At 43.3% G+C, this 72,089-nt stretch overlaps 1 protein-coding gene and 2 long non-coding RNA genes across 3 annotated transcripts; 2 read left to right on the top strand and 1 right to left on the bottom strand.

Annotated features, from left to right (window-relative positions):
- Positions 1–26,484: 26,484 nt before the first annotated feature.
- LOC144827386 (uncharacterized) lies at positions 26,485–32,875 on the bottom strand. The gene is made up of 4 exons (XM_078685719.1): positions 32,783–32,875; positions 32,614–32,680; positions 32,467–32,527; positions 26,485–32,377 (listed from the first exon to the last, which is right to left on the bottom strand). The coding sequence occupies exon 4, from the start codon at positions 31,035–31,037 to the stop codon at positions 28,530–28,532; it is 2,508 nt and encodes an 835-aa protein (XP_078541845.1). The 5' UTR covers positions 31,038–32,377; positions 32,467–32,527; positions 32,614–32,680; positions 32,783–32,875; the 3' UTR covers positions 26,485–28,529.
- A 7,905-nt stretch (positions 32,876–40,780) lies between these two features.
- Positions 40,781–41,691, top strand: LOC144827385 (uncharacterized). The gene is made up of 4 exons (XR_013610165.1): positions 40,781–40,873; positions 40,976–41,042; positions 41,129–41,189; positions 41,279–41,691. It is a non-coding gene; the product is annotated as an uncharacterized LOC144827385 (long non-coding RNA).
- A 6,119-nt stretch (positions 41,692–47,810) lies between these two features.
- On the top strand, positions 47,811–48,705 carry LOC144827384 (uncharacterized). Its single transcript, XR_013610164.1, has 4 exons — positions 47,811–47,903; positions 48,006–48,072; positions 48,143–48,203; positions 48,293–48,705. It is a non-coding gene; the product is annotated as an uncharacterized LOC144827384 (long non-coding RNA).
- The last annotated feature ends 23,384 nt before the right edge of the window (positions 48,706–72,089 follow it).

Raw genomic sequence — 72,089 nt, 5'->3', positions numbered from 1 at the left:
GAGTTGCCAGTCGATTCGGCTCAGTTCGACTCCGAAGCGAGGAGGGGAGTGAGCGAAGACGTGAGTGAGGATGACCGAGGACGACCGGAGCTGCCATACTGTCTTTCCGGGTCAAGGAGGGAAGAGACAGCGGTGGCAAGCAGCAGCGGTGTGTAAGGCGTGTGAGGCGCTGGTACCGCAGGCTGCATTCTCTGTATTAACCACGCACCTTTTCTCACACATTACTGGAGTGGGGGGAGCGGAGCAAAGGCAGTGTTGACAACCGGTGGCAAGTAGCACCGGAATGCAGGACATGTGAGGCACTAATACTGCAGGCTGCACTTCTCTGCAAGTCTTCTTGGCTGCACTTCGCTACATCTCACCACGTTTTTCTTCCAGCACATTACCGGAGCGGAGCACAGGCAGCATATGAGGCATACGAGGCATACGAGGCGCTGATACGTCAGGCTGCACTCTCTCTGCATTCGCAGCTTTCTTCTCCCCGCACATTACTGGAGCGGAGCAGAGCAGAGCGGAGCTCAGCTAGTGCATAGGTAGCATTGACAGCTGAGAGGAGAGAGAGGGGAGGAAACTGTCAAAAGGCAGTGGCAGCGAGTGGCAGCATGGCAGCGTGTGAGGCGCTGGTCGCGCGATCTGGATGCTGGGCCCTCGCACTCTTTTTCATGAATGTTTGGAGCGGAGCACAGAGAGGGCAACAGACAGGTAGCATTTCCAAAGCTGAGTGGTAGCATTTAGATCTGCGGAGAAGGTAGAGCTGCAGCAATCCCAGCATGACCACGCTTTCCAGGTGTGGTCTGAAGCAGCTGAAGCACTCCAGAAGAGCAGGAGTATCACTACACGACTGGTAGAGAAGGCAAGAGTCTCTCAGCAGCCCGTGACCACAGGGAGAACTGGACCCCGGGACATCCACTTTATTGGTGTAAGTGAAGATAAAGCACTAAGTTATATTGTAAAAAGTTTTCCTAAACAAGGGCACAAGGAACATACCCTTATAAAAATGTTTGCGAATAATAAAGACCAAACCTGGACTCAGGATGAAGTGCAGGAGGGAGTACAGGAGGTGCAGGAGGTATGTGGGGCACAGGGGGGGCAGAACGCAGAGCTGTATAAGTGGGAGACTGAAGGGACAGAAGAGGTGAGAGGGAGAAATGATAAAGGGAGTGCAAACTAAAGAGCACTAACTTCCCCTCAAGGGCCACTGGACACAAAAAGGCCATTAAGAGAATGTGGGGAAAGTATGAACTACTGTTTAAGGAGTAGAACTACCCTACCAGTCGATCAACACCGAGAGCAAAAGCCAGGCACAGTACGCCCCCTAGAAGTAGGAAGATTGTCAGGCATATCCCCCCGATCATCCCAAAAAGCACAAAAAAGAAAAGGAAACCAAAGGCAACTGGAAAAAAGCAATATCCCGCATCTAGAGCAAGCCAAGCCAATTTATTATCACCCGGTCTGACAAAACAAAAGATAACCCCCCTCCCTAAAGTCCTTTTTTAAAGTGCAAGAAAGTTTGAGAGGCAACCAGGAAAAGGGAAAGCACCAAAATAAAACCCGGGCTGATAACCAGAAAGAGACATATAACAAAGGGACACTGGCAAAAATTTCACAAGTAAGCACCAGCAACAGGTATGCCATTTTAGAAATACCGAATGAGCAGGAGACAGAAAAGGGTGCCCACGACCCTGCAAGTATAGAAGGGCCAGAGGACCTCACACTGCCACCAAGGAACAAGGATTGTTTGCAAAACATGATGACCACCTTGATGGGGGAGATGAGATCAAACTTTGAGAAATCGGAGAGGAACCAGACAAAAATCCAGGAAGTGTGCGAAGAGATGGACCAAAAGATAAACAGTCTAATGGAGAGAGTAGCCTCAGTCGAGCTGGAAGTGGAGGCCTTAAACAAAACAGTGGAAGACAATAAGAAAGAAAGAGACCAACTCAGGACCTCTGAAAAAATAGACAAAGTGGTCTACGACAGGCTAGAAGCAATGGAAAATCAAGCAAGAAGAAATAACCTAAGAATTCTTAAACGTACCTGAAGGCCTAGAAGGAGAAGATATTAAAACAGTTGTAATCAAGCTACAAGAAGACACGTTACCATGGACAAAAACTGTAGACCTGGCAGAGGATATTCAGAGAGTCCACTGGGACCCATGGCCCATTCGGCAGGAACAAGATCAGAAAGAACCCAAGGAAAATTCTCATAAACTGTAAGAGCTACACGTAAAAGGAAAGAATCTTGAGTGAGGGCCTGAAAGCAGGCTCATTCCAGATCAAAGATTGGGCTTACAGGATAAGATCGGACATATCCAAAACAACGCAAGACAGGCAATGGCAACTAGACCAGTACATGCAGCAGCTAAAGACACTAGGAGCAACAGTTCAAATGCTTTTTCTAGCAGCATTAAGAATAATGTACACGATGTACACTCAAATTCTATCCAAAAGGCTTGGGAAGATTGCAGGCTCAGTGGTTCACGTAGACCAAAAAGGTTTTATTAAAGGACGGCACATACAAGAATTAACACACAAGCTTGTCCTTGCAATTGATATCGCAATGCAATATGATATACCATTGTCCACCTTGACCCTAGATGCTGCCAAAGCATTAGATAGGGTAAGCTTGCCCTTTTTAAACGCCACCCTAGCGAAGTTTGACTTAGGTGAGACATTCCAAGAAGCAATAAAGCAAATATACAAAAATCCAACAGCAAAGATACTAGTAAATGGACTATTATCCGACAACATAACAATAAAAAGAGGAGCAAGACAGGGATGTCCCTTATCACCCCTGCTATTCGATTTATACATCGAACCATTGGCAGAAAAAATAAGGAAAAGAGCAGGAATTATCCCATTTAAACACCAAGAATGGGAGAAGAAGGTTGCGCTTTTCGCTGACGACCTAATGATATTCACAAGCAATCTGGAAACTTCTTTACCCAAAATAGAAGGGTTTATTTGAGGAATATGGAGTAGTATGAGGTTACTTAGTAAACCAAACTAAAACCGAAATCCTACAGTGGAATATTCAGTACCAAGACCCTAGAATAAAAGGGAAAATAAAATATCTGGGCATTGACATTCTAGTAAGCCTTAAGGAAATCACGAACCATAACTTTGAGAGAGTACATAAACAAGTAAAAAAGCTGCTGAAAGTATGGGAAGGTCTCCCACTATCATTCATTGGAAGGTTGAATATAATAAAGATGGCCATACTGCTAAAATTCACATATCTATTTAGTACTATCCTGCTGGACTTCAACCCTAACCAAATAAAAATACTATAAGGGGCTATAATTAGTTTTATCTGGGCAGCAAAAGGGGTTAGAATAGCCTGGAAAAAAATAAGAAGGAAAAAGGTACACGGAGGGATAGCCACCCCCAATATACTCACCTACTGCAGAGCATTCCAATTCAAATACGTTAGAAAACTACTAGACCTCTATGATCAGTACCCCAGCCACCTAAAAGCGGTATTACAGAAGGAAGGAAGTCACTTCTTGTATAAGTACAGCCACCCCAAGTAGTTTAAAAAAATTAGACTAAAAAGCCTAAAGGCGGCGGCTTCCCTTTGGTACCAGATGAGAAGAACACTCAAAATTCCACGATATAGTAGATATGCATCCTATACGGGACTCGCCGGGAACACCGGAATGCCCACAGGACAAATTAGCAAGTGTTGTGAAAGAGAGCAACATTACAAAATGGGGTGAGCTAATAATGTTAAACTCTGTAATGGCCTGGGGAACGATGAATGGAAAAACCAATGGAAAAATCTCAAGGTTTAAGTACTATCAGTTAAGCAGTTGGATTAAAAACCTTCAAGATATAAAAGAGGGCCATGGAACAGCAGAGGGTATAATGCAGGAACACAAAAATATTAACAAAGAAATAGCATGTTGGGACTAGGCGCTAATTGAGGAAGGAGAAGAGTACTAAGGTATCCAAACAAAAAGATCTGGGGAGAAATATTCCCGGACCTCGACATAACGAATGAATGGCAAACCTCAATGAACACTTGTTGGGAGACAATAAAATCAGCACCTTTGAGAAAAAGCCATATCTTCAAAGCACATAGAGCTTATTGGACTCCAAAGAATCTGTCAAAGTTCAAAGGTCAAAGCAAAAGAAGCTGCCCCAAATGCGGGGAACGTGGTGCAGATAATCTCCACATGTTTCACCAATGCCCCCACCTGGAAGAATGCTGGAGAGAGATATGTAAAACTGTATCCAAGGTATTGGGAGTACAAGTGGATGTGAGTATGGATTTAATTATTTTTGGGAAAAGTAGGAGACTGGCCACTAAAATCAAAATAAGTAAAGATAAGCAAAAAATCATGTTTGTGTTAATATTGCTAGCGAGAAGGGAGATCTGCATTAACTGGGTAAAGAACTCACCCCCAATATTCAAAGAGTGGATGGCCTCTGTCCAAAGAATAAACAATCTGGACAGGAGAGGGGATAGTGGGAGCGCACACAATTTTTGGATAATTTGGGAGGACTATATAAACAATAGTCAATCACACCGATAAACAACGCAATTATCTAATGATTTAAAGCGATGCAATAGAACACTTCAAGTGGGAACTTGAAGGAGTAGTCAAAGTGACTATCTCACCCCAGAACCACTACTAAAGCGGAATGGACTCAAAAGGAGCCTGACAATACTTAACAAACAGGGAAAACGAGCATTCTTCACACATCTGTTGCGCGTACCCAGGAGAAATCCCAGAAGGTCGGCATTTATAAGTAAAGTGGGCAGCTGATACCTCTAATTCCCAACTATTGCTTTATGATGGACAAAAAAAAGAACACATGCGGTCCTATGGCAAAAACACACTGGCTGGCTACACAAACCGGCCAAATAGTCAAATAACAACAACAATCAAGGAGGCATGGATACAACAACGAACATATGTAGGCCTGTGGCAAAAGGACACTGGCTGACTGCACAAAATGGCCACCGGCCACAAGGTCAAACAATAAGCAAAAGGCATGGAAAGCAAAGAATACATGCAGGCCTATGGACACTGACTATACAAAGGGGCCCCTGGCCACATGGCATGAGGAACAAAGACAAATGGTGACCAATGACAAACACACTTCCACTCTGGCCAGACAAAGGAGGCTTGGTAACACTGAAGAAAACATCGTTATTTCAGCAACTTAGAAAATGAACAGAGCTGTAACATTTTACAACAACACACATCCTTCAAATGCAATGAATATATATTACCCCACCTGTCAGATCTGGGGGTCTCTAGTTGGCAATGGTAGGTACCAATGTCCAAATAGGGACCCTTGCTTCTAGTCAGGGTTTGGGGGATACACTCTTTGGATAACCTCTGCTCACCCCCCTTGGTAGCTTGGCACGAGCAGACATGCTTATCAAAGGCAATGTGTAAAGTAGTTGTACCAACACTCACAGTAACACAGTGAAAACACCACAAATGGACTCCACACCAGTTTTGAAAAATAAAGTATCTTTATCTAAACTACACAAGACCAAAATGACAAAAATCCAACATGCACAGTTCAAGAATATGATTTTAAAAGAGTTCTAGGTTTGCGCCACATTTAGCCCAAAGTACCTGTAGATGACACAAAAGTTCGTAGCGGCAACTGCAGCGTCAAAAAACAAGCAATGCGTCACTCCTGAGGCCCTGGGGAGGCGATGCAACAACCCTGTTGCACGTATCGGGTGTGTTGCGACGAATCCGGAGATGCGCGGCTCAGCGTTGATCCTCCTCTGTCGCTGCCCTTCGATGCACTGGCATTGGACTCTGCGACAATGTTCACAGTGACGTGATGTGGTCCACAGGCAAGCGGTGTGACGGTTCTCACAGTGACGAAAGGCTCTGCTACAATATTCACAGCAATAGGAATCTTCCCGCACCGGAGCAAAGCGCCCCCCAAGTGAACGATGCGTCTGTTCTTGCAGCGGTAACAGGCGCTGCGATGATTTTTGCGGCAACGGGAATTCTCTCGCACTGTCAACGATGCGCTCCGCAAGCGAGCGATGCGTGGAAAAATTGTAGATCTTCTTTTCTCCTTCTTTTCCTGCTCCCCAAACAGCAGGCAACAACCTCCAGAGGCCCCACAAATGGATCAAGCACTCTAGGCAGGTCAGAACTCACATAGCAGAGTTCAGGGGGGAAGCTCGGGGTGAAGTCCCTTTGTGCCTAGAACCTCTTAACAGGAGGCCAGCTCTTCTCAGGCCCTTGGAGATCTCTTCAAGCAAGGGAACACAGCAACAGCAAAGTCCTTCCCCTCTCCTTGGCAGAATAGCAACTGCAGGTCAGCCCACAAACGCACAGCAGGACAGTCCTTCCTCTTCAGTCATCCAGCTTTTCTCCTTGGCAGAGGTTCCTTCTTGATTCCAGGATGAACTAAAGTCTTGGGATCTGGGTATCCCTTTTTATACCATTATTATCTTTGTTCTCTGAAGTCAGTGAGGCCTTTGCCTAGTCCAAACCAGTTCTGGTCAGTCCTGGAGCACTCTGTTTACATGACTCCTTCTTTCCTTTGAGAGAGAGGGGCAGGGTAGTCAGCCGCCCAGCAGGAGGTGGAGCAAGCCCAGGTACTATCCCCTCCCACCACTCAAGGTGCAGATGAAGCTAGTCAGCCTAGTGCTGACTCACCCAGCATCCTGGACCACCCCAGCCCCTGTCAATCACAAACGAGACAGTCAATTAACAAACAGGCAAAGACACACAAAAAGGTCAGACTAGAAAACCGCCACTCTCTAAAAGTGCTGTTTTCAAACACAGGATTTGAAAAACATCCTTCCTAAAAGATGGGTCATTAAATTCTGAGTTCAGGGATACCAGACTTCAATTTTCTATTTTGCTCTATAGGAAGATATGCAGGTAAATATTATACACAGCATTCCCCGTCTAGCCTTTGGGCAAGATAGCCTTTCAATAGTGAAAAACGAAATTGGCAGTATTTTACTATCAGAGCATGTCACCCACACTAGTACATGCTCTACCTTTCACATACACTGCACCCTGCCCAGGGGGGTACCTTGGGCCTTCCATAGGGGTGTCCAATGTGTACAGAAAGGGAAGTGCTTGGCCTGGCCGGTGGGGACACTGGTCAGGTCAGCATGGCAGTTAGCAACTGCACACAGGCACTGCAGTGGCAGGCCTGAGACACCATTTTAGGGTTACTCATGTGGGTGGCACAATCAGTGCTGCAGGCCCACTAGTAGCATTTGAATCAACAGCCCTGGCACACTCAGTGCACTTTACTAGGGACCTACTGGTAAAACAAATATGCCAATCATGGATAACCAATCTCAATAACAATGTATACAGAGAGCATATGCAACTTTAGCACTGATCAGCAGTGGTAAAGTACCCAGAGTACTATCGCCAAAAACCACAGGTCAGGAAAAACAAGGGGGGGGAGAAGCAAAAAGTTTGGGGATAACCCTGCAAAAGGGCCATTTCCAACACCACCTATACACGTTTCGCTGAAAAAAAGTTAAATACCCATAAAAATCCACATTATCTAATTTAATCCAATGCCCTTCCTGGCCTAAATGATGATTCAATTCAACAGAATCCACAGAAACAGTTGTTTCTAGCACCCATGACTAGTACTGGGCCTAACTGCTAGGTGGCCCATTGGCAGACTAGGCCACCATAGTAAAATAAAGGAATATTGCAAATTAAAAAAAAATCATGGAGAAAATGTTCTGAACTGTGCAGCAATTTTCCTTTACAAAAGAAGAAAAATTAAATGCAAACAAAATAATTATGCCCATACTGAAACTGCAGGCCACCCACATTAATACATTTTACACATTTAATAAAAGGACAATTAAATTGTGGTGCATACCCTCTATCAAACAAACAACACCCTTAGACAACATTTTTTGAACTTACTTGTGATAAACAAAAAACAAAGTCCTTAAATCCAATGGTATAGATGCAGCAGACAAAGAGAGTGGTCCTTCAAGCTCCAAATCCAAATGAAAAGTGACCAGGAGATGGACAAAGCACTGGGAGGAGCCTGCTGGACATGAACAGAAAGTTGGTGTCTCTAGGGCACTTCCATCCTTGAAGAAAAAAAGTTAAAAAAACGGCACCTTGCACTAAAAAACAACTTGAACAGTCTGTTGGAGATGAATATAAACTCAGAAACGTCTTTTCAAGTAGATTAAGCAACGTCTTGAGGAGAAAACCTGCTTGAACATTCAGCCGCGGTTGCTGACCCACTCTTGTGCTTCCTGTCATCAGAAAAAAGGTGCAGGATGTTTTCTGCATGGCCTAAAGCTGTGCTAGCGCCCTCAAATCACAGAAGTGCTCACAGGTAGCCACCAAGCCTTGCAGGTGCTCGCATGGAGCTGGTAAATTTCGCTGGTGTTCATGAGAGCCTTTCAAGATGCGTCGCACATACCAGTGCATGCAAAAACCCACCTCGAGCATGCCACTCAATAAAAACATTTACCACAAGGAGGAAAGGAGAATTTATCTGAAGCTCCGCATTTTCCACGTAGTGTGGAGTTCCTGAATCTGCAAACTCCGCAACCGAATGAGTGAAGCCATCTCGACCTGATCTCAATGTTGGATTCTTCAGCAGGACATAGCACTGAAAATCGATTGGAACAGAGTTTAGTGGGTCCCAACAGGATTTCGAGATTAGATCATTCCCCGGCTAAGATTGCAGCTCCTGTGATGCGCACAGGGGCGGACACTTGATTAGAAGCAGATGGGGATTTCCTGGAGGTCAATGGCTTTTTTTTGGTACCATTCTTGTTAGACAGAGGGGCTATTTTTTTTGTTTTACATCTATTTGTTTGGGGGCATCAGTGTGAAGTATTAACTCTAATTCTTCTATAAGATAAGATCATCCATGTCATAAAGTGTATTCCTGTTTACAGATAAGCCAGGAATTTTCTGGTCAATAGCTTCACATGTAAGTTTTCCATTGCACTTCCTTTTCCCCATAGCTTCTTCCTAAATTGGTTAAAATCCCTTCTGGAAATACTACTAATAATATAGTTATGCAATAAAAAGGAGAAAACAAAATATTTAAAATCAAAAAAATCTAAATTCTTAAGATGCCATCTAACAATAACACATTATAACCCTAGTTGCAAAGCATGCTATGAGCTTAAATACAATAATATAAAATATGAAACATTAAAACACCCGAGAAAAAAGAAATAAAAGGAGAGCTTAAGGGAGAGTTAAATGAAAAGAACAAGCATAGCATCATGTGTGTGTTGAACCATAGGCCTTTCCATGCTTGTAGTCTGAAGGATTGTCCTTCGAGCTTGGAAGGTGGGTCTTGTACAAGCTCTCAAAGTACAGGCCCAATGCTCTGGGATATTGGCAGTCATACTCTCTCCCCAGCTATAAACTTATTCGCAGGAGTGGACTGCCCTTCACGAAGCTTGGCCAAGATTCACTTCGGGATCTGTGTACTGGGCCTAGACCGTGATCTGGTCACGTGGAGACCAACAAGAAAAAAACACAACCCTATCAAGTAGTTAACTTTTTTTCCATATGTGGGGCAACTACAGAAATCTGCCCCTCCAGGACAATAGTGAAAATGAAGGAGCAAGCAGGATGGTGAAGTGTGATCGTGGGCAGCGATTTAGATATGGAAGCAGTTCACGTCAAGCGTCCACCCTTTAGTATCCAACACACTGTTTAAACATAGGTTCATCCCAAGGAAAGGCTACAAAGAGAGGCTATGGGTCAACAAAGGCCAGTACAACATCGGGCAAAGGCTTACCAGAGTTAAAAGTAGACACCTCGATGGAAAAGAATCAGGGTGTGGCTCCGCCCTGTCTCTTCTTGGTGCTGATAGGTGCACGGTGGCCCGACCTTGTCCTAGGCTTTGCCCAGACGCAGCCCGCGTGCATCTGTCACAGCCACTCACCTGAAAATAAGGATGTCTTCAGGGGAGATGAATGCCCCCACAACCTCCCAAGAAACTTCTCAACACTGCCGGGTTTTTGCAGGAGTCTTGGCAGAGAAAGAGAAGGGGATTGGAAGAGAGAGACATTGCACTTTTACACCTTTCTGCCTGGTCCCCTCTGACACCCGGTTCTTTGGGAGGGCAATAGGTGGTCAGTGTTCCATCAATCAGTGTTCTAGTTGTAAATAAGAGGCACGTGGATTAGTAACACACTTCCATGAGGGTCTAGTGTGCTAGAGTAATGTGGTAACATACAAACAACAATCCCTTGACAATTTGGCGGAAGGTTCTCATTAATCAACTCTCTTCATGTGTTCAAATAAACAATTGGATGATTCGTTCTCACCAAGGTCAATGTGCAACAAAGTTCAAGGCACCAAAAGGCACCGAGGGTCTCAAAACATGAAGTGCGACTGAGCTATTATCTATGTCTTTGTGTTCTGTTCTGTTGTTCATCTGGAGATGTCAACAAATGCTAGTACATTTCCAAACAAAAGGGGAACATTTCTTTAAAGTTCAAGTGGCAAGCAACTAGTTATCAGAGTTTAAAGTCTGAAAACATCTCTGCTCCAGCTCTTTGCCTATTTAACACCAGTCAGCCCCAAACCGTGGCAGTGGCCGGTCTCAAACTACGAATTTTGGTGCTCACTGCATGGGAAACAGCTTTCTGCCGCTCCCTGGCTCACTCTTCTTCTCTCACTTCCTGTTTAGTTATCTGTAATTCTGTCTCTCTCTCTTTGTAGCCCCCTATCGTTCTCTGTAATTTGTTATAACTATTTCTTTTTCTCTGCATCTTTCTCTTTACCGCCCTCTCGCTCTCTTTTTCTTTCCCTCACTGCCAAAATGTTACAAATCACAAGCCACTAATCTGGACAAATATAACAGTTTTGTATGTCTGTGCAAGTGTGCATACCCACTCATTTACGTGAAGATAAACCTCACGTTCTTTTACCCTCAGGGGCCATAGCCTCAAAATACTAGAACAAGGGGGCATATTATCAAGGCAGGAGTTACAATTATCGCTGCTTTATCGGCAGAAAACTGCCGATAAAGCGGCGATAATGGGCTTGATAATAGGCTCTATGGAATTCCAATCGAAGCCCATGTTAGATGTGAAGACATCTAACATGGGCTCCAATTGGAATTCCACAGAGCCTATTATCAAGCCCATTATCGCCGCTTTATCGGCAGTTTTCTGCCGATAAAGCAGCGATGATTCTAACTCCTGTCTTGATAATATGCCCCAAGGTGTGTAGGCGGCGAGCCGTGCTGTACGACGAAAATGTGTATTTTTTACAACTAAGTACAAAACACCTTCGAATAAAGAACGGCAGAAGAAAATAGATGCTACCAATGCGCAAAGTCGGATCTGGAGACTTGAGTCATCTTGTAGCCAGTTCCCTCTTTGAAATGTTTTCTTTAAAGCTTCAGTTTACTTCTCGTGCTCAACTGGACCCATTTAATGCATATATTGTTCGACTTTCTTTTATCTATTTCAAGCACATGCAAACGAACCGCCCTCTTCGCGAGCAACGCGGCCACCACCGATCAGGCCATTAGCTCCCTCCTAACCAAAGAGATCGTGATGAAATTAGCGCATTAATAAAAGTTCCTCTTCAGGAAAATTGGAAATGAATGATTAGTGAAGAACACCTAATTCCAAACGAACCCCCTCCCCCCAAACCACTCCATGAGAAGCATCTGTGAAGGCATCGGTGCCAGGACAGTGGTACTGGCAACTGCAAGCTGTTTGAGCTACGGATTAGGAGTCAAGCTGCACAAAGATATTGCCTCGAGTCACAAAAGATTATTCTGATGAGGCGCGAAAAATAATGCGTGTTTACTGAGCTAGTATGAAAAAAAAACAAAAAACATTTGGTATTAAATGTGCGCTCTCCCCCACTTCTCTTAACCCGTCCTCCTGTCCCCTCTCTGTTCACCATTCGTTCCTGTGCAATTACGAAGCTGGTGAGCCTTGTTAAGCATATCGGCCATGCCCCTTTGGGTGGGCCGGTTGGGTGGGGGGCGACAGTGGCGTAACGAAAGTTGAGTGGGGGAGGGGGCTTGCAAAGTAAATGGAGTGGGCCCCCTCCGACCCCACTCGGGATCTCTCAAGCCAGGGTACTGTGCTGAGGGGGCCCCCTGGAGCTCGCACCAACCACCGAAGGAGCTGAGGGGGACCTTTGTTACACCACTGAGGGGGGGCTGAAAAGAAAGGAGCTTGAGAATCAGATTTGCAAAAAACTTGTAGTTGTTTAGCTCCTACTTGTAACTGATATCAGTCACTATCCAATTAAAATATAATAACAGAAATCATCAGAATCACGTCATGACCGTCCCATTCCGGGCGAGGCTATCAGTGCAGCAGGTGCAGAAGCACCGGTGCAAAAGGGGTTGGCGAGCCTACTTCAGTCCAATTAAGGTTATCTTTTACTGCACAACCTGGCTGGTGCTGGTTGTGATATTTGGGGGCGGGGCGTTTCCGTGTTTTTTATCAGACCACCAAGCCCCTTTGCTAGTACTCCACTGGTTCGACGCCTGCCTTAATTCACACATGGATTCTGTGTCTGTGACCCAAACAAAAAAGCGTCGACCTCTCATTAAATAAACCGTACGTATAGTAATGAAATGTACGTTTGCTTGTTTACGTGTCCTTTTAGTAAATGAGGATGCTTGCGGCTTTATCGCAACACCATTGGATACTCTCGGTCGCCATATCGAGTGCATTAGTTAAGCAACTACAGATTCAAAACTCCTCAAGAAATCGAGTTTCTGTTTTCTTCGCATTGTATAAAAAAGTTCTCGAAAGCTACAACCGCAAGGCCAGTAGTAAGCAATAAATTATGCATTAGTTGCCATGGGGACACTTATGTTACCATGAAATTACAGGCAGGAATGATTGCCTTTGCTCCATAAAGCAGGAATAATTACGTTTGGTTTATTTTTTGTAATCAAACTCGCAAACAATAAGTGAGTGGACATGACAGAAAGTCAATGCGGTGACGACAGCTGCAAAGGCCGCGATGCGGACAGGCCTGCCACCTTTTATGTCTGAGATGGGCATGCTGCTTACCTTCTCCCCGGTGAGAGGGGCTTTTACAAAGTGAATCAAGGGGCCATTGAAATGAAAGCTGATGGCAGGAGGACGACCTGCATGTAAAGCCACCGTGAGTGGCTACCAACACTTGAATACTTTTAAAGACAGCGTGTTGGGCCGGGAACAGATTGTTCGAATAGTGACAAAAATATTACACGTCAATAATTTTGATTCCTGTATCTATCTATCTATCTATCTATCTATCTATCTATCTATCTATCTATCTATCTATCTATCTATCTATCTATCTATCTATCTATCTATCTATCTATCTATCTATCTATCTATCTATCTATCTATCTATCTATCTATCTATCTATCTATCTATCTATCTATCTATCTATCTATCTATCTCTATCTATCTATCTATCTATCTATCTATCTATCTATCTATCTATCTATCTATCTATCTATCTATCTATCTATCTATCTATCTATCTATCTATCTATCCAAATTGTTCAGCTAAAAAGAGACGCCACAGGAAAAGTTCTTTAAAAAAAGGAGCGACTACATAAAATGTATAGAGCTCAATAATTTAATTTTAGCACACAAAACATTTTAATATTTGCTGTTCGCCGACAAAGTGCCAAACATCTGCCTCAAATTAGAGAAATTAATCATTGAATTAGCGAAAGTAAATCAAATCCTATATTAATAAAACATATAAATGTTACTAAATGTAGAGTTTAAGCTCCTGAGTGTTGGAATAACCCCAATTTACTTCCGGATCATCACCGAATGCAGTTTTTAAAGATATGTTTTTGCTATGCATTTAAATTATAATTCCACAGTATCGCTGCTGAAGCAGTCCATTTAAAGCTGCGATGCTTATTTATGAGCCCCTTGTCGTCATATAAAATCAAAAAGTGAGGTATACAACTCTAACAAAAGATAAAGCATTTCTTTATTAACAGTGAATAACTTCTCTTCCGCATGAAAAATATCTTCTCCCAAATACAACAAAAGAGAGTGGAATTATGAAACACATGGCTTTTACAGCACTGGTAATCAGGACTGCTATCGTGAGTGAAAGGAATGCATGCTTTAATGATATAATTCCGCAACACCTGATTATAAGTTGTTTTGTTTTCACTCACTTAGTTTTACAAGGTTTGGGAGAACCAAACACAATTTTTCCCGGCAGTAAAAATTGCACAAGACTTTGGAGGCACTGGCAGCAAAGTCTTTTTCGACTTTTTATGGTATTTAACGAGAGAACATACTATTCTTCCTACTATTAATATTAATGAGAACCCTGCGTCTCTTTTCCACCATGTATGGTGGTGCAAGCATGGCACAGGGCTCTGATAAAAATGTATGAAGCCACACAAAGCCACCCTGCGTGGCTTTGAGTGGCCTCATAAATCATGAGTAAGGCGATGCTGCGCAAATAGCTATGTCGCTTTACTCAGCTCCTGGGAGGCGATCCATGGGTGTTGCAGTGGGTTTTCCCATGCAACACCCATGGAATTTGACGCTGCCCCATATTTGCAAAGTGCTGTAAAACTGGGGAACCATCAAATCCCTACGTGTGGTGTCACAAGGAGAAATATGTTAATTTTTTCCTAGTTTTTCCTCGTTCCATGGCCCTTCTTTATTACATTTTGGCGTAGGGCAGGGCCGCATGGCAACTTGCTGCTCTGCCCTACGCAAAAGTGAACGGGTAGAAATGCACCGTATTTAAGCAATACAGTGCATTTCTGTCCTTTCTGCCTGTGTTGGTGCCATTTTGGCAGCTTAACACCAATGTAGGCACCTTTGCGCCATGATGCAAGGGTGCCTCCATTACAGGCAGGATTGTTTTTGTGCAGTAAGGGGCACCTGCCTGCACAAAAACAATCCTACGAGGCATTTTCATCTTTCCTTTCCATGTGTGCTATAGAATGCGGCACACATGGAAAGAGAAATAAATGAGGATAAAGTAACATATTTCTCCTCGTTATGTCTCACCTCGGGAAGCATCCAGATTTGAATTATACAAAGGTTTACATTACTTTGTAAATTTGGGGCAGCATCAAATTCCATGGGAGTTGCATGGGAAAACCCACTGCAACACCCATTGAACACCTCTCAGGTACAGAGTAAGTTGAAATAGTGATTTGCATTGCATAGCCATACTCCTGACTTATGAGGCCACTCAAAGTCATGCAGGGTAGCTTTGCATGGCTTCAAAAATCTTTATGAGAGCCCGGCATCGCCCATGTACCACTTTACGTGGTGGGAAAGTGATGCAGGGATCTCATAAATAAACCACCATGAGTGCTGCATTCTGTAGCACACATAGAGGAAAACAACAGTAGAATTGTTTTTGTGCAGGAAGGTGCCCCTTCCTGCATAAAAACAATCCTGCCTGCAACGGAGGTACCCTTGCTCAATGATGCAGTTGCTTAAGTTCATGATGGGGACTGCAGCTTTTTAATTGTCCGTGGAGCTTCAGTTCAATAGCGTATGTGCTTCCCTGAGAAATTTCATACATCTAGCTCAAAGTTGTACATTAGCACTGCTTAGACAAGTTGTACCCGCTTTTTTGCATTGACTGATGCCCAAGTGCCTGAATATTGGTTTTGGCCACGAGCATCTGAAACTCATCAAAGGCAAATGATGTGTAGTAATGAGTATTTTCTAAAATTGCTGTCAACGGTTTTAAATGCCCAAACTTGCAAGCTTACATGGTAATTAATCCGAACTGAAGCCTCATAAGATCTCTTTGAGTGATGGTTTCTTGGGGCTGGATAGGTATGAAGCTTTTCCCTGGATGCAATATGTTAGACCTGGCACTTCTTGGCGTGAATACCCCAGACTTCTTGCCTCTGCCTCCTCTATTTTTGATGCTGTAATGGATTGCGTCTTACTGGCTTAGATGCTTTGGGCACTTTGCCACTGCTGATCAGTGTCAAAGTGCTAGTGCTCCCTGTGTTATGGTAATTGGTTGTCCATAATTGGTATGTTTGCCTTACTAGTAAAGTCCCTTGTAAAGTGCACTATGTGTGCCAGGGCTGGTAATGCAAATGCTACTAATGGGCCTGCAGCACTAATTGTGCCACCCATGCAAGTAGCCCTAAAGAGAGAATTCACGCCTGCCACTGCAGTGCCTGTGTGCTGTTTGCTAACTACCATGTTGTCCTGACAAGTGCATCCACTTGCCAGGCCTTACCCTTCCCTTTCCATGCATATCAGACACCCCTATGGTAGGTCCAAGGTACCCCACTGCGCAGGGTGCAGTGTCTGTGAAAGGTAGGACATAAACTGAGGTGTGTACCATGTTCTGACAGTGAAATACTCTCCATTTCGTTTTTCATTGTTGCAAGGCCATCTTGCCCATGGGATAGAATGTGGAAGGCTGTGTAATATGTTTCCAGCCTATCTTCCCATAGGCTTAAGATGGAGAGGTGAAGTTTAGTGTGCCTGAACTCACAATTTAATAACACATCTCGTTGGGAAGGTGGTTTTTGCATTGTGTGTTAAGAAACTACGCTTTTAGAAGTGTCTGGGTTCTTTCTTCTAACACTTCTGTGTGTCTCTGCCTGGTTGTGGATTGACTGTCTGGATTTGAATGTGATACGATCTGGGAAATGTCTTGTCCCAGGTGAGGAGGTGGGACAGCAACAGGCTGACCTGCATCTGCAGTGTAGGGAGGAGGGGTAGCCCCTGGAGGTGAAGAGGCCTGGGCTGCTGCCATAAAAGAATGGCTCCACCTCCTGCTTAGTGATCGAGGAACCAGACCCCCACTAATAAAAGGAAGAAGGTGTCACTGGTAGGGAGACACTCAGAACTGGCTCGGACAGGGACCACTGTCTCCCTGAATACCAGGGGTATAACTATGAGAGTTGAAACCCCTGAACGTTGAACTGATCAAGACTGAAAAGGATTGAAACTACTTTGTGGTCAAGAGGAACCTCCGCCAAGGAAAAACAGCTGAAGAGAAGGATTGACCCCTGCTGTGTGTTCTGGGGCTGGCCTGCAGTTTGCTGATTCAACTAAGGAGAGGCTAAGGGACTTTGCTGTGTGCTGTGTTCCCCTTCTTGAAAGGACTTTGCTGTGTGCTGTGACCCGAAGTAACTTGTCCCCAAGGGCTCGAGGAGAGCTGGCTCCCTGTTGTGGAAACTCAGGAACATCAAAGTTTCCAAGTGTGTCTCAGCGGTGCTGTGTCATGTGCTTTTTGCAGCCTGAGACCTTCGTAAGCACTGCCCAGGGACTGTGTGCCCAAAATCCAATCGAGTCTCAACCACGCTTTGTGCGTGTACAGATGGGACTGCTGTTGGGGTCCATAGTGCTGGTTGGAAAGTGCCCCGTGACTGTAGTGCCCCCCAGCGGGAATCATCATCTACGCTGCTGTGAAGTTGTTTGTGGCCCGAAACGTCATCTTCACAGAGGGTGTGGATCAAGATCGCCACCGCCGGCCCGAGTCGCAACGTGCTGAAGGATTTAAAGTTAAGGAAGTCGTGAAGTAATCGTGATCGTTGTTTTCAAGAGGAATCTGCCCAAGATCATCAGCAACAGAGAAGGCAGCGCCGTAATCTGTCTGGCCACAGCGTCGCCTTGCATCGGAGCTGCGTCATCATCAGGAGAGCCCAGCAGGACGTCCAACGAGCTGGGAGAGAGCGAAACCAAGGAAGCTCATCCCCCAGGTAAGGCTTGTACTCCGGTCGGGAGTCCCAAGAGTGTGTGGCCAGGGGAGGCGCAGGAGGAGTCCAGGAGTGTGTATTACTTGCATTAAGGAGTGCATTATACTTGCATTAAGGAGTGTGTTATATGTGCACTATGTACTGCCTGATTACGTGCATTGAGGATTGCATTATTCTTGCAGTACGAACTGCCTGATTAAGTGCATTGAGGATTGCATTATTTTTGAATTACGAACTACATTATTCTGATGATACAAACTGCATTACGAACTTCATAGCATTGCATTAGGACTGCATTTGAACATCGTGAACTGCTCATTAATACCGCAAGAACCTACAAGTGTTTGTTGGCCTAATGACCGGCGAAGTGAAATATTACGAATACGCATATGTTGGATTTTTATCATTTGGTCGTACCGTATTTTTCTTCTTGATAAAGATACCGCTATTTTCATTAATCAGTGTATTGTCCATTTGTGGTGTTATCACTGTGTTACTCGGAGTGTTTTTGTAAATACTTTACACATTGCCTCGAAGATAAGAATGGCTGCTCCTGCCAAGCTACGAGGGGATGAGCAGGGTTTAACAAAGAGGGCGTCTCTCCTTTTCCTGACTAGAAGCAAGAGTCCCTATTTGGACTAAGGTAACTGCCTCAGCCAACTAGAGATCCCCAGTTCTAACACAATAGAACGTTGCATATAAGTCAGTATGGACTTTTTGAGCTAGCTCTTTCAAATCGTCTTCCCTGAATTTTATTTTTGTGTTTTTAATTAGCATTTTGGAAATAAGCTTGGAGGGCAGATTTTGTTCAAGGATGCCTTTGGCTCCCAAACATTCCATTGCAGTTCTCGCCTTTGATTCCCATCTGAATTTCTTTTCCCGAATGCTGAATCAGATCAGCTCTTAGAGGGATCCTGGAGCGTGGCAAAATAATCCAGAAATAAGGCTTTCAAAACAATCAGTTATTTACTCAGAACATGTTCCCCCCAAATTAGAGATGACTGAGTGGAAATGGGGAGACAAAACAGGCTCCTATAGCATTGCAAGGTAGATGGACCACAATTATGTTTCTTACAACTAACAATCAAATGTGTATGCTTAATAATCGGAAATCGCAATTGTATTTGCTTACTGGCTTTGGAAAGGCAGGCCGCTAGGATCCTAAGTCATTCAGATAGGAAAAGCTCATGTAAATAGCAACCCTAGAAACAAAGGGCTAAGGGCACAAGCAAACAACATTACCAAACAGAAGAACAGAATTAAAAAATCAAGGTCTAAATTCAAGTAAGATATTCAGAAAAACAAGGGTACCAATCAAAGATGTAAAACAAATAGGGTGAATGACAAAGAAACGGTGAACAATCTAGTATGTCAAGGAGTAACAAACACCAATTTAGTGCAGAACATTGCTAGGTACCTTCTCAGTTCAGGTCTTAAACAGCACTTCTATCTAGAATGCCTGTAAGCTCCACCACTTGACTTCTATTCAGACTAGCTGTTGAGTTGCTCAACCCATCACAGGTCGGTACACCAAGCCACCACAGGTCAGTCCACCACAATCTTCCTGGACTACTTCTTACAGTTCTCCTCTGTTGCATCTCAGGAGGAAACAAAAAGTCAGATCCACTGGTTTATTCCTTACAGGGTCACTCTTGTACAAAGTCATAGACATTAATACAAAATGTGTCAATCAGTTTTGTAGTGTGGTAGACAAATGCTCAGATAAAGAAGAACATGTAATGGATGAATTTCATCAGTTATTGTTTGAGGAACTTGAGGTGCAGACCTTTATTTACACTCATGGTGATGAGAGGCTCTTTGTATTACATTGAGAGTCCCTGGCCATCTGTTCAGTTATTCCACATCTCTGCCTTTTTTGTTTGTTCCTACAAGTTCCCTTGTGCCCTGAGATAGAGTAGTTCATCCATTGTTGTCTGCACAGACACTAGTTTGTGGCAGGCACTGTAGTTTTTTGGGAACCAGCAGCTATCCTTAAGGATGAGGTCTACTGGTTTACCTGTGTAAATTTAGTGCCATGGCTTCAATAGATAACAATCATATTTCAGCAAGATTTGTTTTTGTGAATTTTTGAAAATATAACTATAATTGTGCGTGCAAAAGCTGACCAGGGTGAAGTTTAAATTTAGTCTGCTTTATCTGCTAACATTTCTGTTTCTGGAATTTGTGGAAATGTGGAACGTGCAAAAGAGTTTCATATTTTGAAGTGTATTGATTGGTTCAAGAGTTCAGTAGATAGTTTGGTGTTTGATTCGTTTAAAAATCATTACAATATAATAAGAACAAACAAAGCGACTGAAACACAACTCTAAGTAGGAAAATGTTGGCCGCAAAACATAATGTAGCATGTAGAGCTACACAAGAAGTCCTGGCAAAAATATGCTAAATTTAAGACTAAACCAAACTAAAAATGTAAAACGAAAACATATTTTTGCAAACGAATATGCAGAACATGATGACTATCTGAGGTACAAATATATCAAGTGGCAAATTCAATGTCTTAACAGTGGAGAATTTTAAAAACAATTGAACTTATTCACATTGGTATTCTTGCATGCGTAGATCTCGTCACAGGACACCTGGGTGTAAATCTCCTCATGTATGGAATCCACTATTTCATTGTATAGATTTACACCTAGATGTAGACTTAAGGTTCTCTACTTCCTCAAATGAGTGGGGGGCTAAATTCATATGACTGAATTTATAACCAAAAAGTTATTATTATTAACTTTCCACATGACAGTGTTACCCCTATATAAAGTATGGGGAATTTTATGAACATTCATTTTAAACTAAAACAAAGGTTATTTTCTTTTTAATTATATTATATTAAATGCATTTCCATAACTTTTATTCACCTTTGACTACAACAGAACAAAGGACAACACATGCCCACTAAAACATAATACATATTTCCTTTCTAAGTTTATTCTTTCTTAAACTAAATGCCCATTTCTCCTCTCTCACACCTTACAGTATTGCTTAACTTGTTCCAATTTTGGAAGGAAGTTATTTATTTCCATTTACAACATTGTTTAGTAAAATGTCATTATGTTCAATGACAATTTCAATCCATTTGTTTTACTTTAAATCATATTTAATAAAAAACAAAAAATAATTTAAATAAAGTTTCTATTCAGATGTTTTTAAATGAATATGTATGTTTCGGTATGTGCTAGTGTTCTCAACTGCTTCCATTGTTTTCTATGGGAGTATGTTACAATACAATTGGTTGCCCATATATAGTTCTTGATTTATCCCAATGGTGGGATGTAGTCCATTTGAGACATTTTTGTCTGTATTTCTACTGAAGTAGATTTAAATGGGTATTTTGAGAACTGCCATTGATGTATGTGATATTGTTGAACATGACATTCTTAGCGTGGTTCTCCTTCAACGTTTTGCTGTCTAGCCTCTTGCCTTTGCTGACTTCATTTGTTCTGGCCTTAGGACTCTGCACACGTTACCAGTACTAACCAGTGCTAACATTTTTGTGTTCTCTCCTTTGAACATGGTAACATTGGCTTATATCCATTTGGCATATTTAATTTGCTTCCAAGTCCTGACTAAAGCGGTACTACATGTACCCAGGGCCTATAAATTAAATGCTACTAGTGGGCCTGCAGCAATCATAGTGCCACTCACTGATGTAGCCCTTCAAATATGTCTCCGACTTGCCATTGCAGCCTCTGTATGCAATTTTAACTGCCATTTCGACCTGGCAAGATAAACCTCTTGCCAGGCCCAAACCCTCCTTGTTAATACATGTAAGCTACCCCTAGTGTTATCCCTAAACAGCCCAGAGGGCAGAGTGCAATGTATACATTTGGACATGTGCTTTTAAGTTTTACATGTCTGGTTGAGAATAACTCCTAAATTATTTTTTTTCATTACTGAGAGGACAACCACTCTCATAGGAATACATTGGGTTATCTTATTACACTCTAATAAGTAATAACTTTCAATTGGGAACAGGTAGCATTGTCGAGTTTGGTGTCTTAAGATGTGTGATCTAAAGCCCTCTTTAATGTTAAAGTCTGACTTTAAGTCACAATTTGAGTATGCCCAGGCGTGGGTCCCGGGCTCACTGTGCTACTAGAACCAAGCTATACCCGGCTGAAGAGCCCATAACAAGGGTGAAACTGGTCCTGTGTTGCTTGTGTTCTGGTTCAGGGAAGATCTTGCCTGGCAGTTCGGACTGGACTGTTCCCGGAGGAGTAGGGTCAAGACTTATTTGCATATGCTTGGGTCAAAACTGAGGTGGCATGATGGTCAAAAAATGATGGATTGGGATGCTATCTGAGCGATTGTAAGTGGTTGAGATTAATTTAAGCATTCCATTCATCACCTTGTTGTTTATGCATTTAATGCCCTAGAGGCGCTGGTATGCCTGAATGTGGGTCGCAGGCTAACTGTGCCACTGGATCTGAGATACACCTATTTAAAGAGACGATAACAAGGGCAAAACAGGTCCTGGGGAACTTGTGTTCAGGTTCACAGAGGAACAGGCCTGGCAGTTCAGGCTGGACTTTTTCCACCAGGAGCAGTGTCAAGATTGATTTGCAAATGGCTGTGTCCAAACTGAGGTGGCATTGTGGGTGAAAAAAGATTGATTGGGATTTGGCCTGAGTGATTGCCAATGATTGTGATTAATTCAAGCATTCTATCCATCACCTGGTTGTTTTTGCATTTAGCGCCCTAAGAGCACTGGGTACACCCAGACAAGGGGCCTGGGCTCACTGTGCCACTGGAACCAAGGAATACCCAGCTGAAGAGCCCATAACAAGTGCAAAACCAGTTGCTTGTTTTCCGGTTCGATGAGGACCGGCCTGGCAGTTCGGCTGGACTATTCCCATGAGGAGCAGGGTTAGGACATATTTTCATATGGCTGGGTCCAAATTGAGGTGGCATGGTGGATGATAAATGATGGGATTGGGATGTGGCTTAAGCAACTGCCAGTGGCTGAGATACATTCAAGAATTCTTCACCTTTTTTTTACACTATTAGAAAGCAGGCCTTTTCTTGTCCTAACCATTTGATGCCTGCAGCCTGTTTACTGGGTCGCATGGGAGGATCAAAAAGGCTCTGCCTGAGCATACTCACAAAGGGTTTTGCACTAGAATATTGTGACCCCAAGCAATCTGGGCAAAGGGCAAGGAGGTAGGAGATTCCAAGTACCTCTACAAATGGAAACCTCCAGAAACTTCTCCTACTTCAAAGTGGGCACCAGGTATAAATATTGGACCCTCAGACCCAACTCTTTAGTACGCATGTGGATCTGTGGGTGGAATGACTGCAGTGCTGCCTTGCTGCAAGAAGGACTGCCACTCTGCTGCCCTGCTGTCCAGCTGTCCAGCTGCCCAGCTGGCCTCCTACTTTAGAGAGGAGGGCTGGACCTGCATCTTGAACCAGGACTACCAGAGTAACTCCTAGGGCTAGTTGGTGACCAGAGCCTCTGGGACAGAAGGCACCAACCACCTTGATCCAAGGACCTGGACACTGTCTGCTGTGAGTTTGCCCTTCCAAGTGGTGTCACCCCAGTGCTCGACACTAGGAAGTGGGCCTGAAGTGCTTTGCCGCCCACCTATGCTCTCAGCAGAACCGACGCAGCACGATGCATCACATCCCAAAACTCTGCATGGGAACCTCAGCATGACACATTGCCTCATAGAACGCCACAAAGGAGCCACTGCTTGACGCATCCCCAAAGCAGGTCTTTGTATCACAAGACCCTCGTCAATGGCATCCTCATCACTTGAGAACTCCTCATCACAAGTCATACACTTCTTCAGAACCAGCTGGTGTGCAAAACATCTTTGACGAAGGACTACAGACTGTACGGCCCACGTCTATGGCATCTACAACAATGATGCAGGAGCTCAGATCACAGCTTCCTGGAACCGTTGCTGTGCAATGCATCTCCCAACTAGGACCTTGCATTGACTCAACTGCAAAATGCATTCTCAACGCAGGATCTTGCAACAGTCCCAACCAGGAATTAAGGAAATCTTATTCAGCAGGCCTAACTTGGTTCCTGTATCTGACCCATGCTCTTTCATGGAGGGCTTGAACTTGTGAAGTTGTCATGGTCTTACATGGCCACAGTTGGTGCTTTATGCTTTTAGGCACTATCTTCACTTAAATATTTAAAGTTGTACATCTTGAGTTCTACTGATTGGATTTTTGTCATTTTTAGTGTCAAATAAGTTATTACTGTTTGACTTGGCCCTTTTGTTCAAGGTCATCCCAGACTGTTTTGCCTTCCTCCTGTATTTGTTCTGACCTGTTCTTGTTGGTTTTATGACTGTGAGCACTTCACCACTGCTGATCAGTGCTAAACTGCATATGCTCTCCCTGTAAATTGTTGTTATGGATTAGTTATTCCATGATTGGCATATTTGATTTACTAGTCAGAACCTAGTACAGTGCATTAGGTGTGCCCAGGGCTTGTAAATCAAATGCTGCTGCACCCACAGAAGCAGCCTGTAAAATGTAATTCTTGCCTGCCATTGCAGAGCCTGTGTGCAGTCTGGGACTGCCATGTCAACTTGGTAAGTGCACACACTTGCCAGTCCTTAAACCTTCCCTTTTCTACATATTAGTCACCCATAAGGTCGGCCCAAGGTGCCCTGGTGGGCAGGGTGCAGTGTATGTGAAAGGTATGACCTGCCTTGTTGTGTGTGGCATGTCCTGATAGTGAATTACTGTCAATTTCATTTTTTACTATAGCAAGGCTACCTGTTCCCATGTAGGAAGATAATATGCATGAGCACAGAATGTTAAAATACATCTTTTAATGAGGGTGATTTTTACATTCTGTGTTTGAAAATACCACTTTTAGAAAGTCTCAGGGACACAAAGACTTCATTTCTTCTGTCTCTCTCCATCTGGAACTGTTGTTTCAGCTGCCACAGAAGGAAATTGCAACACCGATGACGGCGAGCCATGCCGCAACCTGTACCGAAGCTGTGTGCAACGCTTGTGTAGAGCATGATGCACCACCCCGACTTGCACCGTAGGCCAGATGCCTGCTGACACTGTCCCACCTCGACTCCGAAGCCATCATCGAGGCCACTGCCTCGATGATGGCTTTGCTGTCGCTATATAGATTATATCTTTTTAATCTGGAAAGGGGATCAACTCCAACGGACTGACTTTCACAATTGGTTAAATACAGGGACTTGGAATTTAACTTTACATTGTCAAGTGACAAAGAAAAAATCAACTTTTTGGACGTTGATGTCCAACATGACGAGGGGCATTTAGTTGTTAGTCTATACACTAAATCTACTGACAAAAACACACTGCTACACTTCACTAGCTGTCACCCTCGGTCACTGAAAGAAAATCTGCCCTATGGCCAGTTCCTCCGTGTTAGGAGGAACTGTAGCTCAAAAAAGGACTACTTCCATCACGCAGAGAAATGGAAAGAGAAACTGATTTCAAGAGGGTATCCTAAAAGAATAGTGAAAGCAGCCTTGAAAAGGGCTTGGTACACGCCACGGGAGACATTGCTAACACCTAAAACACATGAAAAAACTACACCCCTTACGTGTGTGTTAACATATGACCCAAGAGCAAATAAGGTAAAAAAGCTTATCCTTAATAATTGGAAATTGTTGGCCAACTTGGATATACCGAAACCATTATTTGCTTTTAAAAAAGGCAAAAGTATTCAAAACCTATTGGTAAAAGCCACAACGATGAAACTGCCCTCGAAACGAGAAACTAGAGATCTATTAAAATTGCCACCTGTGATTGGACATTATAGGTGTCAGAATTGCCTAGCATGTGCCTCCACAAAAGATACAAAAGAAATTGAAATTAATTGGAAAATTCATGAACAGAGAACATTTTCCAATTGCAAAAGTTAGTCCACCATATATTGTATAAAATGCCCATGCAATAAGTTTTATATAGGGCAGACAGTTCAAGCTGTCAAAAAACGAATTTTACAGCACAAATCGAGAGTGAGATGCAACACTACTGGGGCTCCATTGGTATTGCATTATCAAAGATATAACCATACAGAAACAGATATGGAATGGTCTGTGTTATGTACAGTTACAAGTACCGGTAAAGTGGAGACAGAAACTAGACTGAACCGGCTAGAGGCAAGTCTAATAGAAAAATACCACACAGCAAGAACAGGTCTGAATGATAGGGATGAAATCTAGGCCTTGTTGGAATGAGAACTATACTACAAAACTCATAGATCTATTTGATATGAAAGCACTAGAGAGAAAGTGATCGATACAAATGTCTTCCTGTATGTGTATATTGCTATATAGAGGTATTTACCGTCATCTCCGTGAGCTCATCCTACAGTGGATGCTGAATTTACCAACAGAATGTGAAAGGTGTGGCATCACACGGGGATATAAGGTGTTTCTTTTAATTTTTTCTTTTCTTCTTTGTTTATTTATTGACTTATAGTTGTTAATCTACACTTGAGCGTAGTTTTTATATTTGGTGCAGTAGCGTCTCTTCTATGTCCGATTTGAGTATGTGGAGTAGATCATCCATAAGATTATTGGTCTGTGATATATGAATAGACTTCTCGTGTATGGAATTCGTTTTTCACAGTCATACACTAATAATGGTGGCCATTTTGGAAGAAGTTAGCGTTAGAGTATTTAGTGTCCCTTATTTATTTTCATGCTTGAGAACGTAGGCTTCAACGCGAGAACTGTCTACCTTTTAGTAGATAGTTACAAAAAGAAATGGTCGGTTGCACAACATATTAATAGAGTTCATTTCATCAACAAAAGAATTTTTCAAAGGTACACAACAGTCATGTTCTAACCAAACTGAATTTAATTCAGCTGTAAGCAGTGGTATTCAATTTATACACAGTTATATAGTATTCGATTCATACATTACATAACGCGGAATTTAGTCATTATTCAAAATAGTGCTCATTGAGTGTAAAAGGAGGGGTTCCAGATTCAGTAGGGTAGGGAGTGGTTGGAATAGATGGAGGGACAAAGAAAAGGAATTGTGTCCTGTGAACAATTCAAAATTAGTCGTGAAGCATTTCCTGTCTATAAAAGATCACTCTGTTCCCTATACAAACAGTACACGCAAACCAAAAATGGCAAATCCTAGCGTGACGTGTATGTTGTAGAGTAATGTTGTCGACGTTTCGACCCCCTTCATAAGGGCGGGTGATTCCTCAGTTTGGGGTCTTCATCAGGACAGTGAGCAAAAAGTGAGCACCTACGGGAATAGATACAAATATCACTCAGTAGGGTGAAATTAAAAAGCTATAAAAAGGGCATAAATGATTCCTATTCTTGTGTACCTACATTGCGTCAGGCGTAACATGGAGTCCCACCTCAGTTGAAGACTGGCGCCGTTGTCTGTGTTATGTGAAAGAACAATTGACATTTAGGAAGGTTGGGGTCGGGCAGGTCTAGAAGGAGACAACCCACAAAGGAGATGTCCTTACTTACTAGATTCTTTAAAATTGTCCGCCTTGGGTAGATGCTGGCAGTCCCAGGTAGGGAAATGGTGTGGGATCTGTGGATAAAAATATATCCATGTATCTCTGTGCCATTGGCAGCAGTGCACAGTATTCCAAAAACAGAGGGAAATTAAATGGTACAGAAAGGAAGGACTTACTTGGAATTATTCCTTAATTTCGTTTTGATTGGTGTGTTGTCAGTCCAACACCAACTTAACGGATTCGTCTGTAAAAGGTTCTCACATCATCTGTGAAAAACCAAAATATACAGTGAAAATCATTGTATGGAGCTTCCTAGATGGGCGACACTGTGATAATGAAGAATTCACTTAAATCAATCTAACAGTCAGGTAAATATTCCTAGCTGCATCTCCTCCGGAGGTAGGAGGGGACTACAAAGTATAGTAAAGCATCATGAGTGCGGCAGCGTTAGGAGATCTGGTGTTGCTAGGTTACCAGAATGCTAAGGTATCAAAAAACGCCATGCGTCTAACAATAGATCGGGGTGTTTTCAAGACCTCGAGTACGAGGGCACGCTAATAGAGTTATTTTTAAAGGATCATGTGGACGAGTACTAGTAGCGCTAATGGAATTCTCGCCCTGCAGAGCGATCCCCACAGTCTCATTATGATCCGTACCTGTTCCGTGCTGGAGTGAATCCGCGGCATGGAGAGCCGGCGTCCACACCCACAGCCTCAGATATGCTAGACATGGGAGGCGTGTCTCATGGGGCGTGTCCAAAAGCCTCGCGGTGCCGGCGCTGGATGCTGCTGCCGCCTGCGGGGACATACTGCGCATGGGCGCCGGGGGAGACACTGTCCCGTCCGTGTGCGCGAGTGTCTCATATATCGGCTTGATAACAGACACCCCAAAATTAAATGTTAGTGGTTCTAACCGGATGTTGACGTCCATACATGGAAAAATAACTGATTGAGCTCATATAATTTCCATGTAAACTCGCGTTTCACACAGCGATGTACCTCAGGTCATATACAACACAGGGGGAGACTATTCACATAGGCATGTCCACCCTCTGTTCAGAAAGAAAGAAATCACGGGCAATTCGCCACCAGTTTGACATTGGTAAGGCTGACTGCACGGGAGGCCACCATGACATAGGGGTCTATCCAATGCAAAAAGCCGATGATACCACCAATCGAAAGCGCGTCACATTACCACAGTATTAAACATATTCATTATTGAAAATGCATATTCAGACATTGACTAGGTGTTAAACAGTATTAAACACAGAGTGCTAAGTTGATATTATGAGACATTGTCTTAGTGGATTGTGAGTCCTCATGGGTTCCTGATTAATAAAGTTCATTCAGATGGGACATATCATAGTACACCATTTCTGTACATACAGCATTTACAAAAATCAGGGATCACTTGATAGTCCCGCTAGCTGGGAGTAGGTGGCATCTAGTTCATTAAGACCATTCTCCACAGTGTCCAAAGTGTACATCCATTTACATTCACGTAAATTCAGTAGCGAATTTAGATCACCCCCTCTGGGTCCAATCTCAATTTTCTCAACTACCAGCCATTTGAAGGATTCTGGAGTGTGGGCTTTGGACATAAAATGTTCTACCAGGGGGGAGCCCGGTGTCTGGCACCTTATCCGACTACAGTGTTGGAGAATGCGTTTCTTTACATGTTGTTTCGTCTGTCCAATATATACAAGATCACAAGGGCATATAATGGCATAGATAACACCACTAGTGTTGCAATTAGTCATTGTTTTGAGATTCACCTTATGGTTACGATATTCCCAAACCTTGGTCTCTAAGGTGAGTGGACAAGCTTTACATTTGGTGCATTTGAAATGACCTACTACTAGGGGAAGATTCCAAATGCTTTGTAGGGTCGGAGGGGCTGGTGTTTCTAGAAATGAACAGACAACTTTGTCTCTAATGTTTTTTGCCTTTTTGAAAGCGTGCATAGGAGGTTCTTTGTGGTTGATGACATCCGCTACCATCTCCCAGTGTTTATTGACTGCCTTCTTGATCAAGTTACTTTTTGTGCAAAATGTGGTGACACAGACAATCCTATCTGGATTGTCAAGACGTTCTTTAGGTTGGAGCAAATCTTCCCGTGGACTAAACCAGGCCCTCTTTCTCGCCCTTGTCACCAGTCGTCTCGGGTATCCTCTTTCCATCAATCTGCCGATCAGACGATCCGATTCTGAAAAATAATCTTCTTTGAGTGAGCAATTCCTCCTTACACGGAGGAACTGACCGAAAGGCAGATTGTCACGGAGACTGCGTGTGTGGTGGCTTGAATATCGTAGTAGGCTGTTCCTTTCCGTGGGTTTTCGGTAGAGGGTGGTGTGGAGATGATCATTTTGAACTTTGATGCTGATATCTAAGAAATCAATCGAAGTTCTACTCATGTTCATGGTGAATTGAATATCTTGGGATTGAGTGTTAAGCCATGTAAAGAATGAATTCAATTCATCTTCTCCTCCTGTCCACAACATCAGCACATCATCGATGTACCTTCGCCACATCCAAATGTTGTTTTCATACGGATTTCTTGGTGATAAGATGTGGTCCTGTTCAAATTCCGCCATGTATAGTATGGCTAGGTCAGGAGCAAAGGCTGCCCCCATCGCTACTCCCTTGCTCTGGAAGAAATATTCGTCCTGGAAAACGAAGAAGTTTTTCTTCATAGCCACCTCTAGGAGCTCGATAATAAAGTCCGTTGGTACCTGAGGTGGTTGGATTCTCCTATCCAGTACTCTTCTCATTGTTGACAATGCTGGGTCTTGAGGGATGCTAGTGTACAGTGACACTATGTCTAGTGTCACTAGTAGTTGTTTATCCTGGTCAAATTTGACATTGTCGACTTGATTAATGATTTGCATGGTGTCCCGGACGTAGGTTGGGGTGACAACCGCCAGTGGTTTCAAGAAAGTGTCTATATATTTGCACAGTGGTTCCAGCAAAGAGCCACATCCCGAAACAATGGGGCGTCCCGGTGGTTTTGTCATACTCTTGTGGATCTTGGGTAACGTGTAGATCGTTGGGGTTCTTGGCTGTGCGACATTCAGAAACTCATGTTCCTTGGTACTCAGAAAGCCTGCATCTTTTCCTCTCCCTGTGATATCCTGAATCTGTTTTCTGATATCCCTGGTGGGATTCGTGCGACTGACCGTGTAGCTTACCCCATCTCGTAGTTGGGAATATATTTCCTCTTTATATTGTTGGACGTCCTGAAGAACAATCGCCCCACCCTTGTCCGCAGGTTTTATCACGAGGAGTTTATTGTTCCTCAAGGTTTCCAGTGCTTGTCGTTCGCCTTGGGTGATGTTATGTTGCACATAGGAGCGAGTAGCGCAGACGTTCATCACATCTCTCATCACCATACTTTCATAAGCAAGGATCCTATGTGGTGTCTGATGAGCCTTGGGGGTGAACGTCGAGGGGGGTCTTAATCCACTCACTGAGGTTGCAGTCAAAGGTGGAGAATTCAAGAAGAAATACTTTAATCGGATCTTCCTGAAGAAACGAGTTAGATCAGATCGTATGTTGAACTGATTAGGGTAGGAAGTAGGTACAAATGACAAACCCTTGTTCAACACGCTGGACTCATCGGATGTCAAAACATGTTGTGACAGATTCACTATAGGACTGGATTCTATCACCATCTGTACGTTTTGCGTCTTGTGCTGATTTCTCCATGTCCCTCTTGTTGGAAACAGACTTGTTTCTGTGGGTTGTCTTGCGGGTGTCCACCTTCCCATTGTCGTTGGTTGTTGCCGCCTCTCGCCCGGGCTGGCCAGGTCTGTCCTCTGCCTCTGTTCGGGTAATTGCCTCTTCCCCTGGGCGGTCGCCATGTGGGCCCCCCTAAAAAAGGCTGCCAATCTGGTTGGGTTTGGTACCATTGGTCCTGGTAACCGTCGTATGGAGTAGGTCCCGGTGTACCAGAGTCGCTTCCTGAGCTATATGAGGAGTCCGAGAAATTCGTGAATTTTCTCCTTCCTCGATATCCACCTCTCCCCCTGTTGGTGAATCTTCCTTGGGTGTCTTGGTTGAAATAATCGTCCGCCAGATAGGGATAGGTCTTCTTCTTATCGTAATTAGCGATGTCCTTGCTCAGTTTATCCAGTTTTTTAGATTGAGCTTCAATATCAAAATCATCAAGGGTTTTTTCCAGTTTCTCTAGAGTGTCTCGTGCATTGGCAAACGCACTGTGGCTCTTAATCTCCGCCTTAAGTAAGTCGATCTCTTTCATCAGAGTTTCCACCTGTGTTTTGGCTGTGTCTATGCCCAGCACCATCCAGTGGCGTGAACAAGTATTGGCCACAAAACTAAATCCCTCCTTGAATTTAGGGTTATCTACAAAAATCGCTGGTTCATTCCTGACTTGTAGTCCAGTAGGTATTATATTCGCCTGTAGATATTGAGTTAAGGCATATCCATGGAGTCTGGTACGAACCAATTTTTTCTCAAGTCTCTCCAACTTGATGATCTTTTCATTCAGTGATTGGTCTAAAAGTGTGGTCTTTGTAGATAGAAAAGCCTGCCCTGAATCTCCTTCCAAAAGATTTTTGATGTATTCTTCAGTATATGATAGGGTTTCACGTTCACTCATGGTATACCCTAATTAGTGATTTATAAATAGAACAAATACCCTCGCAGGTGTGTACCTGCACGTGAGAGTGGTAGGTGATAATGGGGTAAACCCTTGGTTCACCGACCTGGGTCAGTAGATAGTTACAAAAAGAAATGGTCGGTTGCACAACATATTAATAGAGTTCATTTCATCAACAAAAGAATTTTTCAAAGGTACACAACAGTCATGTTCTAACCAAACTGAATTTAATTCAGCTGTAAGCAGTGGTATTCAATTTATACACAGTTATATAGTATTCGATTCATACATTACATAACGCGGAATTTAGTCATTATTCAAAATAGTGCTCATTGAGTGTAAAAGGAGGGGTTCCAGATTCAGTAGGGTAGGGAGTGGTTGGAATAGATGGAGGGACAAAGAAAAGGAATTGTGTCCTGTGAACAATTCAAAATTAGTCTTGAAGCATTTCCTGTCTATAAAAGATCACTCTGTTCCCTATACAAACAGTACACGCAAACCAAAAATGGCAAATCCTAGCGTGACGTGTATGTTGTAGAGTAATGTTGTCGACGTTTCGACCCCCTTCATAAGGGCGGGTGATTCCTCAGTTTGGGGTCTTCATCAGGACAGTGAGCAAAAAGTGAGCACCTACGGGAATAGATACAAATATCACTCAGTAGGGTGAAATTAAAAAGCTATAAAAAGGGCATAAATGATTCCTATTCTTGTGTACCTACATTGCGTCAGGCGTAACATGGAGTCCCACCTCAGTTGAAGACTGGCGCCGTTGTCTGTGTTCTGTGAAAGAACAATTGACATTTAGGAAGGTTGGGGTCGGGCAGGTCTAGAAGGAGACAACCCACAAAGGAGATGTCCTTACTTACTAGATTCTTTAAAATTGTCCGCCTTGGGTAGATGCTGGCAGTCCCAGGTAGGGAAATGGTGTGGGATCTGTGGATAAAAATATATCCATGTATCTCTGTGCCATTGGCAGCAGTGCACAGTATTCCAAAAACAGAGGGAAATTAAATGGTACAGAAAGGAAGGACTTACTTGGAATTATTCCTTAATTTCGTTTTGATTGGTGTGTTGTCAGTCCAACACCAACTTAACGGATTAGTCTGTAAAAGGTTCTCACATCATCTGTGAAAAACCAAAATATACAGTGAAAATCATTGTATGGAGCTTCCTAGATGGGCGACACTGTGATAATGAAGAATTCACTTAAATCAATCTAACAGTCAGGTAAATATTCCTAGCTGCATCTCCTCCGGAGGTAGGAGGGGACTACAAAGTATAGTAAAGCATCATGAGTGCGGCAGCGTTAGGAGATCTGGTGTTGCTAGGTTACCAGAATGCTAAGGTATCAAAAAACGCCATGCGTCTAACAATAGAGCGGGGTGTTTTCAAGACCTCGAGTACGAGGGCACGCTAATAGAGTTATTTTTAAAGGATCATGTGGACGAGTACTAGTAGCGCTAATGGAATTCTCGCCCTGCAGAGCGATCCCCACAGTCTCATTATGATCCGTACCTGTTCCGTGCTGGAGTGAATCCGCGGCATGGAGAGCCGGCGTCCACACCCACAGCCTCAGATATGCTAGACGTGGGAGGCGTGTCTCATGGGGCGTGTCCAAAAGCCTCGCGGTGCCGGCGCTGGATGCTGCTGCCGCCTGCGGGGACATACTGCGCATGGGCGCCGGGGGAGACACTGTCCCGTCCGTGTGCGCGAGTGTCTCATATATCGGCTTGATAACAGACACCCCAAAATTAAATGTTGGTGGTTCTAACCGGATGTTGACGTCCATACATGGAAAAATAACTGATTGAGCTCATATAATTTCCATGTAAACTCGCGTTTCACACAGCGATGTACCTCAGGTCATATACAACACAGGGGGAGACTATTCACATAGGCATGTCCACCCTCTGTTCAGAAAGAAAGAAATCACGGGCAATTCGCCACCAGTTTGACATTGGTAAGGCTGACTGCACGGGAGGCCACCATGACATAGGGGTCTATCCAATGCAAAAAGCCGATGATACCACCAATCGAAAGCGCGTCACATTACCACAGTATTAAACATATTCATTATTCAAAATGCATATTCAGACATTGACTAGGTGTTAAACAGTATTAAACACAGAGTGCTAAGTTGATATTATGAGACATTGTCTTAGTGGATTGTGAGTCCGCATGGGTTCCTGATTAATAAAGTTCATTCAGATGGGACATATCATAGTACACCATTTCTGTACATACAGCATTTACAAAAATCAGGGATCACTTGATAGTCCCGCTAGCTGGGAGTAGGTGGCATCAAGTTCATTAAGACCATTCTCCACAGTGTCCAGAGTGTACATCCATTTACATTCACGTAAATTCAGTAGCGAATTTAGATCACCCCCTCTGGGTCCAATCTCAATTTTCTCAACTACCAGCCATTTGAAGGATTCTGGAGTGTGGGCTTTGGACATAAAATGTTCTACCAGGGGGGAGCTCGGTGTCTGGCACCTTATCCGACTACAGTGTTGGAGAATGCGTTTCTTTACATGTTGTTTCGTCTGTCCAATATATACAAGATCACAAGGGCATATAATGGCATAGATAACACCACTAGTGTTGCAATTAGTCATTGTTTTGAGATTCACCTTATGGTTACGATATTCCCAAACCTTGGTCTCTAAGGTGAGTGGACAAGCTTTACATTTGGTGCATTTGAAATGACCTACTACTAGGGGAAGATTCCAAATGCTTTGTAGGGTCGGAGTGGCTGGTGTTTCTAGAAATGAACAGACCACTTTGTCTCTAATGTTTTTTGCCTTTTTGAAAGCGTGCATAGGAGGTTCTTTGTGGTTGATGACATCCGCTACCATCTCCTAGTGTTTATTGACTGCCTTCTTGATCAAGTTACTTTTTGTGCAAAATGTGGTGACACAGACAATCCTATCTGGATTGTCAAGACGTTCTTTAGGTTGGAGCAAATCTTCCCGTGGACTAAACCAGGCCCTCTTTCTCGCCCTTGTCACCAGTCGTCTCGGGTATCCTCTTTCCATCAATCTGCCAATCAGACGATCCGATTCTGAAAAATAATCTTCTTTGAGTGAGCAATTCCTCCTTACACGGAGGAACTGACCGAAAGGCAGATTGTCACGGAGACTGCGTGTGTGGTGGCTTGAATATCGTAGTAGGCTGTTCCTTTCCGTGGGTTTTCGGTAGAGGGTGGTGTGGAGATGATCATTTTGAACTTTGATGCTGATATCTAAGAAATCAATCGAAGTTCTACTCATGTTCATGGTGAATTGAATATCTTGGGATTGAGTGTTAAGCCATGTAAAGAATGAATTCAATTCATCTTCTCCTCCTGTCCACAACATCAGCACATCATCGATGTACCTTCGCCACATCCAAATGTTGTTTTCATACGGATTTCTTGGTGATAAGATGTGGTCCTGTTCAAATTCCGCCATGTATAGTATGGCTAGGTCAGGAGCAAAGGCTGCCCCCATCGCTACTCCCTTGCTCTGGAAGAAATATTCGTCCTGGAAAACGAAGAAGTTTTTCTTCATAGCCACCTCTAGGAGCTCGATAATAAAGTCCGTTGGTACCTGCGGTGGTTGGATTCTCCTATCCAGTACTCTTCTCATTGTTGACAATGCTGGGTCTTGAGGGATGCTAGTGTACAGTGACACTATGTCTAGTGTCACTAGTAGTTGTTTATCCTGGTCAAATTTGACATTGTCGACTTGATTAATGATTTGCATGGTGTCCCGGACGTAGGTTGGGGTGACAACCGCCAGTGGTTTCAAGAAAGTGTCTATATATTTGCACAGTGGTTCCAGCAAAGAGCCACATCCCGAAACAATGGGGCGTCCCGGTGGTTTTGTCATACTCTTGTGGATCTTGGGTAACGTGTAGATCGTTGGGGTTCTTGGCTGTGCGACATTCAGAAACTCATGTTCCTTGGTACTCAGAAAGCCTGCATCTTTTCCTCTCCCTGTGATATCCTGAATCTGTTTTCTGATATCCCTGGTGGGATTTGTGCGACTGACCGTGTAGCTTACCCCGTCTCGTAGTTGGGAATATATTTCCTCTTTATATTGTTGGACGTCCTGAAGAACAATCGCCCCACCCTTGTCCGCAGGTTTTATCACGAGGAGTTTATTGTTCCTCAAGGTTTCCAGTGCTTGTCGTTCGCCTTGGGTGATGTTATGTTGCACATAGGAGCGAGTAGCGCAGACGTTCATCACATCTCTCATCACCATACTTTCATAAGCAAGGATCCTATGTGGTGTCTGATGAGCCTTGGGGGTGAACGTCGAGGGGGGTCTTAATCCACTCACTGAGGTTGCAGTCAAAGGTGGAGAATTCAAGAAGAAATACTTTAATCGGATCTTCCTGAAGAAACGAGTTAGCTCAGATCGTATGTTGAACTGATTAGGGTAGGAAGTAGGTACAAATGACAAACCCTTGTTCAACACGCTGGACTCATCGGATGTCAAAACATGTTGTGACAGATTCACTATAGGACTGGATTCTATCACCATCTGTACGTTTTGCGTCTTGTGCTGATTTCTCCATGTCCCTCTTGTTGGAAACGGACTTGTTTCTGTGGGTTGTCTTGCGGGTGTACCTACCACTCTCACGTGCAGGTACACACCTGCGAGGGTATTTGTTCTATGTATAAATCACTAATTAGGGTATACCATGAGTGAACGTGAAACCCTATCATATACTGAAGAATACATCAAAAATCTTTTGGAAGGAGATTCAGGGCAGGCTTTTCTATCTACAAAGACCACACTTTTAGACCAATCACTGAATGAAAAGATCATCCAGTTGGAGAGACTTGAGAAAAAATTGGTTCGTACCAGACTCCATGGATATGCCTTAACTCAATATCTACAGGCGAATATAATACCTACTGGACTACAAGTCAGGAATGAACCAGCGATTTTTGTAGATAACCCTAAATTCAAGGAGGGATTTAGTTTTGTGGCCAATACTTGTTCACGCCACTGGATGGTGTTGGGCATAGACACAGCCAAAACACAGGTGGAAACTCTGATGAAAGAGATCGACTTACTTAAGGCGGAGATTAAGAGCCACAGTGCGTTTGCCAATGCACGAGACACTCTAGAGAAACTGGAAAAAACCGTTGATGATTTTGATATTGAAGCTCAATCTAAAAAACTGGATAAACTGAGCAAGGACATCGCTAATTACGATAAGAAGAAGACCTATCCCTATCTGGCGGACGATTATTTCAACCAAGACACCCAAGGAAGATTCACCAACAGGGGGAGAGGTGGATATCGAGGAAGGAGAAAATTCACGAATTTCTCGGACTCCTCATATAGCTCAGGAAGCGACTCTGGTACACCGGGACCTACTCCATAGACGGTTACCAGGACCAATGGTACCAACCCCAACCAGATTGGCAGCCTTTTTTAGGGGGGCCCACATGGCGACCGCCCAGGGGAAGAGGCAATTACCCGAACAGAGGCAGAGGACAGACCTGGCCAGCCCGGGCGAGAGGCGGCAACAACCAACGACAATGGGAAGGTGGACACCCGCAAGACAACCCACAGAAACAAGTCCGTTTCCAACAAGAGGGACATGGAGAAATCAGCACAAGACGCAAAACGTACAGATGGTGATAGAATCCAGTCCTATAGTGAATCTGTCACAACATGTTTTGACATCCGATGAGTCCAGCGTGTTGAACAAGGGTTTGTCATTTGTACCTACTTCCTACCCTAATCAGTTCAACATACGATCTGAGCTAACTCGTTTCTTCAGGAAGATCCGATTAAAGTATTTCTTCTTGAATTCTCCACCTTTGACTGCAACCTCAGTGAGTGGATTAAGACCCCCCTCGACGTTCACCCCCAAGGATCATCAGACACCACATAGGATCCTTGCTTATGAAAGTATGGTGATGAGAGATGTGATGAACGTCTGCGCTACTCGCTCCTATGTGCAACATAACATCACCCAAGGCGAACGACAAGCACTGGAAACCTTGAGGAACAATAAACTCCTCGTGATAAAACCTGCGGACAAGGGTGGGGCGATTGTTCTTCAGGACGTCCAACAATATAAAGAGGAAATATATTCCCAACTACGAGACGGGGTAAGCTACACGGTCAGTCGCACAAATTCCACCAGGGATATCAGAAAACAGATTCAGGATATCACAGGGAGAGGAAAAGATGCAGGCTTTCTGAGTACCAAGGAACATGAGTTTCTGAATGTCGCACAGCCAAGAACCCCAACGATCTACACGTTACCCAAGATCCACAAGAGTATGACAAAACCACCGGGACGCCCCATTGTTTCGGGATGTGGCTCTTTGCTGGAACCACTGTGCAAATATATAGACACTTTCTTGAAACCACTGGCGGTTGTCACCCCAACCTACGTCCGGGACACCATGCAAATCATTAATCAAGTCGACAATGTCAAATTTGACCAGGATAAACAACTACTAGTGACACTAGACATAGTGTCACTGTACACTAGCATCCCTCAAGACCCAGCATTGTCAACAATGAGAAGAGTACTGGATAGGAGAATCCAACCACCTCAGGTACCAACGGACTTTATTATCGAGCTCCTAGAGGTGGCTATGAAGAAAAACTTCTTCGTTTTCCAGGATGAATATTTCTTCCAGAGCAAGGGAGTAGCGATGGGGGCAGCCTTTGCTCCTGACCTAGCCATACTATACATGGCGGAATTTGAACAGGACCACATCTTATCACCAAGAAATCCGTATGAAAACAACATTTGGATGTGGCGAAGGTACATCGATGATGTGCTGATGTGGACAGGAGGAGAAGATGAATTGAATTCATTCTTTACATGGCTTAACACTCAATCCCAAGATATTCAATTCACCATGAACATGAGTAGAACTTCGATTGATTTCTTAGATATCAGCATCAAAGTTCAAAATGATCATCTCCACACCACCCTCTACCGAAAACCCACGGAAAGGAACAGCCTACTACGATATTCAAGCCACCACACACGCAGTCTCCGTGACAATCTGCCTTTCGGTCAGTTCCTCCGTGTAAGGAGGAATTGCTCACTCAAAGAAGATTATTTTTCAGAATCGGATCGTCTGATTGGCAGATTGATGGAAAGAGGATACCCGAGACGACTGGTGACAAGGGCGAGAAAGAGGGCCTGGTTTAGTCCACGGGAAGATTTGCTCCAACCTAAAGAACGTCTTGACAATCCAGATAGGATTGTCTGTGTCACCACATTTTGCACAAAAAGTAACTTGATCAAGAAGGCAGTCAATAAACACTGGGAGATGGTAGCGGATGTCATCAACCACAAAGAACCTCCTATGCACGCTTTCAAAAAGGCAAAAAACATTAGAGACAAAGTGGTCTGTTCATTTCTAGAAACACCAGCCCCTCCGACCCTACAAAGCATTTGGAATCTTCCCCTAGTAGTAGGTCATTTCAAATGCACCAAATGTAAAGCTTGTCCACTCACCTTAGAGACCAAGGTTTGGGAATATCGTAACCATAAGGTGAATCTCAAAACAATGACTAATTGCAACACTAGTGGTGTTATCTATGCCATTATATGCCCTTGTGATCTTGTATATATTGGACAGACGAAACAACATGTAAAGAAACGCATTCTCCAACACTGTAGTCGGATAAGGTGCCAGACACCGGGCTCCCCCCTGGTAGAACATTTTATGTCCAAAGCCCACACTCCAGAATCCTTCAAATGGCTGGTAGTTGAGAAAATTGAGATTGGACCCAGAGGGGGTGATCTAAATTCGCTACTGAATTTACGTGAATGTAAATGGATGTACACTCTGGACACTGTGGAGAATGGTCTTAATGAACTTGATGCCACCTACTCCCAGCTAGCGGGACTATCAAGTGATCCCTGATTTTTGTGAATGCTGTATGTACAGAAATGGTGTACTATGATATGTCCCATCTGAATGAACTTTATTAATCAGGAACCCATGAGGACTCACAATCCACTAAGACAATGTCTCATAATATCAACTTAGCACTCTGTGTTTAATACTGTTTAACACCTAGTCAATGTCTGAATATGCATTTTGAATAATGAATATGTTTAATACTGTGGTAATGTGACGCGCTTTCGATTGGTGGTATCATCGGCTTTTTGCATTGGATAGACCCCTATGTCATGGTGGCCTCCCGTGCAGTCAGCCTTACCAATGTCAAACTGGTGGCGAATTGCCCGTGATTTCTTTCTTTCTGAACAGAGGGTGGACATGCCTATGTGAATAGTCTCCCCCTGTGTTGTATATGACCTGAGGTACATCGCTGTGTGAAACGCGAGTTTACATGGAAATTATATGAGCTCAATCAGTTATTTTTCCATGTATGGACGTCAACATCCGGTTAGAACCACTAACATTTAATTTTGGGGTGTCTGTTATCAAGCCGATATATGAGACACTTGCGCACACGGACGGGACAGTGTCTCCCCCGGCGCCCATGCGCAGTATGTCCCCGCAGGCGGCAGCAGCATCCAGCGCCGGCACCGCGAGGCTTTTGGACATGCCCCATGAGACACGCCTCCCACGTCTAGCATATCTGAGGCTGTGGGTGTGGACGCCGGCTCTCCATGCCGCGGATTCACTCCAGCACGGAACAGGTACGGATCATAATGAGACTGTGGGGATCGCTCTGCAGGGCGAGAATTCCATTAGCGCTACTAGTACTCGTCCACATGATCCTTTAAAAATAACTCTATTAGCGTGCCCTCGTACTCGAGGTCTTGAAAACACCCCGATCTATTGTTAGACGCATGGCGTTTTTTGATACCTTAGCATTCTGGTAACCTAGCAACACCAGATCTCCTAACGCTGCCGCACTCATGATGCTTTACTATACTTTGTAGTCCCCTCCTACCTCCGGAGGAGATGCAGCTAGGAATATTTACCTGACTGTTAGATTGATTTAAGTGAATTCTTCATTATCACAGTGTCGTCCATCTAGGAAGCTCCATACAATGATTTTCACTGTATATTTTGGTTTTTCACAGATGATGTGAGAACCTTTTACAGACTAATCCGTTAAGTTGGTGTTGGACTGACAACACACCAATCAAAACGAAATTAAGGAATAATTCCAAGTAAGTCCTTCCTTTCTGTACCATTTAATTTCCCTCTGTTTTTGGAATACTGTGCACTGCTGCCAATGGCACAGAGATACATGGATATATTTTTATCCACAGATCCCACACCATTTCCCTACCTGGGACTGCCAGCATCTACCCAAGGCGGACAATTTTAAAGAATCTAGTAAGTAAGGACATCTCCTTTGTGGGTTGTCTCCTTCTAGACCTGCCCGACCCCAACCTTCCTAAATGTCAATTGTTCTTTCACAGAACACAGACAACGGCGCCAGTCTTCAACTGAGGTGGGACTCCATGTTACGCCTGACGCAATGTAGGTACACAAGAATAGGAATCATTTATGCCCTTTTTATAGCTTTTTAATTTCACCCTACTGAGTGATATTTGTATCTATTCCCGTAGGTGCTCACTTTTTGCTCACTGTCCTGATGAAGACCCCAAACTGAGGAATCACCCGCCCTTATGAAGGGGGTCGAAACGTCGACAACATTACTCTACAACATACACGTCACGCTAGGATTTGCCATTTTTGGTTTGCGTGTACTGTTTGTATAGGGAACAGAGTGATCTTTTATAGACAGGAAATGCTTCAAGACTAATTTTGAATTGTTCACAGGACACAATTCCTTTTCTTTGTCCCTCCATCTATTCCAACCACTCCCTACCCTACTGAATCTGGAACCCCTCCTTTTACACTCAATGAGCACTATTTTGAATAATGACTAAATTCCGCGTTATGTAATGTATGAATCGAATACTATATAACTGTGTATAAATTGAATACCACTGCTTACAGCTGAATTAAATTCAGTTTGGTTAGAACATGACTGTTGTGTACCTTTGAAAAATTCTTTTGTTGATGAAATGAACTCTATTAATATGTTGTGCAACCGACCATTTCTTTTTGTAACTATCTACTGACCCAGGTCGGTGAACCAAGGGTTTACCCCATTATCACCTACCACTCTCACGTGCAGGTACACACCTGCGAGGGTATTTGTTCTATTTATAAATCACTAATTAGGGTATACCATGAGTGAACGTGAAACCCTATCATATACTGAAGAATACATCAAAAATCTTTTGGAAGGAGATTCAGGGCAGGCTTTTCTATCTACAAAGACCACACTTTTAGACCAATCACTGAATGAAAAGATCATCAAGTTGGAGAGACTTGAGAAAAAATTGGTTCGTACCAGACTCCATGGATATGCCTTAACTCAATATCTACAGGCGAATATAATACCTACTGGACTACAAGTCAGGAATGAACCAGCGATTTTTGTAGATAACCCTAAATTCAAGGAGGGATTTAGTTTTGTGGCTAATACTTGTTCACGCCACTGGATGGTGTTGGGCATAGACACAGCCAAAACACAGGTGGAAACTCTGATGAAAGAGATCGCCTTACTTAAGGCGGAGATTAAGAGCCACAGTGCGTTTGCCAATGCACGAGACACTCTAGAGAAACTGGAAAAAACCCTTGATGATTTTGATATTGAAGCTCAATCTAAAAAACTGGATAAACTGAGCAAGGACATCGCTAATTACGATAAGAAGAAGACCTATCCCTATCTGGCGGACGATTATTTCAACCAAGACACCCAAGGAAGATTCACCAACAGGGGGAGAGGTGGATATCGAGGAAGGAGAAAATTCACGAATTTCTCGGACTCCTCATATAGCTCAGGAAGCGACTCTGGTACACCGGGACCTACTCCATACGACGGTTACCAGGACCAATGGTACCAACCCCAACCAGATTGGCAGCCTTTTTTAGGGGGGCCCACATGGCGACCGCCCAGGGGAAGAGGCAATTACCCGAACAGAGGCAGAGGACAGACCTGGCCAGCCCGGGCGAGAGGCGGCAACAACCAACGACAATGGGAAGGTGGACACCCGCAAGACAACCCACAGAAACAAGTCCGTTTCCAACAAGAGGTACATGGAGAAATCAGCACAAGACGCAAAACGTACTGATGGTGATAGAATCCAGTCCTATAGTGAATCTGTCACAACATGTTTTGACATCCGATGAGTCCAGCGTGTTGAACAAGGGTTTGTCATTTGTACCTACTTCCTACCCTAATCAGTTCAACATACGATCTGAGCTAACTCGTTTCTTCAGGAAGATCCGATTAAAGTATTTCTTCTTGAATTCTCCACCTTTGACTGCAACCTCAGTGAGTGGATTAAGACCCCCCTCGACGTTCACCCCCAAGGCTCATCAGACACCACATAGGATCCTTGCTTATGAAAGTATGGTGATGAGAGATGTGATGAACGTCTGCGCTACTCGCTCCTATGTGCAACATAACATCACCCAAGGCGAACGACAAGCACTGGAAACCTTGAGGAACAATAAACTCCTCGTGATAAAACCTGCGGACAAGGGTGGGGCGATTGTTCTTCAGGACGTCCAACAATATAAAGAGGAAATATATTCCCAACTACGAGACGGGGTAAGCTACACGGTCAGTCGCACGAATCCCACCAGGGATATCAGAAAACAGATTCAGGATATCACAGGGAGAGGAAAAGATGCAGGCTTTCTGAGTACCAAGGAACATGAGTTTCTGAATGTCGCACAGCCAAGGACCCCAACGATCTACACGTTACCCAAGATCCACAAGAGTATGACAAAACCACCGGGACGCCCCATTGTTTCGGGATGTGGCTCTTTGCTGGAACCACTGTGCAAATATATAGACACTTTCTTGAAACCACTGGCGGTTGTCACCCCAACCTACGTCCGGGACACCATGCAAATCATTAATCAAGTCGACAATGTCAAATTTGACCAGGATAAACAACTACTAGTGACACTAGACATAGTGTCACTGTACACTAGCATCCCTCAAGACCCAGCATTGTCAACAATGAGAAGAGTACTGGATAGGAGAATCCAACCACCTCAGGTACCAACGGACTTTATTATCGAGCTCCTAGAGGTGGCTATGAAGAAAAACTTCTTCGTTTTCCAGGACGAATATTTCTTCCAGAGCAAGGGAGTAGCGATGGGGGCAGCCTTTGCTCCTGACCTAGCCATACTATACATGGCGGAATTTGAACAGGACCACATCTTATCACCAAGAAATCCGTATGAAAACAACATTTGGATGTGGCGAAGGTACATCGATGATGTGCTGATGTTGTGGACAGGCGGAGAAGATGGAAACAAGACCAACCCCTTTGCTTGCACCAGTGGAGTAAGGCAAGGCTGCATCCTTGCTCCCTTCCTTTTCTCCATATATATCAACTCCCTGGAAAAAGATCTACTGAAACTGAAGGTGGATTCTCCTCAAATCGGTCATCGTGCAGTGCCGGTATTACTCTATGCCGATGACGCGGTATTACTATCTAGAACCCCTTTAGGCCTACAAAAACTGATTGACGGCTTTGTAGAGTTCATGGGCAAGCTGGATCTAACGACAAATCTGGAAAAATCTTACATCATGTCTCTAGGGCAAAGGAGAAAAGAGAACTTTGTTTATCACATTGGGACACATAAAATCAATCAGGTTAATATATTCTCATATCTGGGGGTACTGTTCGACACTCACCTCAATTTTAAACCCCTGGCAGAGAAACATGCTACAAAATTGGCGGCGTCAGTAGGAGCCATTATGGGGTATGGACAAAGATTGGGAAGGTGGTCTCCAGAACAGATACTAACTTTATATAGGTCAATTTGCTGTGCAAAGGTAACTTACGGCGCAGAAGTCTGGGGCTTCATAGACAATAAAGCACAGCAAATACAGACAGAAGAAAATAAATTTTTGAGAAGAATCCTGAAAGTCCCCCAGAGTGTGCCCGCCTATATTATACATGAGGAAGTAGGTGAATCCTTTATAGAGGACCAGATCAAACTTAAACCACTCCTGGCATGGATCAAGGTATGGACTAACCCGGAGGCGTCCCTAACAAGACAAATCATTTTGGATTGCCTCAAACGTGACAAAGGACACAACATACCCTGGTTGCAGTACATTAAGAAATCATTTGCAGAGATTGATTGCGCAGATTTTTTCAACTCACCAGAATCCCTAACCGGAGAGAGTAAAACCATGACAAAAAAACTCCTCTCAGAACGGTCACGGATAATTAGAGCCAAGAACGAAAGGCTTAAACCCACTGTTTTATTGTACTGTGAACTTTCACCAAAGCAAGGAATGGAGCCATATCTGAGGGTCATGCATAACACCCAGGATCGTTATTACATGACCCGTTTCAGACTTAATATGCTTCACCACCTATTTGCGGTTCCTGCTGGGTTCACTCACACAGTGGAGGAGAAGGGTACCTGCGGCTGCGACAACAGGGCTCCGCAGGATACCCTTCACTTTGTTTTATTGTGCCCATTCTACACAGTACCCAGACGTAAGTTCCTGGTAGAGATTCTGAAAGAACTAAAGTTTAGACAAGCAAAACAGGCCCTGAAGTTTCTGCAGGAAGCTGGAGACGCTCATACTCTACTCTGCACTATAAACTTTATCCGGTTGGCATTAAGATTACGGAACACCAGAGAATTATGACTCTAACATTAACTGACCCCATGGAAAATGATTCCCCATTCCCCACTGACCTATTGAACGATGAATCACTATTTTAGATAATTTATCTCTTTTTAAAGGAAACTGCATTTTTTTTTAAATATTTTGTGTGTACATTGTGTATGTGCTTTTATGGTGTCTTTTTAAGAACCGAATAAAGATTATGAATTGAATTGAATTGAATTCATTCTTTACATGGCTTAACACTCATCCCAAGATATTCAATTCACCATGAACATGAGTAGAACTTCGATTGATTTCTTAGATATCAGCATCAAAGTTCAAAATGATCATCTCCACACCACCCTCTACCGAAAACCCACGGAAAGGAACAGCCTACTATGATATTCAAGCCACCACACACGCAGTCTCCGTGACAATCTGCCTTTCGGTCAGTTCCTCCGTGTAAGGAGGAATTGCTCACTCAAAGAAGATTATTTTTCAGAATCGGATCGTCTGATCGGCAGATTGATGGAAAGAGGATACCCGAGACGACTGGTGACAAGGGCGAGAAAGAGGGCCTGGTTTAGTCCACGGGAAGATTTGCTCCAACCTAAAGAACGTCTTGACAATCCAGATAGGATTGTCTGTGTCACCACATTTTGCACAAAAAGTAACTTGATCAAGAAGGCAGTCAATAAACACTGGGAGATGGTAGCGGATGTCATCAACCACAAAGAACCTCCTATGCACGCTTTCAAAAAGGCAAAAAACATTAGAGACAAAGTGGTCTGTTCATTTCTAGAAACACCAGCCCCTCCGACCCTACAAAGCATTTGGAATCTTCGCCCTAGTAGTAGGTCATTTCAAATGCACCAAATGTAAAGCTTGTCCACTCACCTTAGAGACCAAGGTTTGGGAATATCGTAACCATAAGGGGAATCTCAAAACAATGACTAATTGCAACACTAGTGGTGTTATCTATGCCATTATATGCCCTTGTGATCTTGTATATATTGGACAGACGAAACAACATGTAAAGAAACGCATTCTCCAACACTGTAGTCGGATAAGGTGCCAGACACGGGCTCCCCCCTGGTAGAACATTTTATGTCCAAAGCCCACACTCCAGAATCCTTCAAATGGCTGGTAGTTGAGAAAATTGAGATTGGACCCAGAGGGGGTGATCTAAATTCGCTACTGAATTTACGTGAATGTAAATGGATGTACACTCTGGACACTGTGGAGAATGGTCTTAATGAACTTGATGCCACCTACTCCCAGCTAGCGGGACTATCAAGTGATCCCTGATTTTTGTAAATGCTGTATGTACAGAAATGGTGTACTATGATATGTCCCATCTGAATGAACTTTATTAATCAGGAACCCATGAGGACTCACAATCCACTAAGACAATGTCTCATAATATCAACTTAGCACTCTGTGTTTAATACTGTTTAACACCTAGTCAATGTCTGAATATGCATTTTGAATAATGAATATGTTTAATACTGTGGTAATGTGACGCGCTTTCGATTGGTGGTATCATCGGCTTTTTGCATTGGATAGACCCCTATGTCATGGTGGCCTCCCGTGCAGTCAGCCTTACCAATGTCAAACTGGTGGCGAATTGCCCGTGATTTCTTTCTTTCTGAACAGAGGGTGGACATGCCTATGTGAATAGTCTCCCCCTGTGTTGTATATGACCTGAGGTACATCGCTGTGTGAAACGCGAGTTTACATGGAAATTATATGAGCTCAATCAGTTATTTTTCCATGTATGGATGTCAACATCCGGTTAGAACCACTAACATTTAATTTTGGGGTGTCTGTTATCAAGCCGATATATGAGACACTCGCGCACACGGACGGGACAGTGTCTCCCCCGGCGCCCATGCGCAGTATGTCCCCGCAGGCGGCAGCAGCATCCAGCGCCGGCACCGCGAGGCTTTTGGACACGCCCCATGAGACACGCCTCCCACGTCTAGCATATCTGAGGCTGTGGGTGTGGACGCCGGCTCTCCATGCCGCGGATTCACTCCAGCACGGAACAGGTACGGATCATAATGAGACTGTGGGGATCGCTCTGCAGGGCGAGAATTCCATTAGCGCTACTAGTACTCGTCCACATGATCCTTTAAAAATAACTCTATTAGCGTGCCCTCGTACTCGAGGTCTTGAAAACACCCCGATCTATTGTTAGACGCATGGAGTTTTTTGATACCTTAGCATTCTGGTAACCTAGCAACACCAGATCTCCTAACGCTGCCGCACTCATGATGCTTTACTATACTTTGTAGTCCCCTCCTACCTCCGGAGGAGATGCAGCTAGGAATATTTACCTGACTGTTAGATTGATTTAAGTGAATTCTTCATTATCACAGTGTCGCCCATCTAGGAAGCTCCATACAATGATTTTCACTGTATATTTTGGTTTTTCACAGATGATGTGAGAACCTTTTACAGACTAATCCGTTAAGTTGGTGTTGGACTGACAACACACCAATCAAAACGAAATTAAGGAATAATTCCAAGTAAGTCCTTCCTTTCTGTACCATTTAATTTCCCTCTGTTTTTGGAATACTGTGCACTGCTGCCAATGGCACAGAGATACATGGATATATTTTTATCCACAGATCCCACACCATTTCCCTACCTGGGACTGCCAGCATCTACCCAAGGCGGACAATTTTAAAGAATCTAGTAAGTAAGGACGTCTCCTTCTAGACCTGCCCGACCCCAACCTTCCTAAATGTCAATTGTTCTTTCACAGAACACAGACAACGGCGCCAGTCTTCAACTGAGGTGGGACTCCATGTTACGCCTGACGCAATGTAGGTACACAAGAATAGGAATCATTTATGCCCTTTTTATAGCTTTTTAATTTCACCCTACTGAGTGATATTTGTATCTATTCCCGTAGGTGCTCACTTTTTGCTCACTGTCCTGATGAAGACCCCAAACTGAGGAATCACCCGCCCTTATGAAGGGGGTCGAAACGTCGACAACATTACTCTACAACATACACGTCACGCTAGGATTTGCCATTTTTGGTTTGCGTGTACTGTTTGTATAGGGAACAGAGTGATCTTTTATAGACAGGAAATGCTTCAAGACTAATTTTGAATTGTTCACAGGACACAATTCCTTTTCTTTGTCCCTCCATCTATTCCAACCACTCCCTACCCTACTGAATCTGGAACCCCTCCTTTTACACTCAATGAGCACTATTTTGAATAATGACTAAATTCCGCGTTATGTAATGTATGAATCGAATACTATATAACTGTGTATAAATTGAATACCACTGCTTACAGCTGAATTAAATTCAGTTTGGTTAGAACATGACTGTTGTGTACCTTTGAAAAATTATTTTGTTGATGAAATGAACTCTATTAATATGTTGTGCAACCGACCATTTCTTTTTGTAACTATCTACTGACCCAGGTCGGTGAACCAAGGGTTTACCCCATTATCACCTACCTTTTAGTAGAGACAGTCCGTTGTTGCTGTCGAATACGGAAACAACGCGGAGGTTGTGTTTCTAATAACCAAGTTCCCGACCGGTGGGCGGTGGCGGTTAGCAACGGAGAGGCGTTTCCCGTCTCTATTGAAGGACGCATTATGAAGGTATTTTACTGATTCACGCTTAGACACTGAAGTTTCTTTGCTGTGTAAGGCCATAGCGATAAATAGTCACTCACCAGTAGAACCCGTCTTTTGACCCTAGGATTATGCAAAACGGACGACAGAGACCGCAAAACTATTTTGAACCATTGCAGTGCTTATTATAAGGCAAGCTAGAATATACTCGGTGTTTATAACCCTTGAGCCCCCTGTAGTAGTCTAGTTCTGTAGAGTGGGAGTTTAATACGGTGACTGCTTTTATTATAGTTCGAACTATAGAACCAGCCGGATGAGCTTGGACCACGAACCACATAACATACATGGATTCGAGTGTATGTATTCCTCCCTTGAAAACAATTGGGTAGTATGAGGTGATATTTACATGTAGAAGTATATAGAGGAAGCCGGATATGGTTGCTTTGTGGTTGTAGAATTAGATTTGTATATAGACACGTTGGGTGTTTATTTGTTTTTTGGAAACACATTGGGTGTACACCAAGTAAAATACTTTTGATGCCACTTACCTTGAGATTTTTTGTATAGATTTTTTGTAAAGATTAGGTTCTCTAGACTTGTGTAAATGTATGTACATAGATTGGTAGAATATATTGCTTGAAAATGATTCTCTGTATATAGAATGTAATTAAGACATTTTTAGGCAGAAAATTTGATTTGCCCAATAAGTCCTGATGAGGCCTGGATTTACAAGAGGCTGAAACGCGTCAACACTGTTGTTTGAAGACACCAATCCAAACAAAAATTTGCTTAACTAAGTTGATAGAATAAAGCTTGAATTAAGAGTGTCAGAGTGAGATAGGTTACAAAAAAACTTCTAACCTTGTGATACTCCTCTACAGTTTGTTTTGGTGATATAGAAATAAGGAATGTTTTTGTTGAAAGCTTTTGTGATAAACATCCTTGGTTAAAAATAAATAGGGCAAAATAACCTAAAAATAGGGTTCGAAATATCGTGTATGTGTATATATAAATGTATTTGTATGTGTATATATGTATAAAATGTGTATAGTAAAGTAAAATATGAGATAACAGAAATCTAAGAAAAAAATATGGTTTAATAAAAAGAAATACTTAAACCATATAGATATAGATTGAATTTGTTGAAATGACGGATTGAAATTGGAGAGTCCCTTTATACATAAAGTTTTGGATTAAATCCGATGAAAAACCATTTTTCATGGAATGGATAATCTATGGTATCCATTCAGAGAAAATTAGATGGACAGATATTCATTCCGTAGGCCACATTTCTTTTTACAGGCCCCGGAGTAGAGGACGCTGCTCGGGACGTTCATGATGCAACGTCTGAACTCGAACAGCAGCCCGACTTCACCGACGCCATTGCTTCATCAACGCGGAGCCAATTCTCAAAGTGGTTGACTCCTGAATCCATCGACCTCGCACATTCGTAAGGAAGCGATGCCTCGCCGCCATTGTGACGTCACCTCCCCTACACAGTAAGGAACCGATGTCTCACCTTCCCTGCTCTGCAATAAGGAACCAAGGCTTTAACTTCCCTGGGGTCGTATGGAACCAATTGCACCCGGCGCCAATGAAGCATCACCTCCCCGACGCTGTACACCGTCTTTGCTTTCATCAATTTCAAGGTACTGTTCTTTGTGGGTCAGCTTGCCTTTGGGCCCTACGCCACGCACCTCACAATTGGTACTGCACTTTGGTATTTTTATCTGTCACAACGTTGTAATAACTCCAAGTGGAGTTATTTGTTGCTAGAAACTTTAATTGAGCGAAATCCCTATTTTTGAGGATATCTTGATAACTGTATTGTGGATTTTTGTTGTTTGGTTTTGTTTTGGTTTAGATAAAGATTACTTATTTTTCTAAACTGGTCTGGTTTCCATTTGTAGTGTTTTCACTGTATTACTGTATGTGTTCACAAATGCTTTACACACTGCCTCTGCGATAAGCCTGTCTGCTCGTGCCAAACTACCGAGGGGCTGAGCAGGGGTTATTTTAGGAGTGCATCCCCCTTAACCTGACTAGAAGCAAGGGTCTCTATTTGGACAAAGGTACCTACCTCTACCAACTAAGGACCCCCATTTCTAACAATTACATTTTGCTCTATTTGCCTAAATGGGTGTGGGACTTTTCTTGCTTTGTGTTATCACTTTATTACTTTTTGTGTTATGCATAAATACTTTACACATTGCATCTAAATTAAGCCTGACTGATTTTGTGCCAAGCTAAGAGTGGGTTAAGCACAGGTTAATTTGGGGTTTGTTTGTGTTTCACCCTGACATAGATTGTGGTTCCTGCTTGGGTAGGGTTTCAAGTAGGGTGGAGGGATTGTTCCCTATTTTTCAACTCCTCCTCCTTGTGCCTCCAACATTTGTTACTAAATCCCATATGACTGTATTCAGAGATCTATGAACAGAAAAGCTAGCTGAGACAGAAGTCTCTGGTCGGAGGATTGTGAACTACATTTGGAGAACATAAATGAGTACTACTTAAATTAGTACTACTTTATGTACTCCGAAATAACTTATTTTGACTAAGGCCCAATGTCTCCATATAGTTTAAACGAGAAATTGTTATTAGAAAGTAAACTTTACATTTGGGCTCTTGCAGTAATTATACTGTAGCACTTTACTGATAATAATAATTGTTATTGTTTATTATATTCTGATACTTCAGACCCATCATGCATTTGGGACAAAGTAGGACCAAATTACAATGAATTTGCAGCTTCGCATTTGTATGGATAATGTTGAAATTGTATGAGTAATTTATCTGCTTGTACTTCTTGATTCACGTAGTAACCTGTGTGGAGCTGGTGCATAATGTTGTCAGCCTGATATGGTTCTTAGGGTATGTAAGCTATAGTCTGCTTACCTAATATGTCAATATTCATGGGCTTCCACAAGTGCTGTGGCTGAGAAGCTTGAGCCTGCTCACAACAACATATGGACGAGGCAGCAAATAAATATCTTTGCACAGCTGTGAAGAGTTTGCAAGAGAAATGTGAATTATTTAATTTCTGTTCCTGGAATAAGGTTAGAAATCAAATCCGGCATATGTTCATCAGTGCATAAGAAATCCTTAAAGGCAGTCAGGGAACATCTTTGTTCCTCGTCTACATCGCTCACCTCCCTCCGGCAGGAGTCCTGAGCCAGGTGAGAACTCGCATAAAGCAAGGGTATGACTAAGTCCCGCACATCTGTGCATATTCCTCTATGATTGAGGGATGTATAGAGATGAACATCTGGGGACGCAAGGCTTTGCCTCAAATGGAAGTTGTGCACAGGAGATAGATACACGCGTCCAAGTACACCCTGAGAAATGCCTTTCAATTTGTGTGTGCCAAAATGTCACTTTTTTTACAACCTGCACTCACAGATTAGAAAAATACCATTGTGAATCCAGAACAGTGAATTGTAAGCTAAATAGCCCTGACTCTCAGACATATACAGGTAATTCATAATCTCCTGCTTTTAAAAACACCTGTTATTTGATTGAGTAAAAAAGACATTCACTGACTTGACTATCACATATAATATCTACTGATTTCCTTTGCAAGGGCCAACATCCGGATTCCTATGGGGAAAAGAAGCGTCGTACTATGGCACAGGCCTATTTTGGCAGCCAAACCAGACTCCAGAACTCTCTCCCTCTAAAACATCGCACTACTCTACATCAACAGATACCTTCAGGAAGGTGTCGAAACTACTTCTCCTCACAAAAGCAACTTTTGTTATGCATCTAAAATATTTTCATTTTCACGCCTCCTTCAGGTCTTTCTTCTCCCGCTCTTCACATTCTGTCCTTGAGCCTTCTGTCCTTGTCTCAACTTCCCCTGTCCCTCACCACCTAGACCTATTCTTTACTCGGCAATTCTAGCCTTTCTTTTGTTCTTAGATTGTTTTCAATTCGCTGTTTATATATAACTCACTGTAGTCTTTCCCAAGCCTTTTTTTTATCCTATGTCTACTTGATGCTTCCTGTTCTCCACAGTTTTGACATTATAAAGCACTCTTATGCCTTCTGGTCATGTTCGTGCTCTATACGACTGCATAAATAAATAAATACATTAATAAAAATGCTTGCATTTATGCTCAGTATAGTATCCTCGCTTTAATTACTCTGGTAAATGTCTCACGTGCTCTGGAAAGGTATTTTGTGGAATAATACATGCTCTGAAAGATAAACTAGTGGGGTATGTGTATTTCATGGTATTCCTTCAGTGTGGCCACAATATCACAGAAAGATCATTAATTAAACAGAACTCAGGCTCCTAATGGAAAAGTTTAAATACCCTCGAACGCAATGGGAAAAATATGATGAAGAATTATTGCAATCCATTCTGAGGCTTTTGCACTTTCTCCTTAGCCTGCAGTGATTTGCCCCCCCCCCCCACCTGTAGTTGTCCTGTTTATGAATTTAGAGAATAGATGGGTAACAGGGCACAAGTCCTAAAAAAATAAGTGTGGGGACTAACCTAGTTAATCAGTATGCAAGTGACATCACGGCGTGTGACATCACAGCGCATGACTTCATCGCATGTGACATCACATTACATGGCATCACAGGAAGTGGAATCATAAGAAGTGACATCAGATCTTAAGCCCTCGCTTATATGTTTAACATGTCTATCATGAGTAAGTTGGAGCACAATTTGAGTATACAGGGAAACCCTCCTGATTTAGACAGCAGATTAACACTTTTGTAAGCTGCACATAAAACAATATTGCCTTTTGTCAGCATAAACTTCCTCTACCCATAGTGTATATGCAAATTATTACAAAGCCTCCTCAGCTGTAGTAAGCTATATATAAATGCTATTCATTTTGTGTAAATATTGGGAAAGGCCAACACATCTGACATTCTCACAGTGCATGCATATCTAAACAGAGCCTGAACTAAGTGAAAAGCTGCCTCTCTTAAGGATGTGCAAAGTGCTAACAAGGTGTGCACCTTTGTTTCCCCTCTCCTACATTTGTTTCTAGGTTTGAGGGTCCTGGGTGCTCCCATCCAGGGGACTCCAACAAAAGGAAGCCTGATGACCCCTCAGATTCAGCCTTTGTTATGGCCCCAGCAGGAGTCTTAACTAAGAAAGCTCCCTCCCCACCTGCCCGTTGTTGCGGATAGAAAGCAGACAACAACATGTAAATGTAATGTAATGTAAATTGATACTTGTATAGCGCACTACTCACCCACAAGGGTCTCAAGGCGCTTGTCCGAATACCGCTGTGGAACCCATCCCTGCTTTCCCTGTGAGGTGTCCACTCCTGGGCACCCCCAAGGTGGAGGCCAGGCATCCTTAGCGTTGTGGGGGCCGTTGTGGAGATTAAGCAAGCTATTGCCCAGAGTTGCAGAGTGGGACTCCATAATTGGAATAGGCACCGAGGCGAGAATTATCAGGTCCGTGGAATTTTTGAGCTCAAGACCCACCGAGGCAGAGAATTGAACCCTGGTCCCGGGCTAGACCTCTGCATCAGGGTCTGCCACTCTAACCATTGAGCCACACATCTCCAGACGCTGCTAAATGTATCCTGGTGTTTTCAAATTACACAGGACAAATTCAGCGTTTTTTTCAGTGGGGCCCAATTTCTTGACGGGGTGGACGGCGTCCACCCTGTGAAAATAGTGGGTGGATGCCATCTACACGCATGTACCCCTAACTCGTGCCCTGGCAGGAAGAGCTGACCTGCGGGTGCATGAACTCTGCGGCGACTCAACGCTACTTGTTCCACCTGACCACCACCCAACATAAAAGTGGTGATTCAATGATGTATTTAATTTGTATCCAAACCCTGAAGCCCTTTATTTATTACCTACATAGATTTGAATATTGTTCACCCACCATTTAGTTGTGCTGCTGAAGAGTGTGGAGAAAGGAATTGCAGTTAACTTGTGGGTGTGGTGTGGTACTGGAGACCACCAGCCAATATAAAACATTGCTAAGACTCCCATGCTAGATATTAGTGGGTGATCATGGTGTAGCGCCAAGTGCCTTGATGTTTCACTGTGCATGCTACTCTGCCTGAAAGAAAACAGATGCACATCACATCTCCTGACACTGTCAAGATAATTACAGATTTTCTGAAGACTTTGAGTTCGACCTCATACAGGAGGAGTGTTTGTGGATAAAAGAGGTTAATCAATTCCAAAAAAGACCCCCAGAACAGTAATCTGAGCATATTATCCCTACTGCTTCTTCACGTTTTAGAAGCAACTTGAACATGTCCAGTATAATGGAGGTTGTTTCTAAAGTAGGTAATGGAATTGAAGATAGATTGCTGCATCCTAGAAAAAAGAGAGGTAAGGAGAATTGTTGAAAATGTTGTTCCTGAAACAAATTGCATGAAACAAAATATATGATGACTTTCAGTTTTTACTGTCAGACTGATTTTTAAAACATAGTATGGCAAATAAATCACATATAAGTCAACTTCCGTAAAAGTTAAATGCCTCTGGTAGAGCACACAATTCACAAATGAATCAATTTTCTTTATCTATGATGGCAATGTGACTGGTTGTTCCTGTGTCACAAGATGTTTTATTTACTAATAATAGGGCATATTTATGCGCCCCGCTACGTTGCTCTTGCACCTTGCAATGTGGTGCAAGAGCAACGTAACACTAAAAAGAGATTTATGAAGCCACACCAGGCCAAATTGACTGGTTTCATTAATCTCAAGTGAAGTAAAACAGTGCAAATCACTTCATTGCCTTACTCTGCACTAGAGAGTCATTCCATGGGCATTGCATCGGTGTTCCCACACAACTCCCATGTTTTTTTAATGCATTCCCAGATTTACCAGAACTGGTAATCCTCTGAGTCTGCCAAAAAGATATGCCTCTGTAGGTGAGGGGTAAAATGGAGAAATATCTTTATTCCCAGAGCACTGGCGCTGTTTCAGCAGTCTAGTGCCAACTCAGGCACCCTTGCAACATGGTGCTGTGTTGTCATCAGGATTGTTTTTGTGCAGGAAGGGGCACCTTCCTGCACAGACACAATCTTAAGAGGAGTTTTCCTCTTTCAAAGAGGACCGGCAGCTGGACCTTTGATAGGAGGCTTCTATTCTTCTATTCAGCCGTAAGTACATTCACTCAATGAATAGAGAATTGAGGGATTATCCAGAGTTCAACATTGGCTCTGCCTTTACTCTAACCATATGGGATACGCTCAAAGTGTTCTGTAGAGGACATGCTCTAAAATATTCTTCCTATCAACTTAAGTAGCAGGGCAAGCAGGAGGCTCATACATAGTTTTCCTTTGGCTTCATGGAACATCGCTTGGCACAAAGTGCAATTAATCAGGGTTGGAGGATGTTCTCATCATTCTTAGATCAACACACAATGGCTCAGGCCACCTTCAGGGAGAGACTATGGGACAGGTCAGTAGATTTGAGCTAAGCAACTAATCCCTTTTGAAAACAACAAAGAGATGGGGCAAATACTCTCCTTTATGGCCAAGAATAGAGCTAGTGCAAATATCATTCTGAAAATCCCTAGTAAAAAGTGCAAGCAGTTTGATGACCAAGTGCTCCTTCGGGAAGAATTTGGTAGGTTCTACCAAAGGCTTTATCAGGAGGATGGGGTTGCCTCTACAGATGCTACTGATCAATATATTGGGATTTATCACCATCATGAACAGACTGGGCCACAGCGGTCCAGTATGGAGGACCCAATTACTCTGCTCGATGTCGAGGCAGCTTTAAGTCAACCAGCTAGACGGAAAGCATTCAGCCCAGATCAAATCCCTCTCAAATATTATGAGGCCTTTCTGCATGTTCTAGCACCTCTCCTCTGTGATCTCTTAAACTCATTTGAATCTGTGGGTCAGGTGCCTGAGTCTTGGGTGGAGACTAACATTGTCATCTGCCCCAAGAAATGGAAAGACCCCATGCTGTGCAGCTCTTATCAGCCAATTTCACTGATTAATGCTGAATCAAAAATCTCTGCTCGGATAGTGGCTAACAGATTATCTTCTGTGATCGCTTGCTTGGTTGATGGGAATCAGCATGGGTTTATTCACCACCACTCATGTTAATATGCCTATCACTGCTTTGGAAGGTGGGTTGGTTGATGGAGACCTGCTTGGAATGATAAGGCTTAATGCAGGAAAGGCATTCGACTGGGTCTCCTGGGCATTTCTCCGGACAGTCAAATCCTATACTTTGTTGACACAACTTCTTGTACACCAATTTTCTCAAAATGACCTTAATAGACAGGCATAGGGCTAGGTTAAGGAACATCTGGGACCCAATGAGGGGGATGCTGAGCTGTTATCGGGCAGATCATGACTTGTCATGACAAATTTCTAGAGTCATTACTCTTATGCCTATTTTTAATAGCGTGATGCTGAAGACGCACCATGCACTCTATGTTGTTTGTTATGGCATCTTATCTCCAGGATTCTGTTTTCCTTTGTTGATGGTACATCTTTTTACATTAGTGCGACTTGGCTTATATTCATTTGTATATCCTCTATTGGTTAGAACGTACTCCAGTAAAATAAATCATAAAAAAAGAAAGGCATAAGAAATTAACATTGAATAAAAGAAAATAAGACGTTAAAAAGATTTTGCAGAGTAAAAATATATAAATAAACAAGGACACCTATATCTGGCCACGGACTAGAGTAACCATATTATAATGCAACAATTGTCCCATAGGACTCCTTTCACCGGGTACCTCTGGTATGGTTACGAGGTACTCAATTTAATTGTACATTTCAATCTTTATAAAATAATACAATTTGGAATAAAAATAGTAATAAGCATATAGCTTGCACAACCCAGTGTTCATATTGGACATTAACTAGGCCACCCATGTGTTCCCCCACAATCCCTGACTCGGTATTTACAAAGTGTGTCCTCTTTCCAACGTTGCCATCGCTCAGATACAAAAAAGTCATGGCAAACGCTCCCGGTTTACTATCCTGGGTGGCATGAAAGCAGGTAGATTGCCAAGCGCCATCGGCCATACATGTAGTAGCTTTTATCTTTGGACTAAGCCCTGGTATATTGGGAGGGCCAGCTCATCAGAATTGCAGCTCCACAATAGCCCCAAATCACAGTCACTAAAAGTCATCATAATATCGTATTGGGCTGTATGGTCACTTGCACCCCAATATTGTAGGCAAGCATTGACTGTTTGTCCTACAACTTTCCTCAGTACAAAAACAGTCTAAAAATGGAAAGTCCCCATTATGAAGTACTCATATGGACTGGTCTCGGAATATCCTCTGTGCCATGGGTTAAACCTACAACAAATCAACTGCATCATATCTGCATCACTACCATCATGTACAATGCCACTATGGTGCATCCCAATTTGAGGATTGGTTTAATGCATTACCCATCGATTATATAATTCCTGCTACATGCACCATCATAAAAAGCGAACCCAAAGCATTACCTAACAGGAGGCAGTGTACATTGTCTCTACACAGACTTCATTTCAAATGAATCCTACTGCACGATCAGTGTACTGAACACAGGAATTAGATATAGAATCACAATAATGTGTGTGTTTATCACAAATGTATTCGGAACAGTCAGTTAACTCAGTCATGTTACCATATGTCTCATTGTTCGTTGGTTCCACAAGTTACAAAAAGTTTATCTCAGGGATGCAGATCTGACAGCCTACATAGATCATTGAGATTGTTCTTTTCACTTGTAGTGCTATCAAATAGGTCCTTCCATCTACCCGCTATCCTCTCTACTAGGGTGGATTTATCACCTCTACTGTCCAAGGTCACATCCTCCACAGCAGGCTGGAAGATGTCATTCTCAGTACACCCATGTTCCACATAGTGTGTCGGACCAATGGGGCTCCTCCAACCTTGCACATGATTCAGCTCACATGCTGGTTAATGCATAATTTCACTATCTGCCTAGTCTAGCCCACATTCAATCAGTTATATAGGCATTTAATCACTTACTCCACATTCTGTTATTCAGAGAGCACATGGAGAGGATGTGGCTTAACGAGCTAGTGCGGTCAATCTCAAAACTGGGATACCAAGTTCGAGTCTCGGCAATGACGCACAACATCCTGTGACTTACAGCCTTATTCATCAACGGGCCGTTTTGCGAGCCCCTAATAGCGAATCATAGCGAATCGCTATTAAGGACACGCAAAACGGTATTCATGTAGGAATTGCTAAATAAATAGCGATTCCTACACATTCCTTATTTGCGAGTAGCAAATTGCTAATCGCAAATAAGGAATAACTCCCCATTCATTCCTATGGGCCAAAAGGCCCATAGGAATGAATGGGGAGTATTCCTTATTTGCGAGTAGCAATTTGCTACTCGCAAATAAGATAGCGATTGAAAGGGTGCCAGGGGTGTCCAAAGGACACCCTGTGGCACCCCTGAAATGCAAATTGAAACAGGTGTTGCGCACACACATGTCCAAGGGACATGTGTGTGTGCAACATGCAACTTAGAAAAATGCTTTTAAAAGCATTTTTCTAAGTTTTTGCTATTTACCGAGAGGTCTGACCTCTCGGTAAATAGCGCCCCAAAATTGCATTTTCGCAATTTTAAAATGCTTCATGAATTGCATTTAAGGAATCTCAAATAGAGATTCCTTAAATGTAATTCCTCGCAATTTAGCGAATTAGCAATTACCGATTTTTGCATTTGGGATGATGAATCCCAAATGCAAAAATCGCACTCGCAAAAGGCCAGATTCTCAGAATCTGGCCCTTTGCGAGCGCAATTGCGCTTCATGAATCAGGCTGTTAATCTCCTGTGCATAACAAAAATGGACGTTATCTTGTGTAACGTAACTGGTGCTCATGTAAAGCGCTCCGATACCTGATATATTCTAATCAATCCGAAAAACAAAAACAATCTCAATATAATAGTTCTAGTTGCAGTGGTAAATGATTTGGTATCCGTGGCAAATGTATAGGCAATAGAACTCCCAAACATGTCAGGAGTAGTATCGTAGATTTGATCCAGTTAATCTAGATACCCGTTAGGCCTCCATGGCGCACTAGTTCCCTTATTACTGGCGCAAAGTTTGTTTCTGGATTCACTAAATATATCGTCATGTCATCTGCATACATTGATATAAGCAATCCTCTGAAGGTGAAGCCGATACTGCGCTGTGTATGGTGTTGACGCAGGCAGGCTACCAGGGGGTCCACAGCAATTACAAAAAGGAGCGGCAAGAGCGTGCCATAATAAACTCTAGCTGAGATTTTGGTCTCTACACCCAAAGCCACTCCATGTGTTAATATTCTAGGAAAGACATCAAATCAAACCTTTCTGAGTTAATTCTGGGGTGAGGTTTGGATTAGCATCGAAGACATACGGCACTCATCGCTAAAAACTGACGTCAATTGTTTTAACAGGACAATATTAAAACTTGATATTCTGCTAGAATACCAATGAATAAAGGATGTTTGTGGTTGTGTGATAAACTGAATAAACATTATTACTATTGCTATTATTATTAGTAATAGTAGCAGTATATAAATATACAAATGTTTGTATGTCTGTTGATCAATTTTTTCTCAAAAGAATGATCTTGTGCCCTAAAAATCCACTTGACGATATATAGGCACAATACACTTTGCAGAATTTAGACACTTTTGTTATGAAAAAAGTTGTACAGGAAGTAATTACATGGCGTACTCTTCAAATAGTTGATTATGGCTTTTTTTCTTATCCTGTGTTTGAGCCAATTGTTCTCAAATTTATGTTGGGATTTTGTTAGGTGTGACCAGGAGGCGGCTTTAGCTAGTTTAACAGCCTAGTGTAATATTAATTAAAAGAAAATATTAAAACATGCATAAATGTCTATATCTATCTATCTATCTATCTATCTATCTATCTATCTATCTATCTATCTATCTATCTATCTATCTATCTATCTATCTATCTATCTATCTATCTGTCTGTCTGTCTGTCTGTCTGTCTGTCTGTCTGTCTGTCTGTCTGTCTGTCTGTCTATCTATCTATCTATCTATCTATCTATCTATCTATCTATTCAGGTAAAGGCTTCATTATTTAATTAAACCTCCTTCGACCCAACACAGAGAGACACGTTTTGGCCGCCACAGCAGCCTACCTTAATCTCATATATGTATGTACAAGGGGACCCGAGGAGAGGCCTTGTGACCCAGGGACAGTGGAGTGTGTCATCGTGTCCTGCGTTACTTGGGCTCCGCAGCAGTGATTCTTTACAACAGCTCTCCCCCCATTATCACCAACCTGCACTGCTGTACAAATTGGGCATCCTGGGAGTTGCAGTCCGTAGATACACGAAGGATCTGCAACAGGTGAGCGTCACTGGAAGGGGGAGGAGCGGACCCTTGCTACTCATTTAAAGGCAGCAGGCAACAACACACCATGATTTCCACTTCTGGTGTTGGGCGCTGAGGAAGGCGAAAGCCAAAATGCATTTGTCCCCTCTGGGGTCCTGCTTCTTCTTTTGAGGGAGGTTTGTTTGGAGACATTTCTGCGCTGACCAGCAGCGCATTTCAGAAGCCCCTGCTACATATCTGGGTCCGGACTCACGGTCTGGGTCACGGCAACTTTTGTTTTTTTCCTGTACGGAATGTGTCTGGCACCCACCCCTGCATTGGGAGGACATGAGTAGTTGAGGTATTGTACCTCTCTCGTGGCAATCTGCTTTCGCAACTAGCCCCTGCACATTGGGCTTCCTATTCTGGGGGCTGTGGCAGTACGAGGGGACCCGAGGAGAGGCCTTGTGACCCAGGGACAGTTGAGTGTGTTATCGTGTCCTGCGTTACTATGGCTCCGCAGCAGTGATTCTTTACATCAGCTCTCCCCCCATTATCACCGACCTGCGCTGCTGTTCAAATTGGGCATCCTGGGAGTTGCAGTCCGTAGATACACGAAGGATCTGCAACAGGTGAGCATCACTGGAAGGGGGAGGAGCGGACCCTTGCTACTCATTTAAAGGCAGCAGGCAACAACACACTGTGATTTCCACTTCTGGTGTTGGGCACTGAGGAAGCCGAAAGCCGAAATGCATTCGCCGCCACTGGAGCTGTTTCTTTTGATAATAAAGCCTTTCTAACCGGCCCCCTCTGGGCTCCTGCTTCTTCTTTTGAGGGAGGTTTGTTTGGATATATATATATATATATATATATATATATATATATATATATATATATATATATATATATATATATAGATAGATAGATAGATAGATAGATAGATAGATAGATAGATAGATAGATAGATAGATAGATAGATAGATAGATAGATAGATAGATAGATAGATAGATAGATAAATAAATATATCACCAAACATGTCCAACACGAAGGGGCCACTTCTCACAGCTGGTGTGCGTGACGGGGCTGGACAGGCCTCGATTTCCAATAATTCACCAATATGCAAAAACACGCAGCACTCTCCCAGATTAGTAAAAATAAACAGTTTATTCTTTCCACATTAGCAAGCCATTACTCCTGCTTCACCTACGCGTTTCACCCTGCTGGGCTTGATCACGGTGCAACCAAACATCAGTCCCTCCACAGTTTCTCTCTTTGTACCAAACACCCAAAGAACACATTATGGTGTATAATGGGATAGGTAGTTCTAACCTTATTTTCTGCACCCGAAATGTGCATTAAAACTTTATGTATACAGAATGCTGTTGTCAGCCACACATCTGTTGTTACAGGGTGCTTTATGCATTGAAGCCAGATATTTGGGGGTGGCAAAAAATTGCTAATGGTTTTTGGTAAATTTGATGGATACAATTTATGTCTTAGTGACTTATTAAATAGTAAAAACCATAGAATATCCATGTTCCAAAAAGTGTCTTTTTATCAACGACTGAGTGCGTTTTTTTCCTCCTTCTACCTCTTCTTCCAGATGTGTGACTGACAACAGCATTCTATGGAAAGAATAAACCATTTATTTTCACTAATCTGGGAGAGTGCGGCTTGTTTTTGCATATTGGTGAATTATATATATATATATATATATATTCACTGAAAAAACCATAGGTTATAGACCATATATAGTTAGGAATTAGCATTTACAAAACCTTGAAAATTCACTGCATTTAAAAAATTTGAGATGTCATCAGTGATGTCATCAGTGATGTCACTGACCATGTCATGAATGATGTAATATGTGACATCATCAGCAGTGGATTGCGGGTGCGCGATATATAGTTAGTGCAACTAACTATATATGGAATTTCAATGGTTTTGTGTGGGTAAAATAAGGTTTTTTAAATGCTAATTCCTAACGATATATGGTCTATAACCTATGGTTTTTTCAGTGAATTTTCAAGGTTTTGTAAATGCTAATTCCTAACTATATATGGTCTATAACCTATGGTTTTTTCAGTGAATTTTCAAGGTTTTGTAAATGCTAATTCCTAACTATATATGGTCTATAACCTATGGTTTTTTCAGTGAATTTCAATGGTTTTTTAATAGCAAATATCATAAGCTGTCGAATGTCAAGTACGTGGTAAGTAAAAACATTTTCGTGTTTATGCACACTGATCTGCTTTGAATGCTGCCCCCCCCCCTCATTTCTATTAGGAGTACTCTCTCTTTGCAGATAGTGAAAGGTAGTTAACGCAGGCCTTTGCCCCCGTTGTAATACGTCGTGCCTGCTTCTCTCTCCATTTGATTGATTGTTATCCAAGCATTTACTGTTTTAGAATTGGTTCTCTTTGGTTCATTCTCTATTTACAAACAAACACAGAGTCGCAATACTCTGTTTAGTCTTTGCAGATAACGAAAAATCGTGTAAAAAAACAAAAGGAATCGAGCAAAATCAGTAGGCCACTAATGGGATCTCTTTTTGACCTCGCTAAAATAGAAACATTAGGAACAACCCCTCATGACAAATACAAAACTAGTGAGATGAACTGAACTCCACACCATGATGGCTGCAATACAGCTCGGCTCCGCCACCCACCCCGCCCAAAATAACGATAAAGAGCGGCTGCCATGATTGCTCGCGGAATGGCCACGACGGAGCTACGAAATGGTGGTGCTCTCATGCTAACCCCAGCTTCAGTCTGAAACATCCAGAAACACTGTAGACTACCAATTCGATCAGTTCCGGTAGCGCCCCAATGTAACCCGGTAGAGAAGAACTAGCCCTCCCCTCTTTGACTGATGGTTCTTGTTGCCTGTCCCTTCTGTTGTCATTTAACAGAACTATTTAGCCTGCTGAAAGGGGTTGTGTTCCGACCGCTGGTTGGTGGAGACATTTTGACTATATTCTGGACCTGCGTTGTCGCGTAATGCGTCATATGACGCGCCGCGTTAGCGCATCCGGAAGTCATCCGGGGCGCGACGCGCAGCGCGTAACGTAAGCATAACAGGTCATGTGACTTGTTAATAAAACTTTTCATTGGTTCATTTTACTTTTCTTATTCTAATGATGAAAGGCTTGGTCATATGACCTAAAAATTACGCTTTTTATTACTTCCGAACATTATTTTTTCTTAAATATATGTTATAATGTTCTAGGCTAATGTACTTTCCCGGAAAATTTACAACTGTCCTGCAAGTAAAATATATTCTTTTTTCGAGAAAAAGAGCGTTTCTTCGTCCCATGACGGAGCCGTTGAGCAAAAGAGGGTCGACCTGCTGTCTTAGTCGCCGATACGCCTGAATATGAGATTCTTATCGATCACTTTATGTTGCAGGAGTAGAAAACACAACAGCCCTTGACCATTTATCTTTACTGCGTTCCTGCGTATTATACCTTTTACCCTTCATGTAATTGGTCTGCTTTATTTCACTTGCCTTTTAATGATTCTAAAACAGTGACTATTATTAAAAACTTTACCAATGTATATACTACTACCATGTTTTCTTTTAAAAACCTTTATTGTGAAAATTTCATTATACAAATACGAGCCTATAACCACGTGGGCCGGCCACGGAGCAAACTGTAATCGTATATGATGAGTAGACATTTACACTGTAGAGGAACGTAACGGGCGGGCCATTAGGTTGCAAGAACTAAGGTGTCTAACAGTTGCGGAATCGGTGGACGTACATTTTATAATTAAAATACGACAGGGCCAGTTACAATAAAATTATCTAGATATACATTTGCGGGCAAGTACCATGGGTGACATTAATTCGAACTTTCAATAGTACAGTAATCAATAACACATCAGAACTTAATATCAATAGGGATGTCGAAATATTCAATCAATTCTCGTCCCCGCCCGCCATGTGCTTCAAAACTGCATACGTATCTCGTGATTTCAAGGTTCTGCAACCAGTACACAACAAGGAGTTATGAGTCCCATTTATTCCGGCCCCATTTTGGGCGAGGACGGGCAGGTCCAGGATATAGTCAAAATGTCTCTACCAACCATCGACTATGATGATGTTCATATCCTGTATTTATTAGAGTAACACTCATCTGTCCACATGAAATTAATTTGCCACAATCTAAACATGTCATTTTAATCTTTCCAAAGTTCTTCTAAATATTTGGGACCGTTTCCCTTACCTCTAATGCTGTCAGTGCCACTTCTATGATGAATGTACTGGCAAGTCGGGGTTCTCCTCCAAATCTCTCTTTTATGCAGCACTATAATTAATTGGTGCCACCTCTCCATATGACGATGCATGGTATAGTTACCATAACTATATTTTTTTTCGGTTCCTCTGGAGAGTACATCGTGGCAGATGAAGCGTGTAACGTACCGGGCATTTACCTTTTTTTGCATGTAGAGGAAAGGAAAAAAAAATCGAGCGTCCGAGTTCTAAGGTGTCCCAGGGCCATTTTAGTGGACCAGGCCCAAATCCAAAGAACAGGCCGCCATTTTGAGAGTCCTGTTGCAGCCGCCTGTCGCTGTAGCATCAAGAGCGGCCGAAACTCAGCTGAATGGCAACTGAAACGGTAAAGGGGCGCCCCACTACAGCAGACGAGCCTCCACCTAGGAAGGCCCGTTCACGCCGCCTCCCCCCCCCCTTCGGGCACCCCACGCCGTTATTCGGAGCAGTATTGTAGGATGGCCACACCAGTGCGGCAACTTGCTAGACATCACCTCGGTGGTAACCGAATCTCAGCGCCTTGTGGTGTCTTCTATTCAGAAAATATTGTTGCGCTGCCTTTGGCCCCATTCGCACATCGGTCCGCTACTGACGCCATCTCACAGGCTAATGGGGCGCCCCACGCCGAGTTTCAGCATTGTAAGATGGCCACACCAGTACAGCAACTTGCTAGACATCACCTCGGTGCCATCTGGATCTTGGTATCTCAGCGCCTTGTGGTGTCTTCTAGTCAGAAAATATTGTTGCGCTGCCTTTGGCCCCATTCGCACATCGGTCCGCTACTGACACCATCTCACAGGCCAACAGGGCGCCCCACGCCGACTTTTACCATTGTAGGATGGCCACACCAGTGCCACAACTTGCTAGACACCACCTCGGTGCCATCCGGATCTTGGCAACTCAGCGCCTTGTGGTGTCTTCTATTCAGAAAATATTGTTGCGCTGCCTTTGGCCCCATTCGCACATCGGTCCGCTACTGACGCCATCTCACAGGCCAACGGGGCGCCCCACGCCGACTTTCAGCATTGTAGGATGGCCACACCAGTGCTGCAACTTGCTGGACACCACCTCGGTGCCATCCGGATCTTGGCGCGTTGTGCTGCCTTCGGCCTATTCGCACATCGGTCCGCTACTGATGCGAACTCACAGGCCAACGGGGCGCCCCACGCCGACTTTCAGCATTGTAGGATGGCCACACCAGTGCTGCAACTTGCTGGACACCACCTCGGTGCCATCCGGATCTTGGCGCGTTGTGTTGCCTTCGGCCTATTCGCACATCGGTCCGCTACTGACGCCGCCTCACGTGGCAACGTATTTTCTCCGCATTTTATACCCTATGCCGCATAACAGGTCATGTGACTTGTTTATAAAACTTTTCATTGGTTCATTTTACTTTTGGTTTCCTAATGATGGAAGGCTTGATCATATGACCTAAAAATAACACTTTTCATTGGATGAAAACTTTTTTTTTTCCCAAACGATGAAAGCCCCACCTTGTTTCTGGATGTTTCAGACTGAAGCTGGCGTCACCATGAAAGCACCACCATCTCGTGGCTCCATCGTGGTCATTCCGCGAGCAATCATGGCAGCCGCTCCCCACCAGAAGCCTGCAGGAATCGGGGGCCCCCAAAACTTTTGTTGAATCCTCAAGGCGGAGGGGACGCTTTCGAGAATGGGGTCCAAGACCTAGCAGACAAGCGTCCGATTTCCAAGGTGTCCCAGGGCCATTTCAGTGGACCAGGCCCAAAAAGGAAAGAGCCTGCAGCCATTTTGAGAGTCCTGTGACAGCCGCCTATCGCTGCACCGCAAGAGTGGGCGCAACTCAGCTGAATTGCGGCTTTTGACACAGTGGACCAAAAGCGGACGGAATGGCAACTGAAACGGTAAAGGGGCGCCCCACTACAACAGACGAGACTCCACCTGGAGAGGCCCGTTCACGCCGCCTCCCCCCCCCCCGGGGCGCCCCATGCCGTTATTCGGAGCAGCATTGTAGGATACCAAAACCAGTGCGGCAACTTACTGGACATCACCTTGGTGCCATCGTACTGCTGCCTTGGAACTATCCGCACAACAGTTTGCTACTGATGACCCACCCCCCGCGACGCCCCACGCCGGATGCCGAAATCAGTGCGGCACCCAGGCAACATCACCTGGGTGCCGTCCAGAAATCTGGACGTTGTGCTGCGTTGGGACTATTCGCACAGCCGACCGCTACTTCGTTGTTTTTCACTAAAAATGTTTAAATGTTTTTACTGTTTTTGTTTTGTTGCATATATTTATAAGTTATTAAAGTTTTATAATCTTACTACTTTGTTGGAGTGCTATATATTTTTAATGTGACACATAATTGTAAAAACTTTGATGTACAAAGAGTCATTCCTGGAATCTTCCGCTTCAGGCTCGGTCCCCTCCCCAATCACAATACAGGATGGTTTTCAGATAGTAGGAGCGCGTGTGCTGTGACGGATCTCATCGAGTGTGGGCCTTGATCTACTATAACTCCTTTGAAGAGGGGTGATTCTTTACAGCTGGGGCCATAAACTACATCTGCAGGGCTAGCTGATAGCCTAGGACCGGCCTGGACAATCGGACACAGAGGAAAAGGAGTGTCAGAGGGTGCGGTAGTGAATAGGGCGAAAGGGAGGTGTCGGGCGGGCACAGGGTGTGATTCTCAGCCAAGAGCAGCGCAGATGGGGGGAGGTTTATTACCCATGCATAAGACAGAGAACGGGGGTGACCAGTGCCTGGGGGAGATGCTTGCGAGGGTGGGGAGCCATGCTAAGGATCGACAGCGTGCAGAGAGTGGGTCTGGTCAAGGCATCTAAAATGACTGCCGTGCACGACAAAAGTGTGGCATTTGAAAAAAGGCAAGATGGCGCAGACAATGTTTTTCAACACTTCCTGATTTCCTTCGAATCGAACGTTAACAGACGTTGGGGCATATTACCAAAGTTAAGCGATATTTATCCCTAACGATGCTTAGCAACGAATTTTTTACCGCTAAGCATCGTCAGAAATTATCGCAGATAAACCTTGCTATTATCAAGGTTTATCGCAAATGCGATAAAAAACGACCGCAATGCATTAATATCGCTGAAAACTCAGCGATATTCATGCATTACCGAGCTAATGCTCTTAGCCATGTTATCCACCTCCCATTGTATAACATGGCTAAGAACTGCTCAGGGCAGGTGGTAGCTTTTGGAGATATTCGCGCTTAGCGCGAATATCTCCAAAAGTTGGTAATAGGAGATAGCGATGTTAGCGACTGTTTCCAGTCGCTAACATCTTGGCATGCCCACTTTGCATGTCATTAGTGATAAATATCACTGACATGCAAAGTGGGGCCCAAGATGGTCGCTATCTCCTACTAGCGGTCGCTAACTGGTGTTAGCAACAGCTAGGTAATACAGAGATAATTTTATCTCCGCGAAGCGGAGCGCTGTTACAGATATATATCTTTTTTTGAACGTTAATTTCTCAAAATCCACTGAAGCACATATATTGAGACCTAGCAAAGGCACATCGAGCTACCAGTCCCTACAATTTTGCCAAGTTTCGTGCAAATCCATTCAGCCGTTCGATTATTATTATTATTTATTTTTTTTGCCCCGCGGGGCCCTTTTAAAACCTCCACATCAAACCTAGGGGGTCAGGGAGGATCTATTATGCCCCCTTATGGTCATTTGCCCCTTCGCTTTGGCCTCCTCTTGTCTCTCGATCCTACCGAGAGACAAGATGGCGGCCGCTACGGACTGTTTGGAATGTTTACAGACGCCGGGGAACCAATCAGCTTCGCAAAGCTCCGTTACGCGAAAAGTACGCGTAGCGGAGCGCTGTTACAGATATATATCTTTTTTTGAACGTTAATTTCTCAAAATCCACTGGAGCACATATATTGAGACCTAGCAAAGGCACATCGGGCTACCAGTCCCTACAATTTTGCCAAGTTTCGTGCAAATCCATTCAGCCGTTCGATTATTATTATTTTTATTTTTTTTGCCCCGCGTGGCCCTTTTAAAACCTCCACATCAAACCTAGAGGGTCAGGGAGGATCTACTATGCCCCCTTATGGTCATTTGCCCCTTCGCTTTGGCCTCCTCTTGTCTCTCGATCCTACCGAGAGACAAGATGGCGGCCGCTATGGACTGTTTGGAATGTTTACAGACGCCGGGGAACCAATCAGCTTCGCAAAGCTCCGTTACGCGAAAAGTACGCGAAGCGGAGCGCTGTTACAGATATATATCTTTGTTTGAACGTTATTTTCTCAAAATCCACTGGAGCACATATATTGAGACCTAGCAAAGGCACATCGGGCTACCAGTCCCTACAATTTTGCCAAGTTTCGTGCAAATCCATTCAGCCGTTCGATTATTATTATTTTTTTTTTTTTGCCCCGCGGGGCCCTTTTAAAACCTCCACATCAAACCTAGAGGGTCAGGGAGGATCTACTATGCCCCCTTATGGTCATTTGCCCCTTCGCTTTGGCCTCCTCTTGTCTCTCGATCCTACCGAGAGACAAGATGGCGGCCGCTACGGACTGTTTGGAATGTTTACAGACGCCGGAGAACCAATCAGCTTCGCTTCACAAAGCTCCGTAACGCATAAAGTCCGCGAACCGGAGCGCTGCCTGGTCCGCTGTTACAGATATATATCTTTTTTTGAACGTTAACTTCTCAAAATCCACTGGAGCACATATATTGAGACCTAGCAAAGGCACATCGGGCTACCAGTCCCTACAATCTTGCCAAGTTTCGTGCAAATCCATTCAGCCGTTCGGGCTAAAAGTGAGGCCAACCGCCCTATGGAAAACTCAATGTTAAAAACACGTTTTGGGACCCCCCTTTTTTCTCGGCCCCCCCTTGACGAAGCCCCCCCAAATTTCCAGGGGCTGCTCAGAAACAGAATGTTCCATTTTCCTGAAAATTTCAGCCAATTCCGTCCACAAACGCCAAAGTTATTAGACATAGAATTTTCAAAAATCCCATAGAGAAAAAATCCTAACTATATATTACCTACTGGCGGTCGCCAGTAGGTATATATAGTTAGGATTTTTTCCCTATGGGATTTTTGAAAATTCTATGTCTAATAACTTTGGTGTTTGTGGACGGAATTGGCTGAAATTTTCTGGAAAATGGAACATTTTGTTTCTGAGCAGCCCCTGGAAATTTGGGGGGGCTTCGTCAAGGGGGGGCCGAGAAAAAAGGGGGGTCCCAAAACGTGTTTTTAACATTGAGTTTTCCATAGGGCGGTTGGCCTCACTTTTAGCCCGAACGGCTGAATGGATTTGCACGAAACTTGGCAAAATTGTAGGGACTGGTAGCCCGATGTGCCTTTTGTAGGTCTCAATATATGTGCTCCAGTGGATTTTGAGAAATTAACGTTTAAAAAAAGATATATATCTGTAAGCGCGCTCCGGTCCGCGCCCCGGTTCGCGTACCGGGGCGCGTACCGGAACTTCGCGTAGCGAAGCTGATTGGCTCTCCGGTGTCTGTCAACATTCTAAACAGTCCGTAGCGGCCGCCATCTTGTCTCTCGGTAGGATTGAGAGACAAGAGGAGGCCAAAACAAAGGGGGAAATGACCATAAGGGGGCATAGTAGATCCTCCCTGACCCCCTAGGTTTAATGTGGAGGCTTTAAAAGGGCCCCGCGGTGCAAAAAAAAAAAATTTTTTTTTTTTTTGCGTGGGTAGCGCCCGGTACGCGAACCGGGAAGCGTTCTGGGCAGCGTACTACAATGAAAAAAGAATGAGAGACTTTTCAAATGCAGTATGTTAATTGATTGTTGGTTTTGTTGATTATTTTTTATTTTCTTTATTTTTTAAGCATTTTTTTTTATTGTGATTGTGTTTCATAATTTATTAAACTTTCTAACATTTCATTGTCAGAAATTTCATAATTATCATGGAATATACATTGTAGTCTCTGAGGGTGTAAAATGTCCTCATTTGCAAGGAGGTTATCTACTGCTTGTACACATTGCAGTAGTTCATTGTCCCAAGTTTCATCGAAAAATTCAATGTCAATTTGATCAATTGTATCAATCAATTCTTGGCTGCTCTCTTGCAGGTCCATTTCAAAAGAAACTTGGTTTTCGCCTTCCATTTTGCCTGAAATTTGGATTAAAAAAAAATATATTAGTAGAGATAGGGCAATGTTGGGAATAATTTTAGATAGGCATTTTTTATCAGTGAATTTATCTTTGGGCAGTGTATAGTATCAGAGTGGAAGTAGGAATTTAAAAAAGTGTATGTGATTTAACGTAAGTAAATTCATAATTATACAAGAGAAGCCTAACTCCATCCATAACTATAACAGAGAAGTCTCTCTAAATCTATAACTACTACAGAGGGATAGTATATATCTATCAGAAAAAGTTTACCATATTAACTTATAGTGCACAATATACTTCAGTTTTAAAAATAAAAACTTACCTTTAGAAAGAAGTTGAAGGAATTAGTGAAAATACTATTGAAATGTACAGCAAGAAGTAGTAGTCAAAATGGCTGTGTTTTCTTCTCTTCCTTTATATATATTCAGGTATATAACCAATGAAATGTCAGGTAA

The sequence above is a fragment of the Lissotriton helveticus genome, chromosome 4_1 (genome assembly GCF_964261635.1).
Source record: "Lissotriton helveticus chromosome 4_1, aLisHel1.1, whole genome shotgun sequence".
In the NCBI taxonomy this organism is placed as follows: domain Eukaryota; kingdom Metazoa; phylum Chordata; class Amphibia; order Caudata; family Salamandridae; genus Lissotriton; species Lissotriton helveticus.
Note: the sequence above shows the minus strand (reverse complement) of the source record. Positions and strands in the feature narration are given on the sequence as shown.

What these genes read in the sequence shown, in the direction of transcription:
- LOC144827386 (XM_078685719.1), bottom strand. Translation starts at nt 31,037, where the DNA reads ATGGTACCAAACCCAACCAGATTGGCAGCCTTTTTTAGGGGGGCCCAC.